Source organism: Cupressus sempervirens, chromosome 9 (genome assembly GCF_028749045.1).
Source record: "Cupressus sempervirens isolate cs-2001-9-10 chromosome 9, ASM2874904v1, whole genome shotgun sequence".
Lineage (NCBI taxonomy): Eukaryota > Viridiplantae > Streptophyta > Pinopsida > Cupressales > Cupressaceae > Cupressus > Cupressus sempervirens.
In genome coordinates this window covers 682,602,441-682,674,529 of record NC_143126.1, presented here as the reverse complement: position 1 = coordinate 682,674,529, position 72,089 = coordinate 682,602,441, and positions in this window count along the sequence as shown.

The window sequence follows — 72,089 nt, the reverse complement described above, 5'->3', positions numbered from 1 at the left end:
CTTCTACTCTTCTTCATCCTTATCTTCTCCCAATCCTTGGGTTAATGCAAGAGGTTCTTGAGCTTGTTCCTTTTCTTCCTCTTCAGCCTCTTCATCATCATCATCTTCTTCTTCACCTATGCCTTCACCAAATTTGGCCTTTAATTTCTTCACCAATTTGTCTTTCTTCTTAGTGTGGAGGTTGTCTTCAACTCCATTTCTACTTTGGATATCATGACATCATAATTTCCAAATATTTTGGCTATTTTATCAACTTCTTCAACAAGAAGTGTAGTGATTGTAGCTAAAGCTTCATCAACATTAATCTCATAGCCTAAGGGTCTTACCTATCTTACCCTAGGTATGGTAGCCTGTATAATCAATATCAACAAGAAAACATATATTATTGTAATAATGTTCAACCAATGAAATAGGTATTCTCATCCTTTGTTTTATAGACTTCTTTAAGTCTTCAAAATAGTTGGTCATGAAAATTTCAAAGTTATCTCCCATTTTCTCAATGTATTCATTGAATTACATAGCTACTGACCTGCTCTTTTCCCAACTTACCTTGTCAAAAGATGGAAATGTATTATGTACATAGAAAAATATGAAAATAAGTATTAATCCAAGTTTGAACTATGCACTCTTGGTTTTTCTAATTGCACTAAGAGTTTCCATCATTTTCTATAATTGAAGCTCGACAAGATCATAGGTATGATCCTTCTTTACAATTTTATAACCCACATCAATTGCAATGCAGGGTACATTGTTTAACCTTCTTGATTGATAAAACATATGAGAAATTACCCTTATGGAAAAGTCCAATAGAGGATCTGTTGTGGTATCAATTGTCATTCCACATTTGTTCCATTGGGCTCCTATTTTTCTCTCTATAACCTCCTTTGAATTACTTCATAGAGTCTTTGGCCAATCTAGGGTTGGGTATCTAGTTACCCTATGAACTATTCTCATTGAAATTTTGATGGGACCATCTTTCAGCCATAAGCATCCATCATGTATTCTTCTCAACACTATCTTGATCCATTTTGTTTTGAACACTATAGGAAAGTCTAAGACACGATTCAAACCTTTTCTTTCAACAATCTTAAATTCTTCTTTTAGAATGTCATTTTCACATAATTTATCATAGGCTTTGTTGGAGTTTGAAAATGTTACCCATTTCCAATTACCCTGATGAGAACAAAATGCATCTAAGGGGCAGCTAACTCCCATTATCAACACATCCATTCAGACACCAGGCCAACTATAAGGCTAGACCCTTCTTCTTCTTCAGGTTCTGCAAAACCTAGGCGGGTAGACCTGTAGATTCTTTATATGGTACCAGTTGTCAAAGCATACATTGAATCTAATATGAAGCAGATAAAACCCTTATTTCTCCTGATAATTTATGAAATAACATATATCTGCAGTAGCTAGATGCAAAATAATGAAATTCATAAGATGAGTGAGGGCATTCTGTTTATAGTTCTTCAACATGAAAGGGAAATTCATTTGATTAAAGATCTTGATTCAACAAAACCTCAAAAATGCAATAGTATAACTAGTGATCCTATAACTGATCAGTGCCTAATCCATTGGGCAATTCCATGAATTCAAAACATACATCTGTGACATCAGGACGTATCTCATATACCTGGACATCAAATCTATCCAACCACCTTGTGATTCAGACATCAGTGCTCATTCAGGTCTCATTTTCACAAAATATCCTTCTCAAATAACCAGTAACCTTGTTTAAACATATCGAGCATTTACTTGGCCCTTTGGTCCAACAACAAAATACATCAAACATACAACCTGAAAGGGATGCAAATGGGTCTCAAATCTTTGTTCCAAAACCACATAAGACTTACACATTGCTGATACAGGAGACAAGAACTAGAACAAAACTAGTGAAATTGTTGCTTATATGTATTCATTTCTTTGAAACTATACATTCAGATGCATAAAATTAAAACATGAAACAACCTAATATCTCAGAACTATCTATATTATCTCTACAATGATGTTCACATGAGAGTTCTGCTGAAGAAAAATGGTGTCACAGTCATGGAAACATGTCAAAATACTAGAGCCAATGGTCTCACAGTGTAAAAACTGGAATCCCTAATGGTATCACAACAATGAACTTTTTCTTCCCAGAAACTGGAACCCATCAAACAATGAAAGATAGAAAGTTATAGCAAAGGAAAGAATCTTGGATCTGATCTTCACGTGACAAGTGTCCATTTGAAAAGCAATCCTCTGTAACTGAAAAACTTCTTTCTTCCATCTCTCATTCTAATCTGATCTTGTTTCATCATTTTTGTTACTGACTTGCACAATATCTCTGTTGAAATGATGCAACATTGCTGAGTCACCATAATATCTAATTTACCCATTGAAATGCTTGGCAAAAATCAGGTTAAATTGAGTGAATGTGAGAGACGTGAACTCCAATCGCATTCTTACCAAGTTTTACTGATCCCCTAATTGGATTTTTATTTCTTTACGCGTTCCATTGAGAAAAACCCCAAAATTTACGTTTTTGGCTATAACTCAAGCTAGGAGGCACGTGTGTAAGAACCAACCTCAAAATCAAAAAATTTAGCTCTTCTCGATTTCGGTGGTATATTGAAGCATCTATTTTGGGAAAAATTTAACCCAGATATAGCCCTCTAATGTTCAAGCCTCTGCTCATGTCTCTATGATAGTATTTCACAAATATATGAACTTTCAAAAGTTAAAACTATATCAGAAGTTCAAACTTTATTTAGAAAAAAGACCCTGCATGTCAGTTTCTTGGCAAAATAATTTTAAAATGAAAATTTTAAAATCATTTTATTTTTCCTAGCCTCTTTAATTTTGGGTCAACTCTAGGTTTGACCAATGCCATGTGTCACTTTCTGATTGGCTATTGACTCTTGCCAGATTCCTGAGTTTTCCGGCGACCTTGCTATTTTGCTAGCCAAATTTTTCAAGATTTTTTGGCTAGCAAGGTAGCGACCGCCAGATTTTTGGACTTTTTCGGTCAAATTTGAATTTTTCGGCAAGCTTGAATTTTTTGGCAACATTTTTTGATTTTGCTTCAAAATTTAACATAGGCATCCTGCCAGCTAGCCGACCACAGACCCATGCACGTGAGCTGGCTTTCACAAAAGCCTCTTGTCTTTTAGACATTATAAGATTTGTAAGCCTTTGTATTTAAATATATAAGAAAATCATTTCCCACTCAATGTGGGATAATACTTGCTGCATTTTCCTCAACTCCCCTGTAGATGCTGATTTCTACACAATGAAGAGCTATTTAGCTCCTTTGGCATGAGTTGCTTATTCTAAATGTGGAGCTCCATCCTGCTGGTCATTTTTTGCTATGAATCTATGAACTTTTCATGGTAATAGTCATTTCTTATGCACATGGGCATTTATAATGCTGCTGCCCCCTTCAAAAACATGGATGCATCTTTGGAGAAGCCATGGGCTTGAAAAATGTGGGTTGTTTGCTTCCTTTTTTATGCACATATGGTCTTTTATTCATTGCTTGCTGCAAAAACATGAATCACATGCTGCCTTGAGCTTTGTTTCACCAACAAATCTATAAATTTTGTTAGAAACGTGGATTGTTTCTTCCTCTATGGATGCTTGCTGTTGTACCCTTTATTTTCTCCAAACATGGAGCACATCTTCTATGTTGAAAACTACCTCTCAGCTACAACTTTCAAATTGAGACCACAATGTGGGAGAGAGCAGCCTTTATGCAATCTTTTCCTTAATTCAATGTGCAAACTCACAACAAAAAGCTTCATTGTTCTTGTGGATTTTAATTGATGTGGAAATTTCTTGATTAATACTATCTTTTGAATCTATCAGCAAATCAACATCATATTGTGATCCTCTAAACCTCTTTAATGGAACACTTTCCAAATTCTCTCTTTCTTGAATCTTCACATACTCCTTGTATTTTTCTTTTAAGAAACCATTTCCACCATTTACTTTGTCATAAGATTGAATCATATGCATAATGATCATCAATTCATTATTTTAAACTCACTTTTAATCAATTCTACAAATTGTGAATTAGTGTTTGGAGGCCTGTCGGTTGTAATTAAAACTTGATCCAATCAAGTTACCAAGCCACAAAAACTGGCATGAGTGTTCAATACTGCATACTCTATCAGACTGAAAATTTTCAACCCATGATGGATTCCTAGTCAAGAGATTTTAATTGCCGAACATCCATACTTAAATTACCCTGTAGGCAAACAATGTTAAAAAACATAAACTGAGCTCGGGTTCGGCATTATAAACTGGGTTATTGATCACTTGAGGTTTTGAAAACTAGCATATAAGGTCTTTGCCATGAAGAGAATATAATTCCATGTTTTGGGCTCATGAAGAATCACAAGGCACATTTGGCGAATTTTCAAAAATAGGCACTTGGAAATTTTAATTGGCAAATGTGTCAAAAAGTGATTTTTAGCAAATGTATGGACATGTGAAAGTATGTAGAAGGATTCATCATGACTTAAAAACTGGCATACTTCAAGGATTTTCATGACACAACACAATGGTACAATTCACTTAGGCTTACCAATCACAAGATCAAAGTTATAACGTGCCGAATAGGGGTACGGATCAATCAGGATACCTTAGCTGTAACAAAATAATATAAACTGGGTTTTTAATCATGTTACCAAATTGATCAAATGGATTTGTCATGATCTCAAAATTGGAACATATGAAGTGTCTGACCCCTGGAGCACAATGCAAACAGAATTTTTTCATTTGGGTCAATTGGGTCAAAGATATGATTGGTCAAACAGGGCTTCCCAGAATTGTGAACAACTAGTCAAATGCACAAAACAGTAAATGACCAACTTTGGGGGGGTCCAAAACCTAGTCAAATGGATTCAAAATGACTTGAAAATTGAAAAATACGTTCTTTGATATGCATACTAAACATCCCCAAAGTGGTGAGCCATGACACATTCCTGGGTAAAAGATATTCAAATTCAAACTGGGCCTCTGATCACTATTTGACACTTGGGCAGAATTGCAAATTTTGACACTAGCTCAAAATGGGACTTCGCAGACTGGTTCGAAATGTTAGTTTAACTTCATAGAACACATAGATGCACTAAATGAAAGGTGTTAGAAACATTAAACACCTCTTAGGCCTCAGACTGACAAACAAGTACAATCTCATTTAAAAGCATTTAAGGGCTTGATTTTTTCAATGGTTCTCAAAATTCACCATGCAATTTTTAGTCCCAACAGGCTTGCCTTATTTCCATATGCCTATTCCTCCTATCTTGTAGTTGTAGCATTTTCTAACATCTTGGACCATTATGACTTTTGGGGGAATCATGGAAACTGTGCCTGATGGGTCTTTTTTATAAGCAACTTATAGAATTGTTTTGAAAATTGGTTGCTTTACCTTGTTACTTACTAATGGAACATCTAAAACCTCTTTCTCTTATACATTCTTTGAATTGGAAGCCATTCTATAAATCTAGGTTTTACACAAATTTCAAACTGCATGACTCGACTTATGAAGAATACCTTGAAAATTTGATGAACTAGCTTTGGATCATCACTAAAATCTATACAAACACTTTGAACTAGTTTTTGAGTCACTTTCTACTCTCCTTGTATTTTCTTGAATTTGAAATGATGAAAAATGAGTGAAAATTGATCTTATACCCTTCAGAATTGCATATTTAATGCTTAATGCTCATACAACTATAAACTTAGCATCAACAGGATTTCTATTCCACTCAACATCTAATGATATGACCATCACTTGACAACTACTATAGGCTCAATGATAACTGATTGAGCTTGGCAACTTGACACTAACTAGTATTTCACTTGGAATACACAAAGAACTTTTCATGCTTAGCCATAACATGAAAACTAATAGATTTGAACTTTGAAATTTCACAACACCTTGTATATTTATTCATGCTAATCTATTCTTTTTAGTGCTATTTTCTTTTAGAATTGATGTATGATATAATACTTTGAATATTAGTCCCACATACCTCTTGTTGCTTAGTTTGATGAAGTGTGACCATTTGACCCATTAGATTAAGTGATCCATTCTCCATTTGATGTACTACAACCATCTTTCTTCTTCCATGTCTTATTCATCTCATTCTTGATCTGTTCAACATTTGCCTTGCCTTTGCCTTTATCAAATTCACAACTTGGTGCCTTGGACCTAGTTGGACAATGTTTACTAATGTGACTAGTCTTCAAACAACTAAAACATGTAGTTTGATTCAACCACCTCTTGTAATTACCACTAAAGTGAATCCTAATGCAATTTTCAGGTACATGTCCATATTCCTGACAATAGTGACAGCTATATCTTGTGTTGTAATCCCAGTTATAAGAATTTCCATAGCTTCTTACCTTTGTTTTCTTTTTTGATGACCATGTCAACTTGGATCTACATTCAAAGGCTCTATGTCCATACTTCTAAAAATTGTAGAAATATCCTTCAAAATTTTGGTGCATGCATGGTTCTAGTTCTGCATTCACATGCTTGATGACCTTGTTTATTGCAATTATAATAGTGGACCATGTTCTTAGGCTTAGCATTTTGATTTGTATTCTTGCTCCTACACACATTAGCATTATGCCCTTTATTACCAAAATTATGACAAGTATGTTTTGAATTATTACCTTTGTTGTTCCTTTCCTCAGTAGCTTTGGATGATTCTCCTTCTTTAGTGCTTGTGTAGCCCAATCCTGATGTATCTTTGTTGGATCTAGGGGATTTTAGTAATTTCTCAAAGTACTTGATGGCTTCATTTAGCTTGTTGAAATTTTTAACAAATTCCTTTTGTCTTTTAAGGTCATTCTATAGTTGTTCATTCTACAACTTCAATGTAGTTATCTCAATGTCCTTGACATTCAACTCATGATGAGCATTCATCATTTGGCTCAAGGTATTCAATTACATGTTTTAGATCTTGGATAGCTCTGTTGACTTCTCTTCCAATCTATTTGACAACATTCTTTTGTCTTCTTCAATCATGGCCTTGTCTTCTATAGCTTTCTTCTTTTGTTCAGTCACCTCACATAGTAGTATAGCTTGTGATTCTTGCTCCAACTTGAGATTTCTGATTTCTTTAGCTTGTGCTCTATTCTTCTCCATTAGATCTACTATTGTTGCATCAAATTCACTAGAGTTACCATCTACAAATAGCTTTGTGGTGTCAATCTCTTTGTATTGTGTGTCATTTTCTACTATGGCAATCTCTTTCCTTTTTTTTGGGGAACTCTTCAAAGCATCTCTAGCTTTATTGAGTTGATGTAGTATAAGATATATTTCAATCTCTTAGTTCTCAATGGTCTTTCCCAATTTGTAGACTTCCATTTCAAGATCTTTCCTCTAAGTTGCAAAGCTTCTTCTTCTAAGAACTTAGCTCTAATACCAATTGTTAGAATTACAAATGGGAAACATGTACTTCTAAAGAGGGGGGGGTGAGGGGTGAATCAAAAGTTCAAACTTTAGCTTTTAAAAATTTCACCATTCCTTAGATGCAAGTAATATATGAACTAAAAATAACATGTAAAGCACATACATCTAAATCATGTAAGCATATAATCAAACACACTCACTTAACACTAGATATGATTACCCAGAAACCCTCCAAATGAGAAGGTAAAACTAGGGTAGGGATGACACCCACAAATCTTCACTACTATAGCAATAAAGTGTAGCCAATTAAGGTTCAATGGTTTGACCATGAAACATGATCTACCTTGTGAAAGGCCTTCTTTGTTAAAGGCTTACAAAGACTGTTAAGTCCCACCTTGTTAGAGGATTTCAACACCCTATTAGAAGTGTGCCTAGTTAAAGGAATTTAGAACATCCACTTGCAATGTCACCTTGTTAAAGGATTTACTACAACTTGTTAGGACTACTTGGCCTAGGAGATTTAACTAAAATCACCTATTAGGATGTTTTAGCATAGATCTTATGATTGGCTTTAGTTGCCTAATTAAAGATCAAATCTATACAGTGTCCTTCTTGATCCTCTTTGATATGATAGAAAAATTGTTTTATCCTTTTATTCTTTGTTCTCCTCCAATTGATTTTGCAATTCACTCTCACTGTTAAGTCACCTTGAATGCTCTGTGAATGAATTTAATCATTTACCCCTTGTTACCTCCTATAACATGATCTCTCTCTCTCTCTCTCTCTCTCTCTCTCTCTCTCTCTCTCTCTCTCTCTCAATTCCTTATAATTGTTGGGGCTTTGTCTTCTTTATAAAGACTTTGGTGACTTAGGGTTAGGTATGAATTTATGACTGAGATTCATCCTTTTTTCCACTTAATCCATCCTATTTTCTGATTGGCTACATGCAAATACATAGGGATTTTGCAAGTAGATTTGTCCTCATCTTCAAAGAATCTAAATCTAACCTTAAGTTGGCTTCAAAGTGGTATACATAGTTGTTTGTACAATCACAAACAAATATCTCCAATCTATGTTACTTGGAACTTGAAGTTACTAATGCTCAACACATACTGTAATTCTATATTTGACTCTGTTAGAGTAAATAATTAATTATTAATTATTTATTCTATTACTTAAGCTTACTTAGGTTAATGCATATTTAGTATTTAATGCATGTAGTGGTTGTTGTTGACAACTCGGGAGTTTTCTCCTTTTTTAGCATATTCCACTTTTTGAGGATATGTGCCGAGTTGTCATTTTTGTCCTCTACCTCCTTCTAGCTTGTTCTACAAGCTTCCATGAGGCCTTTTAAACGGTCTCTCTCTCATTGTAAATTATTCCATTCACATAGTAATCTCATTTTCCTATTGTGAAATATTTTCCTCTTGCATTGTTTGCTTCATGCTCTTGCTCTTTCGGTTTCTCTTCAGCAAGCTATTTGCATGTAGGTGATCTTGGCGACTGGGGAGTTGGATTTCATCAACTCCTACATGGTATCAGAGCCTCCCTGCTGCTTCTTGTTTGAAGGATTTGTGAAGCCGTGATTCGAAGTCACAAACCCTAGTTTGTTTGTGCATTTTTTCTTCAAATCAGGGCTAGAGCGAATTTTTGGAGCACTTTCAGCCCAAACGGGCATCACCATTGGATCCGGAAGGCCGTTTGCAGTCAGGATTCATATAAAGCTTTTCGTTTTTGGAGACAGGGAAATTTTGGCGATTTTTTGAGGATCCCGGGTTCGCTGCTGTACGGATCGTACGGACGCAGCGCGGATTTTTTTAAACAAAAATTTTTTTTTCGGGCGCCGCCGCCGCGCCACCCGCGCGCCGCCCGCAGCGGCCGCAGTAGGCAGTGCCGCCCGCACTCTGCCGCAGCTCCTCCTGGCTCCGCCGCTGCCCGGCCTCCTCCTGTCCGCCGCCTGGGCGCAGCTGCCTCCGCCGACGTAGACAGCGGCGCCGCCGGGTTTTCCTCCCGGGCGCCACCGCCACCGGCGGTTTCCGCTGCTCCGCCGCCCTGCGGCCTCTCCAACCACCGACCGCCACGTGGCTACGAACAAATGTGCTGACGTCATATTCCGGTGTGCTGACGTTATATTCCGGTGCGCTGACATCACCTTGCGTTGATGGTTTTTTTTTCGGCGACAGGTTTGTGACGGGCATACGGCCGTCAAATTTATGCCAGTGTTTGTAATTTTCCAGCAAGTGTATTTTTTTGAGCAGCAGTCGATTTTTTGGCTATAACTTGAGCATACGGAGGTCTTTTTCCAATCCGAAAGAAGCGTCGGAAAGCTGACTCAGAGACGGACACATTGGTGCTAGTTTTGCACAATTTTGAGTTCGTTTGAGCTTCCATTTTTGGTGTCAAAGTAGAGGATTTTTCTGCACAACAAATCCAGGTTCCTTTCCAGTTTTTTTTGCTCTCCTTAGTTGTTTTTTTGTGGTATTTGGGAGATATTTTTGTACGTTTGTGGGGGAGTGTCTTTCTTTTCTGTAATTTACTTCAGTTAAGACCCTTCTACTTCCGTCTTCTTCTTTCTCTCAATGGCGGATCCATCTATATCCCGTCTCACAGCACACAACTACCACACATGGAAGGCACAAATGACTAGACTTCTAATGTCAAGAGGTCTATGGTCTTGTCTGGATGAGCATCAGCCTAATCTCCAACGACCTTATGAGATTCTATAGCACAGGAACAAGATGGATGAAGCCATGGGGCTTATTGCACTCAACATTTCAGACAGCTTGTTGTTTCACCTGGATGGTTTGACTACTCCACGGGCTTATTGGCTGAGATTTCAGGCTTTGTTTGGACAAGTGAATGAGTTCTGAGCACTTCAGTTGGATGCAGAATTAACTTCTTTGTCACCTAGTAACTTTCCCACCATTGAGGACTTTCTAGTAAAGTTCAAATCCCTGCGTGCAGTTTTACAAGGATGTGGGAAGAACAAAACAGATAATGAGTGCATATTTTTGATACTCTCAAAGCTGAAGGGCCAGTATCAGGTCTTTTCTTCTACTTTCTACTCCACCATGGATGCCCTTGGAGATCGTCATCGGATGCCTTCATTTGAGACATTTTGTGATAGGTTGACTAGGGAACAGTCAAAGATCCAGCAGGTGGATGGCTCTAGCTCTTCCAGCCAAGCATTGGTTGCTCAAAATTCTAAGGGAAAATCAAAGAAGAAAGGCAAATCAAAGAAAGGAACATCTGATCCTCCAGCTAATCCTCCAGCAAACCCTCCCAAGGGTAAAGATTCTTCAAAGTCGGGTGAGTCTACCTCCAAGATCAAGAAGAAATCTAGTGAGAACTGCAGCTTTTGTGGCAAAGATGGACATTCGGTTTCTTGGTGTTGGAAACGATTAGAGGCTTTAGAGGCATCCATGAAGGAGCATAACATTTCAGCTCCTCACTCTTCATCTCCATCTGCAGGGAAAGGTCATGCTCTTACTGCACGAGCTACGCCTTCAGTGCCTTTATGGATTCTTGATTCCGGGGCTTCTCACCACTTAACAAACACTCCTAAGTTGCTTACTTCACTAGCTCCTTCGGCCACCACACATATTGCAGTTGGGAACTCTTCACAACTTTCAGTTTTGGGTTCTGGCACTATTGCTCTGGCCGGAGGTTCTCTACAGGATGTACTTTGTGTCCCTGATATTTCGATGAACCTTCTGTCTGTCTATCAGATTTGCCACTCTGGCTCTGGGAAGACAGTCGAGTTCTCACCACATGATGTGGTTATTCGGGACCTGCATGATCCAGAGATGATTGTGGCCACTAGGAGTGTTGACTCTGCATCATGTCTCTACAGATTTGATGGATTTGAGTCTTCTGATGACACAGGTTCATGTTTCATTACACATGTAGATTCAGTAAGCAGACTTTGGCATGAACGCTTTGGGCATGTCAATTACAGATATCTAAAACAGTTGAGCACACAGGCACTTGTTCTTGGGCTTCCCCAGATCTCCTGTCCAGATGGTGTTTGTCAGGGATGTGCACTTGGCAAGCAACATAGGGATTCTTTTCCACATGGACGAGCCACTCGTGCTTTAGCACCTTTGGAGCTGATTCATAGTGATCTCATGTCATTTCCTACTCCTTCTTTTTCAGGTGCTAGATACGTGCTTACATTCATTGATGACTTCTCCAGACGCACATGGGTGTACTTTCTCAAGTACAAGTCTGATGCCTTTGATTCATTTCGTGTGTTCAAGGCATTTGTAGAGAAGCAGTCTGGGCTTTCTATTCGGCGCATACGCACAGATAATGGGGGGGAGTATGTGAACCAAGCTTTTAGAGATTTCTGCTCTGAGCATGGTCTTCAGCATCAGCTTTCAGTACCCTACACTCCTCAGCAGAATGGTGTGGCCAAGAGAAAGAACCGAACCCTTCGGGAGATGGCCAATTATATGATCCAGTCTAGGTCCATGGATTCATGTTTTTGGGCATAGGCAGTCAATTGTGCCAACTACATTCAAAATCAGATGCCTCACAAGGCACTTCGCCATATGACTCCTGAGGAGGCTTGGTCCCGTGTCAAGCCTGATGTGTCATCATTCAGAGTTTTTGGGAGTACAGCATATGCCTTTGTACCTGCTACTCAGAGGAAAGCAATGGAACCAAAAAGCCGACCATTGATTTTTGTTGGCTACTGTGAGGATGTTAAGGCTTACAGGTTATTTGATCCTGATTCCAGAGAGGTCCTTTTTCGCTGGGATGTCCAGTTTGATGAGAGCCCACCTGCAGTTCATTCCTCACTTCCAGCGCCTCCTCCAACTCCCACTACTCCCCCTTCATCTCCACCTTGTTTCACAGATGATGAGGATGATGATCATGGTGATCCTGATATCCCTCCACCACAGGATCCTTCCCAGATGCCTAAATGGGCTCGAGCTACTGTTGATGCTGCAGGATCTCTAGCTGGTGACCCATCCACATCCCGTCGCACTCGTTCTCACACTGCAGGCTCTAGTCTTCTGAGTCATGCTGTTAGTACTGATCCTCAGACTTTTGCGGAAGCAACAGGACATTCAGAATGGGACAGTGCAATGGAGGAGGAATATTCTTCTTTAATGAAGAACCACACATGGGATCTTTGTTCTCTTCCCAAGGGGAGAAAGCTAGTGCATTGTAAGTGGATTTATCGCACTAAGTACACTGCTGATGGTTCCATTGATAAGCATAAGGCTCGTCTTGTTGCAAAGGGTTTTTCGCAAGTCGAGGGTGTTGATTATTCTGAGACATTTGCTCCTGTCGCCAAGATGAATTCTATTCACCTTGTCTTATCCCTCGCAGCTTCACAGGGATGGTCACTTTATCAGATGGATGTGAAGAGTGCCTTCCTGCACGGTGATATCACAGAGGAGATTTACATGGAGCAACCTCCAGGTTTTGTGCAGGATTCCACCTTGGTTTGCAGGCTTCGACGTTCTTTGTATGGTCTCAAACAAGCCCCTAGGGCTTCGTATGAGAAGATAGACTCATATTTACTATCTACAGGCTTCACCCGCTGCCATTCCGATCCCACGGTGTACATTCAGCGTCTTGGTGATAAGATACTAATTCTTGTTTTGTATGTTGATGATCTTATCCTTACAGGTAGTTCGTCATCCATGCTCCAGAATGTTAAGTGTGCACTAATGGACCAGTTTGAGATGACTGATCTTGGTTTGCTGCACTATTTTCTTGGTCTTCAGATTCATCAGTCTCCTACTGGCATTTTTGTGTATCAACAGAAGTATGCTCTTGACATACTTCGTCGCTTTCACATGCTAGATTGTAAGGCTGCTCCTACACCATTTCAATCGGGTGTCACTTTGTCTACCTCCTGCTCTTCACCTACAGTGGATGCTACTTTGTATCGGCAGTTGGTTGGCAGCCTTTTGTACCTGACACACACCCGCCCTGATCTATCTTTTGCGGTTGGCCTAGTCTCTCGGTTTTCTCAGGACCCTCATGAGAGTCATTGGCAAGCTGCCAAGCGTATTCTACACTACATTCAGGGCACCCTTATGTATAGCATTCACTATAGTACGGGGACACCACACATTGTTGGCTACACTGACTCAGATTGGGCCGGTGATGTTGATGATCGAAAGTCCACTTCTGGTTTTGTGTTTTCTCTTGGCACCAGTCCCATCACATGGTCGTGCAAGAAGCAACATGCTCATGCACTTTCATCTACAGAGGCTGAGTACAGGGCCGCAGTTCTTGCTAGTCAGGAGGCTTTATGGCTTTGTCAGTTGATGACTGAATTTGGATTTCCTCCTGATCGCCCTACTATTTTGTGGTGCGATAATCAGAGTGCCATTCACATTTCTCGCAACCCGGTGGAACATCAGCGTACCAAGCACATTGAGTTGCATATGCATTTCATCCGTCAGTTAATTCAGAATGGTGTTATTGCATTGGAGTACATTCCTACTACCGGTCAGGTTGCAGACCTCTTCACTAAGCCTTTTGCATCGCCCCGCTTTCTTCAGCTACGGTCAATGCTTGGGGTTACGGAAGTTGTCCTTGGGGGGATTGGTTGAGGCCTTCCTTCCTTCACTTCATGTTTTTTTTAGCATGTTGTTTTTACCTCTTTTTTGGGGGAGGGTTTTTCCCATGTGGTTTTCTCTCTTTCCTCGCTTACAGAGGTTGCATTCTTCTTGCATTGTACATGGGTACCTAACATGGCCTCGTTGCCGGGACCCATTTTGCATTTCATCTTAGTTTTGTGAGCTTAAGGCATTTCCCTAAGTTGCACTTAAGGGGGGGTGTTAGAGTAAATAATTAATTATTTATTATTTATTCTATTACTTAAGCTTACTTAGGTTAATGCATATTTAGTATTTAATGCATGTAGTGGTTGTTGTTGACAACTCGGGAGTTTTCTCCTTTTTTAGCATATTCCACTTTTTGAGGATATGTGCTGAGTTGTCATTTTTGTCCTCTACCTCCTTCCAGCTTGTTCTACAAGCTTCCATGAGGCCTTTTAAACAGTCTCTCTCTCATTGTAAATTATTCCATTCACATAGTAATCTCATTTTCCTATTGTGAAATATTTTCCTCTTGCATTGTTTGCTTCATGCTCTTGCTCTTTCGGTTTCTCTTCAGCAAGCTATTTGCATGTAGGTGATCTTGGCGACTGCGGAGTTGGATTTCATCAACTCCTACAGACTCGACACCTAAACTACTTGACATCTACTATTCCCTTAGCACTTGAATCACTCAACATGGTCTATCTACTCAACACTTGAGTAACTTTGCACATATTGCAACTTAGCATGGTCTTGTATTTACATATTATACTCACCATGTATTACTAGTTTGGCATGAACTAAGTAAATGACTTAAGTGTGTTGAAACTCAATTATCAAAACCAATATGAGATCAACAGCAATGGCCTTAGCAATTATACCCTTGGTATTATAGCTTGCACATAGGAAAAATTGGTGTAAACAAGAAAATAAACATCATCATAATATTTTTCAACTAGAGGTAATGGAATTCTTCTCTTCTTCCTCATCCTTTGTTTAAATTCATCAAAATAACTACTCATTACATTATTAAAATTTTCTCCTATTTATTGAACAAAATCACTTATCTGTTGTGTTACAAGTTGGTCTTGGCTCTGATCAACATCTCCAAAAGTAGGAAAAGTATTTTGCACATAGAAGAATAAACACATGAGAAGTGATCCCAACTTACATGAATTATTTTTGTCTTCATTAACTGCTCTAATATTCACAACTATTAACTATTTTATTTGTAACTTTCAAAGGTCATAGCTATGATATTTCTTTACAATCTTGTATCCCAAGTCTACTACTATGAAAGGAAAACTATTCAGTCAACTAAACTTGTAGAATTTGTGAGTGATGAAATAGATTACAAATTAAATGAGAGGGTCAGTAATGCCATCTATAAAAATTCCTCAAGCATTCCACTTGTCCTTTATTTATTCTTTGATGAGGTTCCTAGCTTAGCATCACATGGTCTTCACCCAATTTAGGGTAGGATACCCTATGACTTGATGGATGACCTCCTTAGTAATCTTTACCAATCCATTCTCCAACCATAATTTCATATCATGAATCTAGCTCAAAACTATCTTGATCCATTCAATTTTGAAATCATGAGGAAAATATAGGGCACAAACCAATCCTTTGTCAACAAAAATTTTGTGCTTCTCCTTCAATAATCCATTTTCACCAAACTTATTGTAAGCTTCCCTCAACTCATAATCTCCAATTTCATTAATTTTTTGTTAGCTCTTTCCTTAATATTGTCCTAATGCATCTTATCTTATGTAGAGATGGACTTTAACACATCTTATGTTAGGATATAGTGTATGATATAACATTCAAATGTACAATTCTTTATATACCTTCTTAGCTTAGTTTGAGGTAGTGTGATCCCCTAATCCATTAGATTAGGTGATCTTAACATCAATGGTTCCAATACTATCAACTTATGATCCAAGAGCATTCTTGGTTGGCTAACAATCTTGCATGGTAGTGTAGTTTGACCTTGGAGTTATAGGACTCAGTCAAAGGAAGGGGTATGGCTTGATCGATATTGAGTTTTTTCATGGTTGATGTATTAATCGAGTGACTTAGTTAATGAAGGAACTTGGTAGTATTGTTTCCTAAGTTGGCTTAGTTAATGAGGGAGTTTGGTTGTGCTTGGTGCACTGTTGATGCTTGGTGGAAGTTTCTAACACTCAATTTGGTCTTAGTCTTTGTGGTGCTTGAGTTCTCTATAGTCTAAGCTACCTTTAGAATTTAATCTTGTTATATGTATTCAATCTTTGTTGCAGAAAACTTGTGGCTTGCATGGGTATTTAATGTAAGGTTTTATTTTAATTTTTAATGTTCTAGGATGAATTATGGCTTAGTTGGGTATAAGTAGGGGTGTTTTGTAGAGTATTAAATCATAATCATCCATCTTGGAGAAGAGGATGTGGTAGAGGAGAAATTTTTGAGAAGGGCTAGTAGTTGAGGCTTGGGAAAAAAGGAGATTACATGGTGGGCTTATGAGCACAAGTTTAGATCTTGCTTAGAGGTTTCTACCAAAGTGTGGATCTAGACTAGCTAGTATTTGGATTGGAGATTGAGGGATATTTCAAAATTGCTATTTTAATTACTGTTGTATTTGGCCCTAACTCAAAAGGCATTAAAACTAGGAACGTTGCATGTAAATAATTATTTTATGAATAAAGAGTTGCATTTGGTATCAAATCTTGTATCTCATATTGTGTTTCTAGTGTATGGTTATTTATTAGGGGCTAAGATATCTCCTTTGGGGATTCTCCTTCCTTACACTACACTAGATGGTATCAAAGAGAAAGTTATTCCTGAGTGTGTATACTAAGAACTAAAGTTGAGGGAAGTTACACAAGGACATGGGTGAAGGATGGAAGAGAAGGTTGATCTAGTGGAGCTTATTGACCTTTTAGGTTTGTGGATCTATTGATTTGGTTTACAAAAATCTTGGAAGATGCCTCAAAGAAGATTGAACCCTAGGGTGAATTTTGATCTTAGTGATGTAGAAGAAAGGATCTCAGAGAAGGTTAAAAAAAAATTTATATCTAAAATGGAGGAGGTTAAAGCCAATTTTAGATCTGAGATGGCATTGATGAAAAGTGATATGATTTCTAAAATCATACATTCTATAGGTGGTGTACTTCAGTATGTATGTACTGAAGATGGTTATGAGGAAGTTGTTGAAGGTTTTGAAGTTACTAGATTGAGTGGTGAGGATAGAACTGATCAATTGGAGAGACATATGGGAAATATGATTGGTTAGTTTGCTAAACCTGGATCTTAGTTGAATTTGAAGCATAAGATGAAGGTTTATAATTTCTCAAGTACTTTGAATCCAAAAGACCAAATTGATTGGATTGGTGAATTGGAAAGAATAATTTATTGAGGATCCACTTAGTGTAAGGTTGGCACAAAAGAAATTGAAAGGACATGCTTCTCTTTGCTGGAAGGAACTGTAAAGAAAAAGAGAGGAAAGTGAAATAAAAATCATTAGATGGAGGTTGATTGTGACTAAGTTGAAGGCTATGTTCATCACTACTAATTATGAATTTGAGTTGTTAAATAGGTTGCAAAATCTAAAATAGGAAGATATGAATGTGAAATATTATATCGAGGAGTTCTACAAGTTGACTATTTAGTCTAGGCATAGAGAATTTTCAAAGGAGAAGGTAGCTCAGTACATTAATGGTTTGAGATTCAATATCCAAGATGACATTGGTATGTTTAAGATTGATTTGGTGAGGATTATTATTAGTATGCCTTGAAGGAAAAAGATAAGTTGAAGAGGAAAATTCAAGGAAACTCTAGAGGGAAGGAGATGAAGGATAGCTTAGAAAAGGGGAAACCAAGTGCAAAAGATGAACCAAAACCTATTGATCAAAAGAGAAGGATAGGTAGAGGTGAATTTAAGGGTACTTGTTACAGATGTGGTGAAGCATGGAATAGATATTTTGAATGTCCTCATTAGGGGAGTTTTTTTTTTGAATGAGGTAATGAATCATGAAATTCAACCTAAGCAGTGAGAGATTTTATTGGCTCGATGAGTATTGGTTGGTTTAAGGATGCTGGAATCTTTCAGATGAATAGTTTGTTCTAGACTCATTTTATGTTTTGCGGTAAAATCTGTAGTATGATTGTGGATTATGATAGTACTAATAACCTTATTTCTAAGGAGATTGTTTAGAAACTTGGTTTAAAGAGAGCAAGACATCATTATCCTTATAAGATTGGCTAGTTGCAAGGTGAGCACACTTTGGAAGTGAGGGTGACATGCCTTGTTTATTTCTAGATTGGGTAGTATAAGGATCAAGTTTGTGTGATATTGTGGACATGAACAATTGTCGTTTATTTCTTGTTAGACCTTGGTAGTATGTGTTGGCTTCTAAATTAAAAACTTTTGCATAACTTATTGATAAGAATGAATACACCTAGGGGCAACTAACTCCCATTCTCAATGCACCTATTCAAACACAAGGGCAAACTATAAGGCTATTTAACTCTCCTTCTTCTTTAGACTCTACAAGACCTAGGTGGGTGGAACTTAGATTCTTTATATGGTACTAATGTAAAGACATATAACTAAATCTAGATAACATATAAAAACCCTTGAATCTTCTATGTTTATGAAAACATTCATGGATATGAAATAGCTAATAACAGGGCACATGAATCTAATAAACCAAGTGAGGGTAACTCTTTTCAACTCTTAAATTGAAAGGGAAAAGATATTTAATTAATGATTGAATCATCAACATAACCCAGGTATGCAACAACAAAAACATGTAATGTCCAAGTTGATTAGTCCCTTATCCATTGGGCTTTCAATAAGTTAGAACATACACATGGACATCCAAAATATACTCATATATCCAAACATTTGATCTATCTATCTACTTTGCAAATAGAGATCTATCTTCCAATGAAGTTTGTACATATCAAATGTTCCTATGATCCTCGCAATTTTGTCAATGCAATATCAAGTAAATTACTTAGGTCCTTGACCCAACAACAAGACACACAATGACATACAAAACAAGATAAAAATAGACAATATGAACTTAGGGAATATATGATAGAAAACTACAAACCCATAGAAAAGGAGATAAAATTCAAAATGAAACTATCAAATAAGGCTCTATAAAACTTCAGGATGAAACTATCAAATAAGGCTCTATATTCATTTCTAGAAATCAATACATCATGTTAAGAAATACTTAGAAAATAAAACAAGGGATAAATATATAACTTAATTCTTCAAGAAAAATATAGCTACTACTACTTATAATAGAGAAAATATGGAGAAATAGTATCATAGAAGTCATAAAATTCTCCAACACTTGAACCCTTTTGGTCTCACAATAATGAGAAAATCTCAAAATTGGAACTCATACAATGAAGGAAGGAGAGAATATATAGACAAGAATAAATTTATAGATATGAATTTGATATTTCCATGTGTCCTACTGAAAATTTCTTCATCTTGATGTTGTTGAAACTGATCTTCCTTCATCTATTGGCAAATCAAATCTTGATTAATTGTTGTTGCAGAGTATCTGATATATCTCCTAAAAAGGTAATCAACAAAACCTCTTTCTAAAGGAAACTAATACATGATAAGATGTGTAGAAGTTTCAAATTAGATCTTGGTTTGTCATGTTTTTCCCTTGGCCATGAAAATCTCTTCAACTACTCCTTGTTAGCAAAACCTTATCCCAACAACTACCTTTAAAACATATTCAATACTTGATTTATGGTTGATAATGAATCAAATCTTATGAAAATCTTATCATATTTGATCTTATTCCCCCTAAAATAACAAAACTCCATTTATCACTAAGGATGCCCCAAAATTATAATACCTCCTATAGCTCTTTCCAATGAAGACTTGTGTAAAAACTAACCTCAGAAATGAAGAGTAAATCTTTTCTCAATCCAGGTAGTATATCATTGTATATTTTAGGTAAAAATAATGCCTTTGAGATCGATTTGAAAATCTAGGCCTCGGGCCATGAACAAAGTTTTAAAATTGAAAAATTAAAAATACTATATAGTATAAACTATATAAAATATCAACTTTATTTAAATCTTTTAACTTATTGAAATGCATACAAGACTAAAAAATTGATTTGAATATTTAATTTGATCCTTTATCCATTTTCCCAATCCTCAAGCACCATGTGTTGGATTTTTATTAGTCAAAGTGCCACTTGAGTGGGACCCACCTCACCCTATACATCATTTGAAATTTGAATCCTTCGATCTTAACTTAGTTCTCAAACCTCAGTCTTATGATCTCCTAACATGAACACAACATCATATGCCTCAATATTTTGTCCTTCAATCTTACGAGATTCCATGTTTGGCATAGCATCTTATGGGTCCATCCTTAGCTTTACAACCATACACCAAATTCCAATTTCATAGCATCATGAATTTAACAAATTTTTCCTTATGATCTTATGCAATTATTGTAGCATCATATCCTTCATTTCTTTGCCTCGCAATCACATGGTTTGGCATAATATCATAACCCCAAAATTTTTCTCTTCTAACCTTACATGATCCTTGTAACATCACAACTCTCCCAAGTCTACCTTTCCAACCTCATGAAGCCTCCAAAAATCTACCACATGGTGCCACTTTAAACAGTGCAAGGATGGTCAAAATTTAGTTGACCTAATTGCCAACTAGCCATGGTGGGCCCCTCCACACAAGCTCTTCCTTCAAAATACTTGTGTCTTTTCAGACACCAATGACTTGAGAGGTTGGGTTTATAAACACAAAAATAACACTTATTATTGGCAATGTGGGATACATGGCAATATTTTTCCCTACTTCAATGTAGATAGCTCTACTTCTTAGTGTGTTCATTCTTCTCTTGCTATGAATAATGCTATTCCTTTCTATGGAGCTCTGCTCCTATTCACATGTGCCATGGACACCTTTTATGTTGTCATGGATTTACTTGTCAGTAAAGGTTTCTTCATATGGAAATTGCTCCCTTCTACCTAACACCATGGAGTTCCCTTTCCTCATTGTGAGTATTTTTCTAGCTAGGTTGTTTCATGAACACAAAACACCTTGAAATGGTAGGCTAAAAAAAAGATGCTCACCATAAAATATTGACATGGCATTCACAAAAGGATATGCAATCACAAAATTACCAGTAAAATTTTAGGTCAATGACCGTGGCTTTTCTGATGTCTCTAGATGTGGTTGCAATTCATACAAAATGAAAAAAAATATGTACAACTCAACTCTTGATGGGATTCCTATCATTCTTTTTTTATTTATTATGTTTGGAAATATATTGAAAACTTGCATTGATTCAGAGCATCCCTATGATAGTACATGCCTCCTTTGTTTCTTGAAGTTTATCACGTGTTACTCCCTATCCTTTGTGCCCAAAAAAAATATGATACCTTGATTCAATAGTACCTATGCATAATTCATGCCCATTCACATGACTCAACTCACTTGTTCATGCATTGAAAGGAGTGACAAAAGAGCACTATGTTACTTCAAGGAAGATGTCAATCGAGAAATTCACTGATCCATCCTTATTGAGTTTTTTAAAATGTGTATTGACCCCCCATTGCTCTATTTTGCCCATGATAATATCACTTTACTTAGGTCTGGTAGTTCATTTCTTAATTGAAACTTTACACTTCCTACTCTGCCCCTGCTTCCTTCCTTCAAACTCATGGAATCTCAACACCTCTAACTTTCTACACATATTGACTAAAAAGTTTCCATGCTTCGATCATCTACCAAAGATACCCTATGGTGGTTATGATTGTAATATGATTTTCTCATTAAAAAAATGATGTATCAGGATATTGGAAAATTCTTCCACGAGTTTGTCAATACTTTCATGTTTTCGATCCTTTCATCTTGCATACACCTACCATGGCATTTGGTTAGGAAATCTACATATAACATCTATATTTCTATACTTAGCATGCATATCAAATCTTAGTCAAGCATAAGAGTCCCCAAGAAAGGTATCTATATTTTATCATCTACGAGTTGACATTGATTTGACTGGTTCTTTTTTCCAAAATGCAAGTTCTTATAACATCCTTCACTTTTGATTTAAGTCAAAGTAGGATCCATTCATATTTACTTAATTTTTCATTAAAACATTGTATAGTCAAAGAAAATGGCCCCTTAAACTTATCATTCACAACTTGTCCAATCCTACACATTTATTGAACTCAAATGATGGTAATGCATATGGTGAAACATTATAACAATTAAAATCATTACTACTTCCCCATCAAAATCTTTGATTTGCACATATTTTCATTAGTTTGATGGAATCAGTCGGGCCCCAAAGTGGGTATGGCTAAATTTTTTTGGTTTTGTTAGTGAACAGATTGTCCTCCAAGAAAATACATACAAATATAAACCTGAATGCTCAAATGAGAAGACTAATCAGCACTAACAGTTGGACAAGTTATCATTGGGTTGGTAACTTTCCTCTGAATTTTATCGGGTACAACTCCCCATATATGATTTACAATGAATTAAAATATGGATGCTGTTAACCTGAAAGCACAAAAGGATTATAAACATCTACCTGTATGTACAATGCAGATGTGAAAACCTATACTACTGCATAAAAAGAGAATAAAGAAAAATAGATGACACAAAGTTGATTTATTGTACGTTGCATTGTGCAATGAGAACAAAACTGTGTCTTTCATCTCCTTAAGAGAATTAAAAATTAGAGCCTCTAAAGATATTTTGAAAAGGTAATGTAATGGGGAAACAACAATATCGAAATGTAATTCAGAGAAAACTAAAAATGATGCTAAGTTCATTACCAATGGAAGGAAAATATACCATAATCAAAGTTCTGATATAATTAACCTTCAGTCTCCCTTCCCTAACTATAAAAGATTATGAAATTTCTTCTAGTCATTACAAACAAACCACTATTTCAAAAAAAGACAGAAACTTCTTTCACAAGATTACATCAACTATCAAAAATCCTGCCCCTATCTCAGCTACAAAGTTCTAAAAAGGAGAAAAAGAAAAAGAAAGGCCATGCTCTGCCTCTTGTAGCCTCTCAAGGAAAATGAAAATGATTTGCTAAATCTCCTTCCCTTTTGGAATGCAAAGTCTCCGATTTGGAAGAAGGAAGCCAAAAATTGGAACCCCTTGCTTGTTCTACCATTGGCTTATTTAACTTGCTCTTTCTTGTGGCTTTTCTGTTTTCATAACTGATTCTTGGAAGTCTCTCTTGTTTAATCCTCCTTTTCCCTCTTAATATATCCCTATAGTTATAATGTTTGACTCTTTATTAAACATTAGGTGACAAGTGTAATGACATATATCATTAAGGTTGTGATATAATACATAACCTTTTCCTATTCCGAATAGAGGCCTGGTGCATGTGAAAATATATTTTGGCACAATACATAATATATTCATATTCTGAAATATGAATATATAATATATCCATTTCTTATTAATCCTTAGGGAAGCTTTGCAGTGAAATTCTTTTAATAAGAGAAACCTGTCATTTGAATGATCTACCTTTAAACAAAATATTCAAGATGCTGGGCAGACTTGCAATAATTCTGATAGTGAACATTGGTCTGATTTTGGGGGGCATAACTAATTATTTCACCGTTGGATCTTGCTGAATTTTGGATATGTTATTAGACTCCTAATTCTTGACATTCTCACCAAGGTGATTTGGAAAATAATGTCTAAGTCAAAAGTTACAGGTCACTGTTTGAGGGTCTATATGACTGTTAAAAAAATTGGCTTGCTGAATTGAAATTCCCAACCACTGATCATTGGACACCATTTTGAACATGCCTCCTTATTAATGGCATTATTTTGCTGCAATAACTCTTGTTACTCGTGAACAAGATGGTACCATAAATTCTCTGGGGTGATGATGGGTTCTAATAGAGGCTTCATAATAGTCCAAACAATTTTCGTGCTGAATCTTGAGTCAATGAAAATTGCAGCAGCAACTGATTCGATCATATCTCACAAAACCTTTGGAACTTTTGTTTCTTCACTAAACTAGCCATAGGGATGACTTCTTGGTTCTGATGAGCTAGCAATTAGGTGGAAAAATTTCGTTGCTTTCTTTTGAAGAGGATTTAATGTATAAGGAAGCTATTGATGTAGTTTGCATTTTCTGGCTACTTAGACATAACAATCGTTGTTAACAACCACTCACTCCCAGCTTTTGCAGTGCATTGAAAAATGCTAGTGAAGCTTTCCAAGAACTTCACTACCCTTTTTTATAATCTTTTCTACCAACCTACTTATTTGAAACTCAATTCTTGTCTTTTCACCACGGCCTCTTCCAATTTAACTGGTGCTCAAATGGTCATGAAAGCACAAAGGCTTATTTTAGGCTCATCACCACATTGTATAATCCAAAGTAAGCAGTTGGACCAAATGATAAATGTCACATAATGTACCCATTGGAATCCCTATAGTGCTCGCAGACTTGTGAGAGCAATAGACCAACATAACCTGACCACCTCGGTTGATCCTTCATGTATTAGTAGATACAAATTTTAGTTCCTTGACAAATTGTGTAAGCTAACTACCTTGGAAAAGAGCACTGAAAAGGCCAAAAGCAACTGCAAAGTTCCTAGCTTATACCCATGGGCTTCCACTTTTTATATACCCAAGTTCATCCCATCTTCATCCACATAACTCCTTCTCGGCTTCTATATTTTGTTATCCTTTCATTTTAATTTGCAATATCTTAATGTGTTTATCTCACGAGCACCATCTTGTCTGTTGAACTATAGAAATATTAGTGAAGCATATGGAATGTTGCCATGGATCTTGAGGTTGCATTTAATATGATCTTTTTATGTTAGCATCCAGAAAGTCAATATATGCCTCTTAAGCACCAAGTCTTGTGCATCTTGCATTAAGAGGATTTTTTTTTCTCTTTTTGGGATTGGATCAACCTGAATTGAAAATGAGAAGAAAGTACCCTCTTTGGGTTTAAATTGATCTTTGAGCCTGAATGTTGAACTTTAGAATTAAGAAATTTTGAAGATTTTCCATAGCGGTATTTTGTTCTTTGATCAAGGTGCATCTCCAAATTACAACCTTTGAACTTCTGCACTGACTCTGAATCATGAACTGAGGCTAAACTTTGAACTTTCTTGAATTAACACTTCTGCCTTTTGAACCCATTTGAACTACTTTGAACCACTTTAAACTACTTCAAACTTAGTTCAAAGTGGTTCAAAAACTCTGAACTTGAAGTTTCAAAACTGTGACCATATTAGGCACTAACAGGTTTTCAAATAGCTAATTCCTAGAATTGATCTACTAAGATCTTCTCAAACTAACTAAATTCAAATTTGAGCATTGAATCATCATTTAAAACTCATTTACCCTATTTTCACAAACTAATATTCGCTGACAGGAAGGCCTATATACTAGCTTTAAAAAAATGACAAAAACACCTAACTAAGCCCTGGGATCTAACATATTGATACTCTATTCTACATCCTTACATCCTATTAGATTTCATTCCATGATGAAACCTGGGTCAAAAGATATTGACGTTCAAAGTTTCCTAGTCAAAAACTGCTTGCAAATAAACATGTTATAAAGTAGAAAGGGCTTTTGGTTTTGGCTTTGAAAATAGAGAAAAAGGATACTTCAAGGCTTGAAAATTGGGGGATTAGTTCAATTTCATGAGGGAAATATAATTCTATGATTTGGGTTCATGAAGAATAACAAGGAACATTTGGCAAGCTTGCGAAGTTAGGTGCTCAGAATTGTAGGACTCAAACATCAATAGAACTATGGTTTTTGAAAATGGAATGGACCTAGGAAGGTGTGCAGATGGATTGGTCAAGACTTGAAAACTAGCACAATTCAAGAATTTTTGGAGTAGAATGCAATAGTACAATCCATTTGATCTCATCATTCATTGATTTAGAGTTACAATATCCCAAACAAGAGTACTAATCAATCTGCATTTTATGACACTAGTAAAAGTTATAAATTGCATTTGGAATCAGTTTGAAAATTGAACAAATAGATTCATCATAAGCTCAAATCTAGAACATAGAAAGTGTATGACCTCTAGAATATACTAAAAAAGGAATTTTCTTAGTATGGTGACTTGGGTCAAATTTATAATTGGTCAAACAGGGCCTCCTAGAATTCAGAGCAATTTGCATCAGCATGACAAAGATAAGTATTCAATTTTTGAGGGATTCAAAACCTAGTTAAAAAATATTGAAATGACTCAAAATTTAAAACATAGGTTCATTAATATGTGTAGACACTCAAAAATTGACAAAGACCTAAACTATGCAATTTCAATCAATCAATGCAAATTAAAGAGGAAATCAAAGGAACACAATAGAATTTCAAATCAAGGATCACATCAAGTCATTAATCATCTATCAAATCAACAAGACCTAAATCAATTTTTTTTTTAAAAAGGAGAAAAAAATTTAAAATCATAAAATGAAATTCAAATAAAGGGAGAAAGGAAAAGACAAACTTTTAAAAATAAATAGAATATTTATTAAATCAATAAAGTCATTTATCCTCACAAAAGTGAAAATCCCCCTTTTACATTTAAAAGAATTGGTAAAATCCTCATTTATCCTCAAAACTAAGTCTATTGGACTCTTCCTCCTAGTCCCTTATGAGATATTTTCAATTTCACCTTCATCCATTAGTCAAAGGTAAAATCCTAATTCTTACCCCAACTCCTTCCAAAATCCTATAAATAGGAGAGAAATTCAAGAGTTTAAGGACCCAATTTTTAGGCATTTGCACTATAGGCACATTCTAAGATATCATCTTAGCATTATCATTATATCAAGGTCATTTCATTTTGAATAGTATTTTAGCTTTCTTTTCATGTTATTTAGTATCATTTTAGCACACGTTTAGCTCATTGTATACTCATTTAATAGCATCTAGAGTTGTTACACCATATAATCTATATTTTAGTCATAAGATCCTACATACATTCTTGTAGATCTGCATTTTAAGCATACTCTAATTCTAAAACTATCACTAAGATTCTAGTGTGAGAGCTTTCTTAGTAGTTGTAGTTAGGAAAACATGGGATGCTCATAGAGTTTACATTTTGAAAATGATTTCTTGGATTTAGTTTAGTTCATTGTCATTTTATCTACACTTTGCATCAAAGTCTCATGAATATGCAAATTAATCATGTACAAATTGGTGCCCATCATGGGGCTTGAACTTGAAGCCTCTCTATTATTCAATCTTCTATTTTATTGTAGATCTATATCTTTCATTGGTTTCCTGTAAAAATATGATTGGTTGTTGGTTCTACAACATATGAAAGCTCCATAATAGTGATAGCAAACTATCAAAGACTTTCCCAAATGCACCAAGGCTAGATGTGCAACTTTCTAATGCTATAGTGCTTCTGAGAAATCTTTTAACACATTTAAAATATTCTATAGTGCATTTAAAGCTTCTTGTAGCACATTTAAATATTCTTGTAGTGCATCTAATACTTTCTATAGCATATTTTTTACTTTCTATAGCACATTTACTAGTTTAAATAGCACATATGACACATTCTGTTTAACACAAATGTTTATTCCTATAGCACATCTAATAAAAGTTATAAATTGCTAAATCTGACTTTTAGATTTGATTATCAATTGTTTATAGGTCTTTTCCAAGCTAATGAGAACTCCTAGACTATTGACAGTGTACAACAAGAATGAAGACCCTTAGAAATGTGCCTACCCTTTCCTAGTACCAAATCAGGTAAGTGGACCTCAACCCTTTACAATTCAAAATGCAAAATTTCTAAGCTCAAAACCTAGTTTAATAGAAATATTTGATCTTGATGAATTAAATGGGAGTAGGCCTATACTCTCAAAAGAGTTGATTAGAATGCTCAACCTTCTATTAAGATTAGTTACGATCAAACAAGGAAAGAACCCACACATAGCTTAATTAGGAGCTCTGTGTTTTCTATAGTATAAAGGCTTATAAGTGAACAACTATATTTGTTGTGTTTGGGAGGTTAGGACAGTAGGGATATGCTCTCACTCTCCTAGAGTGATCAAATTCATAGACTTGTTTGTGATTTCCATTTTCCTACTTTCTACTATGTAGGATTACTCAGCCATAGAAGGGCTTCCTCTTGAGTTGCTGTAGTAGGGCCAGTGAGAGGGAATGCCTTCCAATCTTGCATTCCTAATTGAATGCAAGCCACCTATGTTCTAAATATAGCCTTCCTCTAGTAGTGTCATAAGGGATTGTGCCAAACCTCCTTAGCATTGGTGGGAAGCTCTTGGTCACAAGAGAGGTAAATTTGAACATTGTTGGGTAAAAACTAAAACCCACTAGCCACCAACTTCATACAACCTTATTAGGAATCCATTTTTTTCCATTTTCTAGGCATGTGTGGTTTTATATTTTATTGGATTTTCTATTATTGTTCTTGGATGTGTTTTGAGACTTAATAAAAAACTCCAATTTGGATCATAGTCCTTCCAAAAAGACATAACTATAAACTAATAAGAGAGACCAAGTCTGAAACAAGAATGTTGCTGAAAGACCCTAAAATAACACATTTGGCCTATTTTGTAATGCATTTGAACTCTTTTATAGCACATCTAACTATAAAACATCACATATGACTGATAAAACAACACATTTGAGCAATCTTGTAGCACATTTGAGAAGAAACCTAAAATAGAAGCTATCAGCATACATGACACTTGCAAACAAACAATGGATTTAGATACCCTTTTCATCATTAATATTTTCCAAGATTGAGAGATCCCAAAACTTATTATAATTATTTTTGAAACAAGAAAAGGTATAAATTCCCTTCAAAGATTCTCAATCAAACAGTAATTATTGCTTCACTCCGCATATCAAGCTAAAAATGTCTGAACACACGCATCCATTCCCTACCTAACTATGTGAAAGTGAACTTACCCTATCAAAATTTCCAAATGCCTTGCCAACTTAGCTTGTTCCCCCAAAAAAATCACGATCAACAAAAACCCTCATATTGCAAAAATTCATAAGAGTTAGAGGAATCCTATCCACATCTCATGCCACTATGTAAAACCAATGTGATCATGAAACCAAAATGATCACCTATATGGGTGAGTGCCAGAATAGCCAAAAAAGCCATCAAACATATGAAATCTCTAGATCCTATTGAAGCTATCACACTAATAGATTGTTCACCAAATACAGGTACTCACGAGTCACCCTTGTTCAACCAAATCTTAGAACCTTTTTCCAAAATGGTACATCCAACATATGGGATGAAAAGAGCATCAAAACTAAAAATTGAAGACTTTCAACAAAATCTTGATCTTGTCGATATCATGGATAAGATACTTGAAAAACAAAAAGAATGTTACATAATAGCATTAGCACAACAATATGTAAAACTGTCATCTGACTTTGATGTGAAAAATTTGAAATGAGACAAAGAAGAGTCATCCTTAGATATTATCACACAAAAATTACAAGACCTACAATTGGAAATGAAAAGGATGAAGTGAGAAAAAATACAACCTACAAAATTCAACCTTGAAAAGGTGTGTCTTCTTCCATTTGATAAAAGTATTACCTTCACACCTTTCCCTCAAAATGTGGAAATACCAAAGTATGATAATTATTTTGGTACATCAGATCCATAAGATTATTGAGATAATGGGTGTTGCACACATTGCATAATATTGTTATATTGTATTATTTTATTTTATTAAACATTGTTGCACCTAGATGGATGTGCAACATGTAAAGATTTCCATGAGATGTACTTGATGAGTTGTATTGTAACATTGTGATAATATTTCATGTAATTATTTAATATTGGGAAAAATAATTAAAATTTCAATATTAAATGTGGGGTCAATGGGTTATGTAGCAAATGGTTTTAGCACATGGTTTATGTAATACCACTTCGTAGTTTTGTGGGACTTGCTACTATATAAGCAACCACAAGGGTAGTTGTTGGTGTGAGAAGATAGAAAAAAAAAAGAGAAAGAGTCAAGCGGGACAAGGCTTGATAGGTTAGCCAAGGGAGCATTTCTGAAGGTTGGAAGAATAGCATGGGATGTGTGGATTCATGCTTGTTCACATGGATTTCTTGGTAGTGGCTATGGCTTTGAAAGCTTCCATGGTTGTATTGCAATGGTATTTTTTGTTGAATAATACATGGTGATGGATGCTTTTGGAGGTTAGGTTTTTCCCTCAATGAGGGTTTCCTAAGGTATATCTTGTGTCACAATTTTTATGGGTATGTTGTTTATTCTCTTGCATGTGAATTTTAGTTTAATATTTATTTTAGATGTATTATGGTTTATGTGGAAATGGTTATATTCTTTGTTACAAGTTTCTTTACAAGTGGTATTAGAGCTATGATTTTAATGTTGTAATCTTAGATTGAATCCATGGGAATGCATGAGAGGATAAAAGAAAGAGTAAGATATATGAAATTTTTATTGTAGATATAGGGGTTTTGGGTTTGCTATTATGATGGGATGTTGGTAGACTTTGGGCATGTGAAATTTTTGGACAATTTTTTTTTTAGATATTTTATTAAAATGAGAGTTTTAGGGGGTAGCTTGTAGAAATGACATCCTAGGTAAAAATAGAGCTCACCATTGGATCTGGGTCAACATTTTCATAAATTTTGATATATAATATGCCTTAGTTTGGCCATATTTAGAGAAAATGAAAGAATTTTTAGTTTTAGTCCATGATGGCCATCAAATTTAATTCCATTGGAATTTTCATCACCAAATTAAAAAAAAAATGTAGTAAATGTGGTAAAAATACTATCTTAGTAAAATTTCCATAACTTTCTCTCAAGATATTAGATTTCAGACTTCTTATAGGTGTTGGAAAAGCCAATTCAGAGCACTACAACTTGGTACTAGTTTTGTGATTTTGACATTTTGTCAAATTTTAAGAGCTTAAAAGTTAGATGTTTTTTATTTTGAGAACATATTAGGGAATAACTTGGGCATACAGAGTCATATTTTGGACTTCAAGTATTTAATGGAAAGCTCTACACATTGGTTCAAATTTGGTGCAAGTTTGGCATAGTTTATTTAGAAATATATTGATCTAAATAGTTTATGCTATATATAGACTATGGTAACATTGTGAGTTTATGACATTGTATATTTTGGAGATTTGGATTTGATGTCATTGTATACTCAGTTTATATTTTATATTGGTCTCATGATGATATGGTTATTAGTGTTTGGTTTGGATATGTATGATGACTTGTTGGGTCTATAGTAGTCTATACTTATAGGTTACATTTATAGCTTTTTATGGGTTTCCTTTGCCCATTGATCTTTCATTGTTGGTGAATATTTTGATTGGTGGCTTGGATTTGGATTTTCTATGCCCTAAGTCACATAATTTTTTTATTTTTATTTATGTAGTAGGGATGAGATATTGTTACTAGGTACAGTCATGGTGGAAGATTGTGGTTGACTATTTTATAGTGACAAGTTGGACACATTGAGAGTTAGATGCCCAATTCATGGATGTGATCATGGTGCCATATATTTTGGCATGATGTGATTAGATATATAGGTACATCCTTGTTGTTCATTGGTTTAGATTCATGACTTGGTTATGGTGGTACATCTTCTTGGTTGAGGATCATGGTTATTTGGTTTTTTTTTTAGGAGCTCATGATGTGCACTTTGAGTTCTTTGATGGTTTGATTTCTTGTTTGATTCTCATATTTAGAGAATGGTTTTTTCATCATGATTTCATGGATATCTTAGATACATGGTTTAGTGGGAGCTTTGACAATAATGGGGTGATAGTGTAGGGTTAGTTCTTGGTTTGGAGATCTTGGTTTCCCTTAGTACTGACACTTTGGTTGTGTGTGTGTAAACTTGGAGGATCTTCATGTAGGAGCTGGATTTTATGATGCCATAGGTGACTTGGTACCACAATTGATTGAGTGTTTGTAGATGTTGGAGGTTTATCTTAGATCCTATTGCTGCAGAAGCATCTTTGATATTTGCATGCTACACTTAGTTATCTTCATGGTGTGTGAAGATGGTTAGATCTCGAGGACTCATAGGATTCATGGTTATCTTCATGGTGTGTGGAGATGGCTCTTCATGGTATGTGGAGATGGTTTTCTTCATGGTTTGTGGAGATTGTTGCACCTTAAGGAATCACAGGGTTTTTGGTAAAGGTGTGGTGTATGCTTTCATTTGACATGTTATCCTTGGTGTTAAGATGGTTTTATTATTATGTCATGATATAATCTTAATATGTGTTTAGAGTTTTGACATGTTATAGTATGTTTGTATGGAGCATGTTATCTCTTTAGTTGGGATGGTTAGATCATGTTGTCATGTTTATGTTCCTGAGGCCATGGTTGGAACTTTGACAATGATCTTGGTTTAGTTTCTTGGTATTAAGTACATTGATCATAAGCTAGATACTTCATGATATTGCTATGTTGCATTTGGAGTTGGCATGGATATATTGGTTATAGGTGCTCATGGATACTTAGAGATAGTGGTGGTGTTGATATCTCTTGAATTAGAGAAGTATTTGTTTGGACGGTTGATGAATTTAGTAGGAAGTCTGAGGGGAAGTAACCTAATATGGACTTGAGAGGAGATTTTTCTTAGATGAGTCTTAGTTGGAGACTTGGATATCTTGATGAGCATTTTCATTCCCCTCTTGTGGTCTATTTAGTGGTTTTCTACTTGATAGGTATAGCCCATTATTTATCTTAGGCACATTATGTTTATGCTCATCTTTCATGGATATGGATCTTGAGCTATAGTACATGAGTTAGTTATGGAGGGTTCATTTGAGAGATAGTTTAGCATTGGTTATCTCCATTTTCATATGTTGTTATGTTGGTTGAGTTTGGGAGATGGTTTTATATTGGGAATATTCCTTGGATTAGGAATGGTTTATGAGTTTGATCTTCTTGTAAGAGGCTTATATCCATGATTAGTTATATGGTATGGTTTGGGTGTTGTTGTGACTTCTTGGTTGGGGTTTTATGGAGGAGATCATACTTGTAAAATTTACATCTAGAGGTGCATGTAGAAGGACATGATATAGGTTATGATTTGCATGGTTTCTCTTTGGTCTTGGTTATTTTTTGGATGTTTAGTTTTGATTACATTGGATTTGAGATTGGTTGGAGATTGTGAGCACTAGTTTATGCTCATGTATGTCATGTGAGATATGACATGGTTATTCCTTTATCTCTTTTCTTTGTTGGTTGTGGAGAACTTGAGAGACTATTGGAGACTTATTTTGAGAGTATTTCTTGTAGCTTATTAGTTTATGTATTGGGGATGTCCTTGAGACTACATGGATTCACTTCCTTGAGTTGTTGTGAATGGATTGGTTATAGATTTGACATTATCTTTTACAATGGGAGCTTTTTGGTATAAATGTGGTAGGTATTGCTCTTGAGTCTTGTGGTTAAATATTATTGATTGGATATGTTGATGATGTGAGATTCACTTGGTATACCTTTGGAGGTATGGATAGTTGGATCAGTTTGACACTTGCTATGGGTGTTATTTCAGCTATGGATATTTTAACAACTACGGATACATGTGGTTAACTTTGGATTAGGATTTTTTATGCTTGGAATTTTAGTTGGTATAGGATTTTATGATCTTCTAATGTGTTAGGCTGGGTGGCTTTCTCTTTTGATGGCTTCTATGTATGTCCAATGATAGTGGCATAATAGGAGGTGAGATCATTCATGTTTGAGATGTTGGATACTTTGATTTTGTTGTGGGTATCGGGATGGAGCACATGGTGTACTTTGATCCATGATGGTAGATGTGATGGGAGGGATTTTTCCCTGTTTAATTTATGTGGCTACAAATTGGCCTGATGCAATGTATACAACAAGTGGGAGATTGTTGAGATAATGGGTATTGCACACATTGCATAATATTGTTATATAATATTATTTTATTTTATTGTGTAATTGTTAGTACCAATATGGACCTAGTTTTAAAACTTCAAATGTAGAGTCTTGAACCACTTCAAAATGAAGTTCAAAGTAGTTTTATGGTTCAAAATGATTTATTTTATAGTTTCAACACAAGCATAATTCAGAATGTCCCTAAAGGTTCAGAGTGCAATGACCCAAATGCTCAATGTTCAAGTCCAGAATTTAAGACATAGGTTCAATGAATTTGATGGTTCATAGGTTCAAGGATCTCAAATAGAAGTAGATTCAATGTAAAGGTTCAACAGTTCAGAGTTCAGGTTTGAAACATGACATGGTTCAAAGTGGTTCAATGGGTTCAATGGTTCGACAATTTTATATACCTCCACTTAGTCTTCCATAAATTTTGACTCAGACATAATTTTATTGATTGCTCCAAATAATTTGTGTGGAATTAGGATCTTTCCAACATATCCAAAAATGAAGGAAATCCAATTGTGGAATAATTAGTTATGGCCCTCGCACTGAGACCCATTTGACTGTCAAAACAAATCTGCCTAGCAGAAAATTTTTATTATTATTTTGGATTGATTTATTCATTTTCTACTTGTCTAAATATGCTACGATGACATTTGACTTAGTGAAAAATATTTAAAAGCTAAATGTCATAAAAATCAAAGAAAATTTATCAAGGAAGGTAAAGAGAAACAGTTTCAAGATTCAATTAGGGAAACTGAAAAGCCATGGGAACTGAAAAGATAAAAAGGCCAGTAGTAGCAGTGCAAGGGGTTCCACTTTCTAGCTAGGTCTATAGAATTTGGGCTGTAGAATAGAGGAGTTGGATCAATAGTTTTATTTGTTGGGAGATAAAGAGTAGAGTTTTATTTAATTTTCCAAACTGTGAGTTAGAAAACATGGGATATTTTGATTTTGAATGTATGCAGGGAGAGGAAATTCAAGTTTCCTTTTGAATTAGTGATTTAGATGCATAATGTAATGAAAAATTTGTTGTTTCAGAATTTTTAGAGGAGGGAGACTCATGAGATAATTGCATACCAGAACTTTGAGTATGGGCAATTCTCTTTCCACTGAATGTTATCTTTGTATGACTTTTGGTTTTTTCTAAATGCATTTATGTCATGGCTTTCTGAATATATTTGATTTCAAAGTGTCTTTAAAGCTTTGATTCTTTGCTTTCTTAGGCTTCATTCTCCTTGTAACACTGCATGAAAATAGACTTTGTGTCATTTCTTACTTATTTTCTTGTAGTCATCTAGCTTTCCACATCTACTTTGTATTTACAAGTAGATGCTTGTAATCCTTTCATGCTTTCTAGTTAAAAGTAACCATAATTAATTCATTGTAGATCTTATACGGGGAGCTATACCCAATAAAATTTAGAGGAAGGTTATCAATCCAACAATAACCTATCCAACTGTTGGTGCTGATTAGTTCTCCCACTTGGGCAGTCAGGATTATAATTGCATGCATATTCTTGGAGGACAATCAATTCACCAACAGTAATGTTACACCTAGGTGGATGTGCAACATGTAAATATTCCCATGGGATGTACTTGATGAGTTATATTGTAACATTATGATAATATTTCATGTAATTATTTAATATTGGGGAAAATAATTAAAATTCCAATATTAATTGTGGGGTGAATGTGTTAGGTAACACATGGTTTATGTAATACCACTTGGTATTTTTGTGGGACTTTCTACTATATAAACATACACAAGGGTAGTTATCAGTGTGAGAAGATAGAAAGAAAAAAGGGAAAGAGTCGAGTAGGACAAGGCTTGATAGGTTAGCCAAGGAAGCATTTGTGAAGGTTGGAAGCATGGCATGGAATGTGTGGATTCATGCTTGTTCACATGGATTGCTTGGTAGTGTCTATGGCTTTGAAGGCTTTCATGGTTGTATTGCAATGGTATTTTTTGCTGAATAATATATGGTGATGGATGCTTTTGGAGGCTGGGTTTTTCCCTCAATGAGGGCTTCCTAGGGTATATCTTGTGTCACAATTTTTGTGGGTATGCTCTTTATTCTCTTGCATGTGGATTTTAGTTCAATATTTATTCCAGATCTATTATGGGTTATGAGGAAATAGTTATATTATTTGTTGCAAGTTTCCTTATGAAGATCACCTTAGATAATTCTATACCCTAAGTATGGAGTTTGTCCATGACACGACTTCCCTAATGCATCTATTTCCTAGGAGCCTCAAAGGGCAAGCCATGGAGTGGTTCTCCAAGATACCATATAACATTAAGACCTTTGATCAGCTGGCTTCTATTTTTATTGCTTAGTAGTCTTATAATATCAAAAGGGAAGTTACAATGATCAATTTGTGTAACACAAAACAACTTCCCAACGAATCATTGAAGGTCTTCCTATAGTAGTGGAGACATACATTTGATAAGTATCATAAAGACATACTAGACAAAGAGAAGACTGGCATCTTCATCAATAGTCTCTCAAAACCCATGAATTATTGGCACCAAATCCAAGGGCCTAAGGACTTTAAGATGAATAGAGAACACCACTAAGGTAGAAGAGACCTTGATTAGCAATGACATTATTAAATTATCAAAAGAGGGTAAAGGATTTTCAAACAATTACACACAAACTCATAATTCCTCTGATTGGATGATGGATAAACAAAAGTCATGGTGGAGAAACAACAAAAAAATACTATCAATGATGGGGTGGTTGAAGCTAACCATGTTAAACCACAAACCCAACCCCATCAAAATCAATTGTATCCTATCATCAACAACACCAATGAGAATACACCTCAACAAGATAAGGCCCATCCATTTTACTAACATAACACAACAACTCTTTCAACATCTAATCAACAAGTCACTTATAATCAAGCTCCTTCTCCACGAAGATATCAATCTTCTAATATACCAAAGGAGTATACACCTAGTGGGGTGTCTTATGAGAGTGCTTTACAAAACCTCTTGGCTAATGAACTCATTGTACTCCCCAAGGGAAAACCCTATGAACCTTAAGTCAAGCCAAAGTGGTGGAATGACAAAAATATTTGTGCCTACCACTACAATAGGGGGCACTTGACAAACAATTGTTTCACCCTTAAGGGAGCCATACAAAATTTAGTCAATGACAAAACTATCAAAGTGAATAACCTTAGCAAAAATGAAGACCATACAACCTTTAATAACCCTTTTATGAGTCATGAAAAGGGTGAATCCTCTAGAGCTAATCAGAACACACCTCCTTATGATAGGGTTAATTACACACATCACTATGATAACACCATCAACATGATCTCTGAATTTGATGATGCTATAAATATCATCATAACTAAAGATAAAAAGCACAAAACTATAATCAAATTTTGTTACCCAAGGCCAAGCCTCTAAAGTCATTTTACCAGGACCCAAGACAAATTTTGACCATGTAGCTATGAGTTTCTCCTTGACCAAATACAACTTGGTCAACCATTTACTTAAGACTCGCACCCATATCTCTATTTTAGAATTGTTGCAAATTTCCTTGGAGCATAAGGAAATCCTCACCAAATCCCTAGTGCCAACTAGACATGAGTAGGTTTTAGAACATGGTTAGCAATCTTGTTGCCCCTCATTGTGATCCTTTACCCAAGATGACATGTCTATCATCCAACCATAAAATTCCCCTCTACATATTGAAGTCTTTGTCCATAGAAATAGAGTTAAGAGAGCATTGGTTGATGGTGGGGTAGGTCTCAACATTTGCACACTAAATTTAGTAAAAGCCCTATGATATATGGAGGATGTTGTTAATACAAGAAAAAAAATCACCATTAAAGCTTATGATGACGAGGAGAGATCCTCCAAAGGTATGGTTATTTTGCCGATCAGGGTAGGCTCGATTGTGAAAGAAATATTTTTTTGTAAGGCCCACCCTCATATCCTATTATAAATATTAAGGAATGAATATGATTAGGAGATAAATTAAGTCATGATTGACATTTTTGCTATTAATAAGGATTTATGAGATTCTTTTGGAGACTGATCTAAATTTTAGATTATCATAATGTCGATACTCTATCTAATAACAATAGGTCAATACCACAAGAAAATAAGATTCAAAATGTTCAAGTTAAGAATCTGGCCATGAGATACTAGGGATTATCTACCAGGCAACTAGGAAAGATAAAATAACATTCATTCTGTAGACACCTAAAAACTTTTAGAAAATAAAGTATTTTTATTTTCTGAAAAATTCCTGATAACATCATCATTTATTAATTAATTAATTATTTAATTAATTTATTTATTTTTATGCCATTAAATCCCTTTATCTTAATTAAAAATATTTAATTAAGGAATCCCTCCCAAAAATGTTTAAATCTTATTTAAACATTATTTCCTTATTTATTAATTATTTAATTAATACATTGACCAAAAAACCCAAAATAAATAAAAAAATTATTTTTTGCCCAAAACTTGGCCAATTTCCTTAAGACTAGTAACCTCTTCCAAAATCTTCTAATCCTTCTTTAATTTTGATTAAAGGCTAATCCCATCATTTCCTACCCCTAATCCCAACTCAAAATATTTAATTAAGATTAAATATTAATCCTCATGTTTATTAAAAAAGTTTTAATAAATATCTCTTCAACCCAAACCCTTGAAATAAATAAAACTTTATTTATTTCCTAAAAATCTAATTTATCCTCATCCTAAGAAGTTCTAGACTCTTCTAGAAAGTCTTCATCCTCATCTTAGGAAATTCTAGACTATTCTAAAAAGTCTTTATCCTCATCCAAAGTCTAGACTCTTCTAGAAGATGTCTTTAAACCTAATCCTAATCCCCTCCTAACCTTGTCACATTCCCTAAACATGGGTTAAAACTTACTAACCCAAGCCCAAGTTAACAAATATCTCCTCCTTCACCCACCCTCATTAAATGCCATCCACTTGCCTATCCCTAAGCTAATCCTAAACAATCCTAATCCATCCTCTAATCATTTGTACAAGCCTAAGCAAGCTTAAAACCTTCCTAATCAAGTCCAAGTCAAAATTTCTTTCATCTCCCTCAAAATATCTCAACCATAAAACTTTATGAAGTCCACTAGGCCATAAATGACTCTTCCAAGCCCTTTTATATCTCTTCCAAGCCATTATGAGTGTCTTTATGAAGATTTTATCCCTTGAGCCTCCTTTTTTGACTCATCCTTCCCCTTTCCTCCATCCTCTCACCCTGTGACATGTGCCACTCCCTGATTGGCTATAAGGAAGCACAATCCATGTGCTCTCTTCTCATGCAATCTAAGCCCTCCATGAGCTTTTTCCCATCTTTGCATCTTAGCCCTCAATCCCTCAAGCCTCTTGCCTATAAATTGGATCCTTCCCCTTTGCAAAATAATGCAATCCATGAAGTAAAGTCATAATACCATTTTAAGAAGCCATTTTACATCAAAACCATACACTCACACCCAAATTCCAACTCCATTTGAAGCCCTTTTTGAAGCATAAGTTTGAGCATACATCCTATCTATTTAGACAAAGCCACTCAACAAGAGAGCTTCTCATTGAGAGAGTCCATTAATGGCTCATATTCTCAATTGAGAGTTCATCTTAGTCTATCTTGAAGTTTATGAATTTTGTTTAGTTTGTAGAAGCTTTATTTAAATTTGGTTTTTATTAGCATACTAACATTGCTCATATACATTTTGGCACGCCTGGTGGGACCTCACATGGGTCATCTTCATTAGCTTTTTTAGTCAAATTTTGTATGTCATTTGCTAATTTTGGCTAATTTTTCTTGTTTTTGTGATTGTTAGGATTGTATAAATTGATTTTGTAGGTCCACATGAGCATGAAGAAGACAAAGGAACTCATAGTCTATCTCATAGTGTTTGCAGATTTTTCAAGCTTATAGGTGGACAAAGCACTTGGAATTCTTCTTCCTCTTATTGTCTATATTCTTCTTATTCCATCTACTTCTTCTTCTTCTTCTTGTGGGAGATCTTGGCCATTTTTTTCTTTAAGGAAGAAAAATCATACACACTTCTTTTAGTGCTTAAAATGAACCCCGAAATCATACTTAAATCCATTAAAAAATTAAAAATTTGCAAAAAAGAAAAAATCTTTTAACAAGTGAAACTAAACCAATCCAATCATTTGCATCCTTGCAACATCAAGGTTTTAGATGCATTCATGCAAAGTTAGGAACACTTCATTTTTGGGAATTTAAAAAGAACTTCATGTTTCCATTTCAAAAGGTTCAAAATCAACACTAAGTGCACACTAAAATCTAAATCAAACTCAAAGCATCAATCAAGGATAAAATGAACCTCATTTGCAAATATTTTAAAGTTCTTTTAAAAATCTCATGAAAACTAAGAGTCCTAAATGGTTGCCAAAAATTGTCCTGAAAGCTTTGTTATTTGTTCCAAACAAATGTCTTGTTGCAAAATCTTGAATGTTGCTTAGGTTTTTCATGCATCAAAACAACCTAGGAATATCATTTTTGGGCTTAAAATATGCAAACTAGAACACAAAATCTTGAATAAAAACCAAAGTCCAAAGAGTCATTTTCACTTTTGAGTCCAAAAAAATCTTGAATGATCTAAGGTTAAAACAAAGCACTTCAAAGTTCTTAAAACAACACACAAAATCTCAATCTTGAATGCTCAAAGGAAAAAACTTGAATGTTTAATCACTTGTCTTTGAATGCATGTTGCTAAAATCACTAGTGAGTGCCATGGATTAAAATCAAGTTTGTTTTTTTTATGAATGCATGATTAAAATAACAAATCCAATCTTGAATGCCATAGATCAAATAATCATCTTTTGGGGCATAAAAAGAATCCACATTTTTGAAATCTTCTAAGTTATAAAAACTAATAAAGATGCTTTGAGTAAGTTTGTAGTTGGACTCACCCTCTTTAATCACCCATCAATTTAACCATTGGTTGCAATCTTAGCGCCATCTATGGGGATGGGTCTACGTAAGAGGGTGTTAAGTGCTCCACAAAGATCAAACTCCACTCACTTGGGTCTTTAGTGGTTTTTCTAAGTTAGAAAATTCCTTGAATGCGCATTAATCTCCCTCACACTTCATTTGGGCACTAAAAATTGGACAAATCTTGACGTGGAGGGCCTTGGGGCGTGCGAGTTTGCTTTTGTTGACCCTAACTCTTCTTCTTGTTTGCATTCTTCGATTGATTTAATTTTGTTGGTGCTTCAAGTTGGAATTGAACATTGTCTCTTAAACATGAGTGCTTGCAAAGCCTAGATTAGCACACATTAGAGTCAGTTGGTAAAAGAACAAGCATATTTTTTTTTTAGCCCAAGGTCATCCAAGTCTTCTCTCCCCTTGTCATCTTTCGAGGCCATCTTGGGTGCATAAGATTAGGATCCAAAACCTTGTTTCTTTTTAGGAGGCCTGCTTGGGGATTTCATCACCCCTTGGATGACCTCAACTCCAGTGTTCTGGCAGAGTATAAGAACCGAGAGGTGAATCGAAAGACACCTCTCTTGGAATCAAGATTTTGTCACTCGGGCTAAGCCTCAAGGAACTTTATACCCTTGAGAAGTGAAAGAGGAGAAGTGGGTTACTGCTCCTCTCGGCTGTGTGACATCTTTTTGGTTTCATCTATGAATTTGGGCCTCACTTACCTTGCGTATATCGAGGACTCCCTAGCTATAAAAAATTTCATCCTTGTAGAAAGCTTCCTAGGATGTTGGTGTGTTTGACGTGCTTGCTCCAAAATTTTTTCTACTTGTTTGTTCATAGCTTTTGAATGAATGTTTGCCAACTTTGGTCAAAATCCCAAAAAAGCAGAAATCTCCTAGCCCAAGGCATACTTAGCGTAGTCATTGCCTCATCAAAAAATCATCCAAGCTCCCCTGCTGCAACCGAATCTATCTAGTTCCTTGCTTTAGAACAATCCCAAATCCAAAGTCTCTCCAAATCATCCCCCCTATCTAGCTAGAAACCCAATCCAAAATCACACCCAAGCCTTTAGAGAGTTGTTGTCATTCTGCTAGAATTTTCTATCTAATCAATCCGATCAATCCACCAATCTCACCAAGTTTATCCCTTTGACAAAGGTTTTTCTAGGGTAATCTAGCTTTGTCACTTGTTATTCCTCATCACCTTGAGCTTAAGGTTGGGATCAACAAGTGGTCAATCTCGTGTCATGCCCATAGGATCATTAGTCTATCCTTAAGTTGACACAATCTCCACCAATCCAGTGCATAGGAAAGCAAAACTCACTTTTTGACAGGATGCCCTTGAAGTCTTCCATCCACAGGAAAGCCAAAAATCTCCAGCCAATCCTCCTTAGGTCTATCATAAAACTTTGACTCTCCATAGGAAATCCTTCATCAACTAATCCAAAATCTGTGCTTAATCCAAATCCAACCATGAGCTTCCATGTTCATCCGTATGCAAGACCCCATCCCCATCCAAATCATCATCAAAACATGAAATCCCAAACCTATCATGATGTGTTCGGTCATATTGTCCTTGCTCCCGCCACCTCCTATTCCAATGATGATGAAAATCTTGTTGACTATGATGGGTTTATTGAAAGCCTTAGAAACATTCCCCCAAGCATCCCACAAAATCCATGCATTCTTCCAAACTATCTAGTCATGCCATCTGATATCCCATCTTCTCCTCCATCACCCAATCAACCAAGCTTCCAATCTTTCACCCCCATCACACTATCTATTCCTGTCAATCCACCTCCACCTCCAACACACAAGTCTCCAAGGAATCTCCTAGAGGAAATACAAGAAAAGTCACCTCCAAAAGTCGATAAGCCATGTCATCTAATCCAACCATGTGAAGTAGTCAGTAATGAAGCTTCCCCATCTATAATATCACCTCCATCTCCCATAGCTATCATCCCCATACCACCCATCGAATCACTCCAAATCCCATCCACATCTCCTCCTCCAAGTATTATCCAAATCCCATATAATGAACCTCATGCATCCACTCCCATCCATTCTTGTCAAGATCTTGTCCAAAAGCATGTTGAAATATCCTCCGATAGAACAAAAGATCTCGCCATCCCACTTATTCCCCTACATGATCCACTTTTACCATCCCCTCCATATCTAAATCCTACCATCTTACTTACTCCATCTCAAGATCCCTTTCCCTCAGCCCACCCAACTCAAGATCCTATCCTCCCATCTCCTCTGCTTCATGATCATACATCTCCCATAATCCATGATGATAGACCCATCAAAAAAGAACTAATTATCATATCCAAAGCTCCAACTCCTTCAGCTAGTAATGGACTCACATCTTGTGTTCCAAATAATGAACATCATATTGAAAAAAGAAATGAAAATGTATTTCTAGATGTTGGTATCCCTGCTATTCCTGCATGGTCCCAAGTCCTTCCATCTCCACCCCAAAGTTCCCATCCATCTTATTCTGCATCTATTTTGGGCCCTCATCCTACTCCTTATCTCCAACCCTGCATTTTGGGTCCATATATCCCTTATCTAAATCCCACACCCTTTCCATCCATTTTGGGTCCTTACATACCTAATATGAATCCTTTATCCCCTCCATCTATTTTGGGACCTACACCTTCCCCGTTTCCATCTATTTTGGGCCCATATCCTTCCTTCCCTCCATCCATTTTGGGCAATTATATCCATCCATATCCTATGTTCCAATCTATCCTTCCATCCCCTCAAATCCACCAGCTAGATCATCAAAGGCACTCACCCTTGAATCCCTTCCAACCTTTAAACCCTATCACTCCATCAATTATCCCTCCATCTCCTCCATGCTCTTGTTCCCATCCCATGGCTAATAGAAGCATATTGGATGCCAAAATACAAAAGCATAAATCCAAAAATCCACAAAAATCCAAGTTTCAACATGTCCCTTCTAAAATACATGTTCAAAACAAGAAACATTTAATCCCAATCAAAGAAAAAGTCAAGAGGCCACAAAAGCCCAAGCTAAAAAAGTCAAAAATCATGTGGATACCCAAGATGCTCATAAAAGAAATGCATCTCAAAGAAAAATCTCAATTGGCATCCATTCATGCTACTCAAAAAGCCTCATCCATCCATCCTTCATCCAAATCCCCATATAAGCATCCTTCATCCCCCCAATCCACTTTTAGTCCATATGCTTCTTATCCTAAATTTCCCATCCTCCATCTTCCAACTCTACTTTTAGTCCTTATCTTTCTCTTCCTCCATTTTCTCCTCAATCTCACTCAAAACCATCTTTCCCACTACTTTATCACCTCTCAAGGTGTGTGCCAATGATGATCTTTCCATTTTCCTCATCTATTTACCCATAAGCCTTATGTATTTGCATCCATTATCTGTCAAACTCCCACCCACCATTCCACTTGTTCAATCCAATCCTTTTTCATCCATCCTACCAACATCTATGAGCCAAAAATAGCTGAAGAAAGCCAAAATCATTCCAGCTAAGTCCAAAGTCAAAAAGTTAAAAAAAGAAAAAAGAAAAATAAAGCGTCCACTAGTGAAAACTTGGCAATTCAAGCACCTTGGACAAGTACCATGATGAAAACTTGGCAAACAAGCATCATGCGTAATCCAGCCATCCCCAGCTTAGCCTATCATCCTCATGCTTTTGGTCACATCTTGCCATCCAGCTCCATCTTCAAATTTATCCACCTATCTTTCATGCTCCAGCTTTTATCTATCACCATCCACTGATCTTCTATAGCTTCAGCCAATCATCCCAGCTCTCATCCATCTCCCTAGCACCTTCCGCTTTTTCATCCTAGCTTGAATCCTATCACATCTATCATAAGACCTCCTTCCACATGTCATCTTCTAACTGGGGGCACTGTATTCCTTGGAGATCTTGTCTTGTCCATCCTCCCTTGTCATTAGTATCCCGCTCTAGGTTATCCTCATGAAAATCCAATGTCATCCTCTCATTAGCTAGTCACTCTAGCGCCATCTATCCGTTCAGCTACCACCAACCTTAGCATTGTCCCCATCATCATCATTGTATGCATCTTTTCAAATCCATATATTTCATTATCACCTCATCCTTAGCTTCTACCTCTTGCACCAAATTGAGCCATCCCACTATCCTCTCATCCTGAGCTTTTTATCCATCTATATCATACCTATCATTGGTCCGTTAGCTTGTACCATATCTTGATTAGCTCACTTATAAATATCTTGGTCCGTCAGCTTGTACATCATCTTTAGCTTAGTACCATTGTATGTATCTAGTGTTCGTGTCAGTTCATCCTTGATTAGCATCTTGCACCCATCGCACATCTTGGTTAGCTATTCCAATGCATCCTTTAGCTAGATTTCCTATCACCAAAGTGTTATCTTTCTTAGTTCAGCTTGCCAGACACATCACTCATCTACATCCACCAGCTTAGGTGCTCTCCGATAGGTCCTTGCAGGATATAGCTTTCCTCATGTCTGATCTTGGTCCGTTAGTACCTCGTCCTACCCATCTCATTGGCAAATAGTTTTCTTTTGGATTTTCGCTTTCTTTTGATTTGGACTCTTCCCTGTTGGGTCTTGAAATATCTTTTCCAAGCAATCTCCTTGTTCCCTCCTCAAGGTTGCCACGATCTTCTATATCATGGTATACTTCAAATGGGGCAATCAGAGTGTAAGGTCTTGATCATGTCTTTTGTTTGTTTTTCTTTTCTGCTTGTGGGTTACCCAGTGTCGGTTCCACGTTGCTTCCTTTAGGAATCATGTGTGATACTGGGGCTATCCTTGTGTGTTTGTTTTGAGTCAGTTCATCAGTCTTCTAGAAAGTTGGTGAAAAGGCCTTGATGTTCTTGGTAACCTTGGCAATTAACCAACGGTCCTATAGAAAATCTAGTGCTCAAGTACATGGTGGTACTTCTCTTTGAAGTATCCCCCCGCTCAAAAAGCTTCAATGGTTTTCCTTCATCTCCATTATCCCCCATCCATATCCAACATCTGTCTCTCCTACCCTAGCTTATGCATCAGTATCTCTTTGAATCACTCCTCACCTTTAGCTTTAGGGATCCACAATCCTGGTCTTAGGGATCCACCAATCCAAATCAATCCACCAAGCCTCATCTTTCGAGATCTGCAATCCTAGTCCTAGGGATCTCCGAAACCCATCTTCCACCAATCTGACTCTTTGAAATCCTATTACATCAGCTTTATAATCCCCTCATCCATCTCCCTATCCTGGATTCCTTTTTATAGCGCTCTGCTCCTTCATCCTCCACCTTCCCTAAAGTCTTAAGCTTTCTTCCTCTTGTGCATCTGATTCTCCTTTATCATTCTCCCATAGTGAGAGTTTGAGCTAATTCAGCCCCTTCTCTTTCCCAATCTGAGTCTTCTTGCTCATCTTAGATTCTTTTACTTTTCAAGAAGTTGTCGAGCCTCGCTTTCTCTCCCCGCCGCCTTATTGAGGGGGCATCTTGTAGTCCATTCTCTCCTCTTCTGCTCTAGCCTTGGGCATCTTATTTTCTTATCTTTGATGCCATGCCACTTGCGGCATCACATCAAAGAGGGGCAAAATGTAGACACCTAAAAACTTTTAAAAAATAAAGTATTTTTATTTTCTGAAAAATTCCTGATGACATCATTATTTATTAATTAATTAATTAATTTATTTTTATGCCATTAAATCTCTTTATCTTAATTAAAAATATTTAACTAAGGAATCACTCCCAAAAATGTTTAAATCTTATTTAAACATTATTTCCTTATTTATTAATTATTTAATTAATAAATTGACCAAAAAACCCAAAATAAATAAAAAAATTATTTTTTGCCTAAAACTTGGCCAATTTCCTTAAGACCACTAACCTCTTTCAAAATCTTCTAATCCTTCTTTAATTTTGATTAAAGGCTAATCCCATCATTTCCTACCCCTAATCCCAACTCAAAATATTTAATTAAGATTAAATATTAATCCTCATGTTTATTAAAATTCTTTTAATAAATATCTCCTCAACCCAAACCCTTGAAATAAATAAAACTTTATTTATTTCCTAAAAATCTAATTTATCCTCATCCTAAGAAGTTCTAGACTCTTCTAGAAAGTCTTCATCCTCATCCTAGGAAATTCTAGACTATTCTAAAAAGTCTTTATCCTCATCCAAAGTCTAGACTCTTCTAGAAGATGTCTTTAAACCTAATCCTAATCCCCTCCTAACCTTGTCACATTCCCTAAACATGGGTTAAAACTTACTAACCCAAGCCAAAGTTAACAAATATCTCCTCCTTCACCCACCCTCATTAAATGCCATTCACTTGCCTATCCCTAAGCTAATCCTAAACCATCCTAATCCATCCTCTAATCATTTGTACAAGCTTAAGCAAGCTTAAAACCTTCCTAATCAAGTCCAAGTCAAAATTGCTCTCATCTCCCTCAAAATATCTCAACCATAAAACTTTATGAAGTCCACTAGGCCATAAATGACTCTTCTAAGCCCTTTTATTGCTCTTACAAGCCATTATGAGGGTCTCTATGAAGATTTTATCCCTTGAGCCTCCTTTGTTGACTCATCCTTCCCCTTTCCTCCATCCTCTCACCCTGTGACATGTGTCACTCCCTGATTGGCTGTAAGGAAGCACAATCCATGTGCTCTCTTCTCATGCAATCTGAGCCCTCCATGAGCTTTTTCCCATCCTTGCATCTTAGCCCTCAATCCCTCAAGCCTCTTGCCTATAAATTGGATCCTTCCCCTTTGCAAAATAACACAATCCATGAAGTAAAGTCATAATACCATTTTAAGAAGACATTTTACATCAAAACCATACACTCACACCCAAATTCCAACTCCATTTGAAGCCCTTTTTGAAGCATAAGTTTGAGCATACATCCTATCTATTTAGACAAAGCCACTCAACAAGAGAGCTTCTCATCGAGAGAGTCCATTAATGGCTCATATTCTCAATTGAGAGTTCATCTTAGTCTATCTTGAAGTTTATGAATTTTGTTTAGTTTTTAGAAGCTTTATTTAAATTTGGTTTCTATTAGCATACTAACATTGCTCATATACACATTCTACTAAGAACAACTTTGAGCATAGGTTATGATGACTATAAGACATACGAATATGGTTGGCAATTGGTTCTAACTTATTATGACATAAGTATTGCAACATTCTATCACTCTGAGGGTTAACCCTGGGAAATGACATAAATCGTTCATAAGGTGATAAAGGGATATTGCTAGGAACGTCACTATACCTAACTTGAGTAAAAGGTACTAGTTACCTAGTTTTCACATGAGCAATTTTCACTTAGGACATATATGTTAAGATTCATTTTATATGTTTTCATAATTTACTAAAGAGAATTTAGAGTTTCATTGCAAGAGTTGGGGGAATGATAAAGAGTTCTATTAAGAAAGATCATTGTTGACACACATATTTGATATTTCAATGTTTTAAATATTTTATGAGAATTATTAGATGGAAGTTGATTGTACATGTTATGCAAATTATGTGATATTAGATTATTTTGTATTATCTGCATTTGTTGTATATTATTTTATTGAGCTAGTGATGTTTAAGTTGAGTGTACAGGAAGAGGAACCATGGAAACCTTAACGCGAAAACAAGGTATAGACACATGTTAAATGACTCTGCCAAGGTGAATCTTTGTAAGATTCGTGAACCTCATTGTGATGTGCTTATTTCATAAATGTGAGATGTGTATGTGTGGTATGTTTTTCATGTGTAGGTTTTGAACGTATCATGTGTGACATTTTAGTGTATTTTGTGTGTGTCACTTGACACTTGCGCTTGTTATGAGAAATGACATGTTATTCATCAATGGATCATGTGACCACCTTATTTCATGATAAATACCTCAATTAAGGAATTTGATTATTGTCTTAGTTAAGAAAGGACAAGGTTGTCACTTTTGATATAAAAAAATGGAAATTTGAATTACCTAGCTTTAGGAGGGTCATAAAGTAACTTTAGGGTAAATTGTGATTAAAATTAACCCTACCCATGTTAGTACTATAGGTTAGGGGATTATTAATGACCTCTATGGTGTCTAGTGGACCTAGGAGACCCCATGAAAATGACATTCTTCATTGAATCCGAAAGTAAGAGGGTTATAAATAGAGGCAAGGCTAAAATTGAACCTCACTTGGCAACTCTCTATTTTTAGAGACTAATAGGGTTGAAGAAAGAGGAGGGAGCTCTACTACAAGTATTCATTTCCTTGCTTGGAGGAAGGTTGGTAACATGATCCATGAAGTCTCTTCATGTTTGCATATAACTCTTGTTGTATGTTGCATGTGGGTAGTGTTGTGGGAGTCTTTCTTGAATTTGTTGTTTCATGTTATATGTCTTGTGAATTTGGGTGTGAGGCATCACTCACCCTTGGGAGGGAAGAGATGCCTGGGGTGAAGTGGTTAGTTGGGCTCACACATGGAGTTGAGGAGTTCTCCCTTGTGTGGAGATGGTTGAATATGTTTTTATGGCATGCAAATTATCTTGCTCACTTGCATCTTGGGAGGTATAAGGTGGTATGAAGAAGGGAAGATGTTGATTGCCCCAAAAGGGCATTTTGATATTGAAAAGATGTGAAAATTGTGAATAAAGGCTAAGCAATCCTCCTCATGATGAGAGCCCACCTTCACCCATTTCTTGATTCATTTGTTGAATCTTTGTGCATAACCTTGGATGGGAAGTGTTGTGATGTCTTTTGTTAAATTTGGTTTTATTGTGGTGTATTTTCATGGCATGGGAATGTGAAGAATGCAACCATTTATGTTTTGTTTCCTCGAGCTCGGTGGGTGGCCTCCTTGAGGCCTAGGTTGGGAGGTGAGCCTCCATGGTTTCCAATTTGTCTTTCTTTTGAAGGTTTTCACCTGAAGAGTTTGGAAATTTGATGATCAAGAAGTTCATTATTTGCATGGAGAAAGATACCTTGACATGGAGGGATGAACTCTCTCCAATGATGAGCATTCTTGTGTAGCAATATGTTGTTAGTGGTCTCTTGTAAAGAGATTTTGAGGTATCTTGTTGTATACTTCTCCATTGTATATTGTGAGTAAGGTCTTATTTGAAGTTGTGTTGATGTTGGTTATCATTGCTCAAATTGGTATGTGTTGAAAAAGGAATTTGAATCATAATATATCTGGAATGATGCATTGCACTCTATCACCTTGATATCTCCATCTTTTCCAATTGTTTGTAGGGAGAACGTTGTATGAGATGCTTAAGTTATAATCTTTCTAGACATTAACATGATGTAATATATTATCCATTATTGTGATGATCTCTATGCTATTAGATTGATTAGAGACCTTGTGATCAATTCTAATTCTTACATAGTGTAGAACAAATTCATTGATAGATAGAAACATTGTATAAGCTTTTCTCTATACCATGGAAATGATTCATTTTGTTTTTGGATACTAGTTGTTTAAAAGATGCATACAAAAGTTTATATTTCCTTGTGATGATCATGAAAACATTTTTGTCATTAATAGGAGCATTATGAAAACTCAATGAACATAATTCTTTAGTTTTACTTTATAGATCATATAATAGTTTGCATGTACTTGATAAAATACCACCCTTCCACTTTAGAACCCTCCAAGGGAAGTATGAGAACAATTTAGCCAACAAGATCAACTACTTACCTAAGACTTGGAAATGCAAATTAGCTTGCTGGAAAATGTATGGGAAGAAGAAAAAAACCACCCCACTCTTATTACAGTGCATTAAAATATTCAGTTTGATTAAAATAATAATATTACCATTTTGTGTTCTAATATAACTAAAGATAATAAAAGATAGAACCATATGTTAGACACTCATTATTGTGAGAATGAGACATGTACCTTGGTCAGACAATCAAGGCAAAACAAATATATATATATATATATATATATTACTCACTAACACCATCAAGGAAACTTAAAAAAATAATATAGTCTTCTAGAATAATGGAGAGGCAACCATATTGGAGCAAAAGTCTATGCAATAAATAAGCATCAAATCTTGATCAGATTTCTAGCACCCACAATCATTCTAGTTTATTAATAAAGTTAGATGGAGGTCTTGTCAACTAACCATCTATCCCTTATAGCAGCAAATCTCAGCTTACGTGGGAAACAAAGATGAGATGGGCAACCTTTTAAAGGCAGAGTACAAAGTTTTTAATAATCAATTTAAACGTATGGGCTTTTCCATGCCCTATCGCCACCTAAGTTATGTCATGAAACAAAGTCCAAAGTCAAATAAGCCTTTTTACTTCCAACTACCATGCCTTGGAGAAGACACCCACATAATATGAAAGCAAATATGATTATTTGAACTTGGGCATGCACTAATTTTTCTAGGTGGAGTTTAGTGGGGTCTTGGAAATCCAAAATTAATGAATATGGTGGGGTCACTTGTAGTGACACAAGAAATGTTATTTATGCTACATTGTTTTTTTAATATTTGATGTCCATGCCTAGGAAGGGAGTGGGGTATAGGCATGTATAGGAGTTGATTTAAAAATGTAAGAGATTATGGTCTCTTCTTATTCAATAGGATGTAATAAAATTAGGATAGAGTAGTAAAGTGAATAAATGATTAGGTCAATTTAGGTAGTTTATGTTTTTAGAAATGAGAGGATTGTAATATTTATTTTTAGATCCTAGAAGTGCTTTAAATAGTATTTACTTTAGATTAGAGGAATATTTAAATAGTGCATTTTGGGTAAATTGACAATTTAAACTTAGACAACAAATTTTGAGGAATGGAGTTATATAGATATTCTAATTTTGATTGAGATATTCTAGGAAAGAAGGAAATATGAATAGTTGATGAAGGTAGCAATGATAGTCCAACAAAAATCCATTGACATATTATGATTAGTCAGGTGAGTCGCGATACAATAATATTTGATTCTTCCATGAGATAGTATTGATAACTAGTGAATAGAGAATGCATAGTAATATAATAGTAATATTAGTAAAATAAACTAGGGATTAAATGGTAAAACTAAAATAGCATTTCATTGTTATTATTTTGGCATCTTCAATAATGAAAATGGGAAACCACCTAGGTATTCGAGATGTCCATGTAGGTAACGAAGGAGGTAAAAACCCACAACCATATCTATCTGCATAGGTTAAAATTGGTTAAGATGACCATCACAAGAGGATCTTGAGATCTTGTGCTGAGTAAACCACTTGAACTGCTAACATTCCTCATTCCATCTTGATCAAAACAAACTTTATTAACTGTGCTCTTATTATCACTCTCTCTCAAAAAAAATTATTGGTTATGTTATCACCTTGTGAAACTTATGGCATGACATTTTTCAAGTCATAGACTTGCAATTAACTTATAATAATCTATTAAGGAGACCATGGACTCATGACATGCAAGCTATTCCCTCCAATTACCATCAATGTCTCAAATTTCCATACATGGGTCAAGAGGTGACCATACTCGAGGATCAAAACTTTGCCCAATGTTGTAACTCCCTTGTTCCTCGTAACAGGGAAGAAATTGGCACCCTGATATATGACATCCACTAGTCCACATCAATAAACACTTCATGTTCTACCAGCTAAAATAGCAACCACTTATCTACATTGACTAAGGGTAAAGAGAAAGTTGGTTAAAGTTCATCCCTTCTTTCACCATCATTATCAAAAGACCCCAAACGGTCATATTATGAAGAAATGGATAAGTTAATGAAGGAGTTTGATAAGAAGTGTAAACTACAATGCAAAGGGATAAGTGAGTAATCAGTCTCCTTATTTGATTCCCCACTTTCTCCAAGATCTAATGGAAAACCATCATCCACCACTAGACCTTAGCATGTACACTTTGTCAAAGCAAGTGGAGTAACTCCAAGCTTAGTAGAAGAACTCAGTAAAAAAAATATTGACATCTCCCCTTATTGACATGGAAAAGGTTTTGATTTAATGAAAAAGATGGGATATGCTAGGAGATGGTCCCTTAAGGAAAGGGAAAGGCATCATCGAACCCCTAGCAGCATAGTTTAGGTCCAATAGATCCAAAATAAGGGTGGGATATAATGAACAAGACAAGGCATAGATCCCTCCTAAGTCTTAGCCCAAACACAATGATTCCTCCTCTCCCACCTTGTTGTGGGTACCTAAAGAAAGGGATGGTAGAAACTAGAAAGTAGCTGACATTATAAATGTAAATTTATCCCTCCCAAGTTCACATCACATAAGAGAACCACTCATGGATGCCTCTAATAATGAAGATGATGATGATTTCACTAAGTGGGAATTCAAATTACTATCCAAAGAGTCCATTCATGAAAAAGAATGTGATGTTGTTCACATTCCCACATCTAATGGTTTCACTGCACAAGGGTTAACCTCTTGTCTAGATTTTACTTCACCTAGAGCCAATCCACATCAGAACAACTTAGAGGCTGATCTAGAATAGACATGTCACATCACATCATATGAGGATAATGGATCTATTGAAGGGTTTTAGTTTCAAACCCTATTTCTTGACTTCATTTTAATAGAAGTTGAAGATGATTATTATGAGCCACTCGCAAACTCCACTTTTTTGGATACTTTAGAGGAAGCACATGTGATAGGCTTAATTGATACAACATATGAGCCATCTAATGAGATCATGTCTTTAAACCCCATAGAACCCTATTCATTTTATGAATCACTCTCCCTAGTCCATCCCAAACTCATTAGCTGGGATATAACCAAGCCTCACCATATTCCTCTTTTTGACACTGACCACAATGTCTTCATCTACCTTAACATGGTTGAACCATCTCATCCACAAAGAATAAAAGAAATAAACATAGATAGGTCTGATATCAATCATCTTAGTCATACTAGAATAGGCTAAGTATTTCATAGCCTTAATGATCACAACTAGGTTGTAGCTGACCTTGAGAAAAAATATAGAAAAAAATAGAAATGATGCATCCAAAGGTGAAAACCCAACCGTGGCATCCACAAATGAGATGATTGATACCTTACTTGAGCACTCAGAGGAAAGATAGTCTATCCTAATTAAACCAACATAAAAGGTCAAAATTAGAATAGAGCAAGAACCAAGGGTCATCTATTTGGCATAGTCCTTAAACATAGAAGAAAGAGACAATTTTATCCATTTCTTCAGAGAGAGGTAGATAAAATTTGCATAGTCCTACATAGACATGCCAAAGTTACATCCAACTTTAATCCTCCATCACCTCAACATTTCTCCAGAGGCCAAGCTAATTAAGCAAAAGCTCAAGAAAATGCAACCCCACATAGCTCTTCTAGTCAAATCAAAATTAGAGAAATCGATAAACATGAACTTCATTTGGCCCTTATCATATGTCTCATGGATATCAAACATTATGCCAATATCAAATAAAGATGGTAGCATATGCATATACATTAATTTTCAAGATGTAAACAAAGAATATTCTAAAGATGATTTCCCTCTTCCCAACATTAACACCATTGTAGATCTAATGATGGGCCATTCCAAGTTTTCACTCATGGATGGATTTTGAGGGTATAACCAGATTAGGATAGCACCAGAAGACCAAGAGAAAAAAACCTTTACTTTTGTGTGGGGCACATTTTGTTGGAATGTAATGCCTTTTGGGCTAAAGAATGTAGGGGCCACTTATCAACAGACCATGACCACTATCTTTCATGACATGATGCACATCTTTATGGAAGATTATGTAGATGATATCCTTTCCAAATCTCATACTCAAGAAGAACATCTCCCCATCTTGGAAAATATATTTACCCATCCAGAAGCATTAAAAGTTAGGCTAAATCCAAAGAAATGTGCTTTTGGCATCAAATCTAGAAAACTTCTAGGATACATTGTCTTGGTCAAAGGAATAGAAGTTAATCCTAAGAAGGTACAAGCCATAATCAACATGCAACATTTGAAGAACTTGAATCAGCTATGTTCTCTTCAAGGAAGAATTCAATTAGTCATTGTTTCATTTCTCAGCTACCTAAAGTGTGTGCGCTTTTCACCCACTTACTACACAAGGACATAATTTTTAAATGGGATGATCAGTGTCAAAAGGCTTTGGATTTACTCAAAAACTACTTAATGAATCCACCCATGTTGGCGCCTTCAGTGTCACACAAACCATTTTTGTTGTATACTTCCTTAATAGATAAATCAATTGGAGCCCTCTTAGCACAAGAAAATGACCAAGGAAAAGAAAGGGCCATTTATTACATCAATCACACCTTGGTTATCTATAAGCTTAATTACACCTTTATTGAAAAGGCTTGTTTAGCCATGTTTTTGGCCTCCTAAAAGCTGTGCCATTATCTGTTGACACATAAGGTTAAGCTAATCTGAAAGATTGATCCCCTTAAATACCTTCTCAACAAAACAACATTGACGGGAAGATTGGCCAAGTGGGTGATGATTGTAAGTGAATTTGACATTGAATATGTCGATAGGAAAGTAATAAAAGGATAGGTCATTATCGATCAATTGGCAGATGCATCCATAGAGAGCTTGAATCTAATCTTAGCTAATTTTTTAGATATGTGCATCCTTCAAATAGAGCCAGTGACTTTGGAGTTCTATTTTGATGGTTCTTACACACACCATGGTTTAGGCACTAGTATTTTTTTTCATTACGCCTTTGGGTGTTACCATCCATATATCCTACAAACTACTTTTCCACTACACCAAAAATGTGGTAGAATATGAAGTCTTGGTCTTAGGCCTCAAACTAGCCTTAGAATGGAAACAAAGAGCACTATTCTATGGATATTCTTAGCTGATCATCAATCAAGTCACCAACACATATCAAACCAAGGATGAAAAGTTATTCCTTACAAACATATGGTTGACACACTTAAGGTATATTTTGTTCATATCACTTTTGAAAAAATTCTTAGAAATATGAATAGAGCAGTAGATACCATGGCCACCTTGGCCTCCTTGCTTTAGTTCCAAGAACATCGCGAGTAGTATGAGTTCCTAGTAGAAGAGGTGGTTCAGTCTGCATTTACTCAACCTAATTCCCTTATTATTTTCCATTTAGATGCTCCCAATTACCTCTAGTATAACCCCATCATTACCTACCTCCATGATAACACTATCCCCTCCAACTTCTCATGCAACCAAAGATGTAATTTCATTTGACAAACCTTACTCTACACTTTGGTGGTTGACATGTTGTATAGGAAGGGTATTGATGGTACTTTATTTAAATGTCTTGAAAAGGATGAGTTGAGAGTCACTCTGCAAAAAGTCCATGTAGGAATCTATGGGTCACACTCTAGTGGGTTTACACTAGCTAAGAAGATCCTTAGGATGGGTTATTTTTGGCCAACCATGGAAAAGGATTCTATCGACTATGTTAATACTTGCAAAAAATCTCAAATCCATGGTAACCTTGTTCATTTGCTAGCCCAAGAGCTCAACCCTTTGGCCATGCCATGGTCTTTCTATCAGTGGGGTTTTGATATAATTGGAGACATCCACCCACCTTCCTCTAGTGGACATAAATGGATTATCACTATAATATAATACTTCACAAAGTGGGTTGAAGTGGAACCACTTGCCGACATTATGAGAAAAATAATCTCTTCTTTCATTCTAAACCACATCATCATTTAGTTTGGAATACCTCATGAGATCCTCACTAACAATGCCTTGCACTTTAAGAATCAAATAATTGATGAATTAAGTGAGAAACTTCACATTTTACACCACTCCTCATCAATATATTATCCCCAAGGAAATGGTTATGCAGAGGCCACCAACAAGACCATTATCAACATTCTTAAAAGAGCTATCAATGATATCGATAGAGATTGGCATTTATAGCTGAAGCTTACCCTTTGGGCCTATAGGATGAGTGTTCAAAGACCTATTGCCACACCATCCTTCTCCTTGGTTTATGGTTCTGAAGCCACTCTTCCTTTAGAGGTTGAGATCACATCTTTGAGAGTTACTCTTTTTGACATCCTTTTAGATGAGGACTATAGAGTGGCCCATCTAGAGTAGCTAGAATTATTGGAAGAACATTGGTGTATGGTGCATGAATACCTCAAAGTGTATTAGAATATGTTGTCAAGACATTACAAATAAAAGGTAAAACCCCTTGTCTTTCAAATTGGTGACCTAGTCCTTCGAGAGAACCCCAAAAATTAAGCTGCTAGGGAAAAGAAAGGGAAATGGGAGGCCAATTGGATTGGTCCCTACATTATCACCAAATCTTTTGGGACTGGTACTTACAAACTTTTAGATTGTGATGGAGAAGACTTAGCAGAGCCTATCAACAACATCCATCTCAAAAGGTTTTATGTCTAGAGCTTTGAGAAACACCTCATGACTAGAAATACCAAAAAAAATAAAAAACACATAAAAAAACAAATTGATATAAAAGAAATGAGAAATGTCACCTTTGGTTTCAAAAGGAGCAAGAGATAGCACCTTTGGACTTCCTTAAATAACACAAGTCATTCAATGTAGAAAGATAATCAAGGTAGCACTCAAGCAACTTTCTTAGAGACAAATTTTGCTTGTTTGTAGCTTACCTAGCATAGTTGAGTTAATTTTACACATACCCAATCGAGATATACTTGTGGGTTATAGTTTAGTGGTTTCTTGGCATCAGACATAGTTCACAATAATAGAGATAGTTAGTATAACAAAGGAAAAGGGGAGAACAAAAAATTAGGAGAAACATGGAGCTAAATTATGTATTGAGATACCATCGACATGAATTGTAGGAAAATTAGTGTACATCTCAGTCGTTTTCCATGGCTGATACTTCCTAATATCCATGTTTAGCTTTTATTCAATCCTTTGGATGTTCTAGAGGTCCTTTTTTGCCTTCATCATCTCCAATAGAGCTTCCTAAGCCCACTCTTAACCCTTTTGACCCACTTTGGTTTCCTAGACTCTTTAGGTGCCTCCACATAGTCTTGGTTATCTCCACAGTCTAATAAATCTCACTCACATCCTCGTCTCACTCCCACCAGTTGAAATATTATCAAAAATTATCAAAAACATTGATGATTTATCAAAAATTATAAAAACCTTTAAAAAATTTGTCAAAAATTATCAAAAACATTGAAAAATTGTCAAAAATTATCAAAAACATTCAAAAATTGTCAAAAATTATCCAAAACATTCAAAAATTATCCAAAATTTCCAAACACTTTCAAAAGGGGGGTAATAATTGCCAAAAATAGCCAAAAAATCTAAAACAAATTAACAAGACCCCAAAATTCCAATCAAACATGGTTCACTTCAACTCAAATAAGCTATCTAACTAGGCATAAATTTATCATGTATTTTTCAAACTGATGATCCATTGATTTCATATTAAACTGGTGTTTGTCTATAATTACTGCTCCTTCAGGATAGGTTTGCATACCTCGACCAGTTTTATTATGAAATCAATGGTGAGGTCTACTATATTGAAAAATATTTAAATATTTTATGGCATATTTTATGGCTCTATTAACTATGGAAAAACAATACAGAGCCTCAAAGGGGTCAAGAAGCAGTATAGTTATGTCCTAAAACATCTTCCTAGGCTTTGGAAAATCTAGCACAATGCGAATAATGAAAGAGGCTCTAGTAGAGTCCCTCTTCTTTCCTCTAGCCAAGAAGAACAATTCTTGATGGATTATTAGTCTTATTTATGTTGTAGTGGCCATGATTGATCTAGACCCTTTCAACAAATATATCAATGTTATCCCGAAAGGCCTAGATATCTATCAGATTCTTTCATCATTCCCTAATAGGGGCCACAGATTAAGTAAGCATAAGTTTGAGAGATCATAGTTGTCTACTTTCCTTTTTGGGCCCCTCAAGCACCTTTTTAGGCCCCTAAAATGCCTTTTTAGGCCAAAATGCCTTTTTCAAGGCCTTGTTTCACCCTTTTAGGCTGCTCAAGTGGCTTTTTAGGTCCTTAAAGCACCTTTTTAGGCCCAAATGCCTTTTTAGACCCGTCAAGTAACTTTTCAAGCCCCCAAAGTTCCTTTTTAGGCCCAAATGCTTTTTTCAAGTCCCTATCTTGTCCTTTTCAGGCCCCCAAAGTGACCTCTTAGGCCCTCAGGAGCCTTTTCTGACCCTAGATGCCTTTTTCAAAGCCCAAATGTCCTTCTTGGCCTCTTTTTGCCATCAAAACCTCCCGTAGGCCCCAATGCCTTTTCATAGGCCTCGTGAGCATCTATCTTAGCACAGACCTAGAGAAAAATTCCAACTTTGGTCTTAAGTTTGTTTGTAAAGGCTATCAATATATATATAGACTTGTGCCTTACAATTCATGGTTTAGCACTTCCTACTTTTTCCACCTTAAACACTATGGCTCTCCAAATGTTACACAAGTTTGTACTCATCTTTTTTTTAGAGCTTGTACTAACATTGAGTTCCCTACATGTAAGGGAAGGTCATTCTTCCTTTACAAATCTTATTGTTCTCACTTTTATGGAGGTTGACGCCTTTCTAAATATTTTCAAAAGAAAGTCACAAAAGCATTTAAATATTTCCAAAAAACAAAAAAAAGCATTTAAATATTCACAAAAATTCTAAAAACATCCACATATTCCTCAAAATGCTAAAAAAATTCAAATACATTGCAAAAATATCAACAACAAACACGACAATGTCTATTCGACACATTAACATCACCACTAGTTGTCCTTTTACTTGCTATAGAAACAAACACAAATTTTATTCTATTATGATGAAAATGGCAACATTAGATCCAAATAGCATCTAGAAGGTCATTTATTTTAGCCTCCCTAGAGGAGGTGGCAAGATAGGGTGTCCAATCAATGGTGTTTCTTTAGACCAAAATCTAGAAGAAGAAATCTCTAGCATCAATCCTCTACATACCCAGATTGCATCCATGGAAATTGGAAACCTACCACCATGTAATTGTGCATTTAATAGTTGTGTAAATTCCCTATCCATAAACTACATCTCTCACTAGTTCTCATTTAGGAATGTTTGATGATAATGTCCCATATAATAAGTGGCTTCCCGGTGTACCTTCACTATTTGTTGCATATCCACGAACACATTCTCCACTAGCTTGTTTATCCCTGGTAGAGTGATTTCTTATTGGGTCACATCCTGCTCCCACTAGATTTGATTAGTCAACATTTTCCAATGCTCTACATCCACTTTTACCTTACACAACTACTGCTACAACTGTCTCACCTTTGACTCACTCAATGCTAACTACTCTAGTAGCTTCAATGATAGGGAGTTTGACTTCATAGTTTCCTCCCTAAATAACTCAAATTATGACTATAGTAATACTAGCTCATTTTGCATGCTCTCCAAACCTGATTTTTCCATCTTTAGATACTCCTACAACCTCTAAGCTCACAACTACTCTGCCTACATCCCTATGCCATTCCCCCCTGCTTGCAATTGCTCTATCTATAGTTTTATTTCTAATGATTGTACCTATGCCCTCTCTATATTCGCCACCAATTAGAGTAGTCTTGCCTCCATTTGTGCTCCATCGACTTGCGCCTTCTCCATCAACCCCAAAAAAATGCAACTTCTTGTTCTACATTTTTTATTTGAACTCTCTCTATAGCCAACATTCTCCATAATTCTTCTACATCATTTGATAATTGACCTCCACCTCTAACTGTGGCTCCTCTACATTCACACCATTTGCTTCTCCTTCCATGGACCCTTGTCCTAGAATCCTAAGACTAATCAATTGACATGCTCTAGTCATCACCTCACCCATACTAACATTTTCCACCTCCCTCACAACTTTTCCCATAGACTCTTTAGGATATTTTATCTCCTTCACCTCCTCTACCACTTATGACATGCTCTTTGTCATCCTAGATAGACTATTCTCTATCTATTTCATCAACTCATCATTCAATGCCACCTAAAATTCTTGTTGCATTGTAGTCCCCAACAACATCATTATGATTGACAAGGGTGTTTCTTCTACCCTAACCCTCACATCCACAAGCTGTGTTGGCTCCCGTCTCGTATGAATTGATTCACCCTACTCCTAAACTAACGCTTGAAGTTCAAACTAATATACTAGTTCCTAGAGGTTTGTTGATTGCACTTTTCTCTTCACCCTTGCCTAATCCAGCTTCCTTGGCTAGCATCACCCTCCTACTATGATTGATCTAGTGAGACCAACATGTTTTCACTTGCATACTTCCTTAGACTTCTCAATAAACCCAACGACCAAGTTATGCTCTTGACCTTTCTTCATTCCAACTCCATGCTATCCACCTATTTATGGTTGTCACTAGCTTGGACTCATTCTTTACTAGCCTTTCCACACATCCACTCTCTAGATCCTACTACACTAGTACTAGGTACACTTAACACTTGGCTTTGCCACTCAGACACCCTAATTCATGCTTATGCATATTGCTAGATAGAATCCACTTCTAAGTCAACGTTGACACATTTCATGCTTTTTCATCAAACTTGTACAATAGTTGCTTCCAAGAAGAATTGAATAAAGTTGGCACTATTGCACATGATTTTCAGCACTCTTGGTCTACAAATAATTTTTTTTTCTACCATTATGTAGCTCTAGTACCTTGATGATATACTTGACTAGAGGTACCAAGATGAAGTCATGATATTTTATTTGTCTTCGGATTTTCATTGTTCAACTCCAGTGATCCTCTAATTTTATGCATTATTGATGTCTACTTGATTGTACTTTTCTCTTCACCCTTGCCTAATACACATTCCTTGGCTAGCATCACCCTCCTACTATGATTGATCTAGTGAGCCCAACATGCTTTCACTTGCATACTTCCTTAGACTTCTCAATAAACCCAACAACCAAGTTATGCTCTTGACCTTTCTTCATTCCAACTCCATGCTATCCACCTATTTATGGTTGTCACTAGCTTGGACTCATTCTTTACTAGCCTTACCACACATCCACTCTCTAGATCCTACTACACCAGTACCAGGTATACTTGACACTTGGCTTTGCCACTCAGACTTCCTAATTCATGCTGATGCATATCACTAGGTAAAATCCACTTCTAAGTCAATGTTGATACATTTCACGCTTTGTCATCAGACTTGTACAATAGTTTCTTCCAAGAAGAATTGAATAAAGTTGGCACAATTGCACATGATTTTCAGTGCTCTTGGTCTACAAATAATGGGTTTTTCTACCATTATGTACTTCTAGTACCTCAATGATATATTTGACTAGAGGTACCAAGATGAAGTCATGATATTTTATTTGTTTTGGGATTTTCATTGTTCAACTCCAGTGATCCTCTAATTTTATGCATTATTGATGTCTACTTGTAAGTGCCTACTCTTGTTTGGAAGGCCATGTGTACCTTGACAAATTTTGTATGATATCTTAGTTGAGGTACTTTTTTATGACATGTGACTTTTTTTATTTACTATGGCTATAACTCTTTTTTTTTAGTAGTTGTCATATTTTTCATGTACATTGTCCATGTTTGGTGGTACTTCATGGCATGACACAATATTCATATCACCATAGCTGAGCTAGTGGTAGTTGTACTTGGTCACTTTTTATTAAATGCTCTATGAAGATAGTTAATTTGCATCTCTTTACAATAAAAGTGATAGTTAGATGCATTCATTTAGTTTGTATTTTCATCTTGGGCTCCTTGAAAACACATGGTTGTCACATAAAATTAGGTTTACACACACACCAGTCTCATCAAAAGTGATCAACAAAGAGGCTAAAATAATTCAAGTAAGGCTATCTGACAATAGGTCACCAACCAACATACTTGTGCATGACACTTCATTCTCGCATATCATTTATTCCACATATTGCATTATTTGTCTTTCAAATCTCAAACAATTATGGTCACTAATTCATTACACCATTCATCACATTTTATGTATCTATTCTTCCTTGGGTCTCAAGTTTCATTTTGTGGCTTTTGAATCTCAAAGGTTGAGTCCTATCCCATGTCCTTTCATCTCTAGCACACTCATTTCCTTCCATTTTTCACTTTCATTTGCTTCACTTTCCTATGTTTATCTCATTATTTTCATCTCATTCTCACATCTCCTCTACACATTTCATTTCATTTCCTTTCATGTTAGTTCATTTCGTTTCATTATAGTTTATCACATTTTTGTGCATTTACAAATTTTTTTTCATTTCATTTCACATATTCCATTGTCTCACATTTCATTTCATCCCATTACATTTTATCACGTTTCCATTTAATTTCATTTAATTTCCATTTCATTACCATTTCATTACCATTTCATTACCATTTTATTACCATTTCATTTCATTTTATCATATCACATTCCATTACATTCCCATTTCATTTATTACATCCTATTTTATCATATCTTTCTCCATTACATTTCATCACATTTTTCATTTCATTTTATTACCATTTCTTTCTATTTTATCATATTTTAGATTTTTGTTTCAATTCATTTCATTTTATCATACCACATTTTCATTACATTGTAATTTCATTCCATCTTATCATACTCCTTTCCATTACAATTTATCACATTTACATCACATCTTGTTTCATTTCATTTCATTCCCTTTTATCATAATTCATGTTGGATACAATTGTTCAATTGTGTGTTGTCTTTGATGTTACACAAATGTCATATTAGTTATCAGTTAGAGCCTACTAAGCTTATTTGGTTAGCAAGGTGGAAGGTAGAGTCTACCAAGCTCAGAAGGTTAGAAAAGAAGGTTTAGAGTGTCTACCAAGTGTTCTTAGGCTTTACCTTGTGCAAATAGTTGTTATCGAGCTCTCAAGGTTAAGAAAGGAAATTTAGTGTCTACCGAGTTTACTCTATCATCAAAGGGAAATATGGTAGAGAAAGTTGTTATTGAGCTTTCATGGTTAGCAAAGGAAATATAGTTGTTACCAAGCTCTCATGGTTAGTGAAGGAAACGTAGTTCTTACCAAGTTCACTTGGCAGCCAAAGGATTTCACAAAATTTCTAGTGTTAACCAAGTTGAGATGGTTAACTTAGAAAATTATTTCTAGAGTAGTATTTACTAAGAAAGGTCAGCCAATGAAGGATTTCATTATTTTGGGAAATAAAGTTTATTTGTTTAATGTAATATTTGTAGCCGACTGATGTATAGTTTATTGGTAAATGTAACTTGTGAATGAGTCGACTTGATAATCTAAAAGGTATATATAAGAGGTCAAGTTGTGAGTTCTAAGTGTGTGTGTGATGGATTTGAAGTGATATGAATGTGGAGGAGGACTAATTATTGTGAGAGAAAATTTTGAAGGATGATTAGAGATCATTAAGGAGCAGCAAAGCTATATTTGATCAAGGAGGATCTAATGGTGTAGAATAGAGATCTATAAAAAAAAAAATTAGTTGCATCTAATTTAGGTCAATTCATTGTTACTTTCTAACCATTGTAGCAGTGATTCCAAAATCTCTTAATAGAGTTGGTTTAGCAGCCATTTTGTAAATCCTCTAAGAAGGTGACAGTTCAGTTGAATTATTCTAAAGACCTCTAGCAAGGCCACTCTTAACAAGGTGATTAAATCTTCTAATAGGGTCACATCTAAATGTGTGTTTTGTAGCCTTTAATAGGGTTGGCTCCTAATAGGGCTCACTTTAGAAAAGTGAAAATTGGTAGCTAATTACTTGGTGGTTTTTCCCATATTGGGTTTTCACATTAAATCTGGTGTCTCTTGTGTTCATATCTTTTACTTTTGCATGCATGTTAATATTTATGAATGCTTAAAGAAAAAAAAAAAATTAATCTATTGAGTTATAACATTTCTATGAGTGTTTATTGAATATCAGTAGTAACTAGTTATTTAAGACATCTAAGGGATCTGGATTTGTTTTTGTGGTAACTGATTCACCCCCCCCCCTCTCATTTACTTCATCTATAATTCCAAAAATTGGTATCAGAGATTTTGGTGCTTGCAAGAAATATTTCAAGGATCTAAGCTAAAGATCAGGATGTCTTACAAGAACGAAATTCCAAGACTTTATAGGGATAACTTCTTAGCATGGCATGGATTGATGAGACTTCATCTTGTTTCTATTGGTGATACAGAACTGAAGTACCTTGATGAAAAATATGTAGAACCTTTTGGCACATTATCTATCAATGATACTACTGAAAAGAAGACTCACAACAACATGATGATAGATATTGTATCTACCCCAATTTATGAAGAATTTGATGATATCAAGGATTGCAAAATTACCTTTGAAATGTAGAACATGCTAAAGAGATCTATGGAGGTGATGATAATGTGAGAAGAGCCAAAGCATAAATTTTGAGAGGTCAATTTGATCAAATAAGGATGAGAGATGATGAAAACATTACAAAATATGTTGAAAGAGTTAAAGCATGTGTTAGTGCAATCAAAGCATTTGGAGGAGATATCAAGGAGGAAACAGTTATAAGTAAAGTTCTTAGGACACTACTTCTCATTTATGCAATCAGAGTTTCTACAATTCAAGAAAGAAGATGTGAAGCAAACCATAAGATAAACTTAGAGGCCATAGTTGGAAGATTGACTACATTTAAGCTAGATAACCATGATAATTATGCTCTAGCTACCAAGAATGTTGAATCAACATTTGAACCCAAGCTTTTACTCAAGGAGAAAGGCAAGAAGATAAAGGATTCTGAGTCAGATAGTGATGAAGAATCAGAACAGAGTTTAGATAGTGATCTTGAGGTGGTTGAAGCTCTGCTAGCAAGGAAATATTCAAGAGGCAAAGGGAAATACAAAGGTAAAGTTTGTCTAATCTATTTTTCTTTTGAAGAAATTAGACATATTGCTGCTAGGTGCCCAAATAAGCAAAACAAGAATGAGAAGAAAGGTCATAAGTGCAATGGCAAGAAAGACTTCAAATCATTCAAGGACAAAGGTAAGAAACTGTGTTTCATGGCTAAAGATTTTAATGATTCTGATGATGAAGAAGAAGATAAAATTGTTTACATTTCTGTAAATGATGAGTTTGATAATGACGAGGAAATGGCACTTATTTCTCATGTAAGAAATAATGATACATGGATTATAGATAGTGGTTGTTCTCATAACGTGACTAGTGATAAAACTAAGTTTGGACATTTTGAAGACTATGATAGTGGCAATGTGAGATTTGGTAATAATGAACCTTGTTGCATAAAAGGAAAAGGAAGAATCTCACTAACCAAAGAACTTGTATGTGATAATGCATATTGGGTACAAGGAATAAATCACAATCTATTAATTGTGGCACAACTACTCAATAATGGATTTAAAGTAGAATTCATGCATGAAAAAGCAAGACTACTGGATGGAAAAGGAAAGTTGATTGATCAGGCACTCAAACAAAAGGTAACTTGTTTTATCTTGAACTTGGTGAATCTTCATGCTTTATTTCTCAAGTTGAAGAAATTTGGTAATGACATAGGAGGTTATGTCATGTGAACTTTGATAACTTGGTGAAAATAAGTAAATTCAAGAAAGTAAGAGGCATTCCTAACATAAAGAAACTTGAGGTTGGTCTATGCAAGAATTGTCAAATTGGCAAGATGGAAAAGACTAGCTTTAAAAGTAAAAACTATTAGTCTAAAGAAGTTTTAGAAATTATGCATATTGATTTGTGTGGACCTATTGGAATTGAAAGTTATACTAGTGAAAATTTCTTTATTTTTTTTGTTGATGATTACTCAAGAATGACGATTATCATGTACCTAAGAGAGAAATCAGAAGTATTTGAAAAGCTCAAATGGTATTTGGCTAGAATAGAGAAGGAAATAGGAAAAAGAATAAAATGCTTGAGGTCTAATAGAGGTGGTGAATTCATTTCACATGAGTTCAATAACTTTTTCTTTGAAAGAGGAATAAAGAGACAAGTTTTAGCACCTGACACTCCTAAACAAAATGGAATAGCTGAAAGAAAGAATAGATTTATCATGGACTATGGAAGAACCTTAATGATTGAAAAGAGCATTGCTATCAAATATTGGAAGGAAGCTATCAGCATTTTAGTTCATACCTTAAACTAAGTATAGTTAAAGAAGGACTGATTCAAAACTCCCTATGAGTTATGGTATGGCTACAAACCCAATGTAAGTTACCTAAAAGTATTTGGAAGCAAACATTACAATTTGAAAGAATCTAGAAAAGGTAAATTTGATGTGAAGGGTGATGAAAAAATATTTTTGGGATATTCTTGCAAGAGTTAAGCATATAAATGTTTGAATTTGTCTACTCACAAAGTCATAGAAAGTGCACATGTGAAAGTTGATGAGTTTGTAGAAAGAAATGAAGAAGAAAGCAAAAGGGAACTAGAAGACTACAAGAGATTTGTCTACATTGAACTTGATACAGTGCTAGACATGCCTATCAATCAGGAATCTTCAACTCCTGAGTCTTCAATAATCGAGTTGTAGGAAGTTCAAACCAAGCTACAAGAACCCGAGTCACATTTTGATGCTACTGATCCAATGCCTACCAAGTCTAAAGGACCCAAGCTACAGAGAAGATAGTCAGAATCTGAAGCTAAAGTGGAAGAGGATGAAAATGCAAAGCATTCAAAAGGCAAAGAACCTATATTGGCTAAGTATGTGAGGAGGCATCATGCACCAGATTAGATCATTGGAGATAAGTTTGAAGGAATAATAGCAAGAAGTAAGTTGAAAGGCACTTGTTTACTTGTTGATTTTGAACCTATAAATATCAAAGATGCATTAGAAAATTAAATTTGGATTGAAGCTATGAATGAAGAGATAGAAAAGATAGAGAAAAACAAAACATGGATTCTTGTACCTAGTCCTAAAAAAAAAAATGTGATTGGAACTAACTGGGTATTCAAAAACAAGTTAAATGAAGGTGGCAAAGTGTCAAGGAACAAAGCTAGATTGGTATGGAAAGGATACTCTCAAGAAGAAGGTGTAGAGTATGGAGAGACTTTTTCTCATGTTGCAAGATTGGAAGGTGTCAGAACCTTACTTGTGTATGCTGCATACAAAGGATTCAAAGTTTATCAAATGGATGTTAACTTAGCATTTCTTAATGGTATACTAGATGAAGAGGTTTACATTAAATATCTTGAAGGTTTTGTTGATCCAGACAAGAAGGACATGGTCTGCAAATTACATAAAGCATTGTATGGTCTAAAACAAGCTCCTAGAGCATGGTATGAAAGACTACATAATATCTTATTCATATTGGTTTTCAAAAAACTAATGATAATAGTAGCTTGTATATCAAGGAAGGACCAGATAATAAGATTTTTTTGGTAGAAATATTTGTAGATGATACTTTGTTCACAAGAAATTATGATCTTCGCAAAGAATTTTTAGAATAAATGAACAAAGAATTTGAAATGTCAATGTTTGGTGAGATCAAATTCTTTGTTGGTCTTCAAATTCAGCAAAACAAGAGTGACATTTACATCATTCAATCTAAATACATCAAGGAGATACTAAAAAAGTTTGGTATGGAAGACTGTAAACCAGTTGGGACTCCTATGTGTACTAGATTGAAACTTACAAAGGATGATGAATGAAAGGAAGTGGATCAGACATTGTATAGATCTATGATTGAAAAGTTGTAGTATGTAGTGCATACAAGACTAGAAATTACCCTTACAGTTGGTATTGTAGCAAGATTTTTAGCTAAACCAAAAGAAAATCACATGATGGCAATCAAAAGGATCATAAGATACTTGAAAGGAACTGAAGATTATGGATCATGGTATAAACTTGGAGAAAAATCTGGATTTAAAAGTGTTTATTGATGTAGATTGGGCAGGGAATGTTGATGATGGAAAGAGTACAAGAGGAGGAGCTTTCTTTCTTGGAAAGAGGTTGGTCTCTTGGACAAGTAAAAATAAAAATTGTACATCCCAATCTACAGCAGAGGCATAATATGTTGCAGCAGCAGTAAACTATTCAAACATTGTTTGGTTCAAATAGTTATTCAAAAGTATGAAGGAAGAAATCAAAGAACCTATTGTTATGTTTTGTGATAATACAAGTGCAATCAACATATCCAAGAATCTAGTGATGCATTCAAAAACCAAGCATATTGCTATAAAGTATCACTTTGTTAGAGAATTAGTATAGGATAAGGAGATCAGATTCAAATATGTCCATATAAAGGAACAAATTGCTAACATATTCACAAAGCCTTTACCTAAGGATGCATTCATGTATCTAAGAGGTAAGTTAGGGGTTATTCCCCTATTTAAAGCTCACTAAAATATAGTTTTAGTGATGTATCAACATGAACAAAATTGAAGATCTATTAGTTGATGTAGCAAAGTAATAAAGACATTTCATATGAATAGTACTTAAGGTACATTGAATTTTATTTTAGTTGTGTTTTTTTTGGCATGTGTTGTCAAAGAGGGGGAGTTTTACTATCATATCTTTCTAAAATTTGTAAGAAAAAGAGAGTTTATGCAACAGGGAGAGATTACTATATTTGAGGAGTTTTGTGGAATGAAATGTAAGAGGGTGAAGCATTTTGTCAGAAAAGACTTGTTTTCAAATTTCATTTTTCTATGACATGTTGTGTTGCCATCAATGCCAAGGAGGGAGATTTTTGGATACAATTGTTCAATTGTGTGTTGTCTTTGATGTTACACAAATGTCATATCAACTATCAGTTAGAGTCTATCGAGCTCAGAAGGTTAGCAAAGAAGGTTTATAGTGTCTATAGAGTGTTCTTAGGCTTTACCTTGTGTAGATAGTTGTTATCGAGCTCTCAAGGTTAAGCAAGGAAATTCAGTGTCTACCGAGCTTACTTAGTCATCATAGGGAAATATGGCAAAGATAGTTGTTATTGAGCTCTCATGGTTAGAAAAGGAAATACAGTTGTTACTGAGCTCTCATGGTCAGCAAAAGAAACATAGTTCTTACTAAGTTCACTTAGCAGCTAAAGTATTTTGTAGAATTTGTAGTGTTAATTGAGTTGAGATGGTTAACTTAGAAAATTGTTTCTGGTGCAGTATTTATTAAGCAGGGTTGGCCAATGAAGGATTTCATTATTTTGGGAAATAAAGTTTATTTGTTTAATTTAATATTTGTAGCTAACTGATGTATGGTTTATTGGTAAATGTAACTTATGAATGAGATGATTTGATAATCTGAATGGTATATATAAGAGGTCAAGTTTAAAATTCTAAGTGTGTGTGATGGATTTGAAGTGATATGAATGTGGAGGAGGAATGATTATTGTGAGAGCAAATTTTGAAGGATGATCAGAGATTATTGAGGAGTAGCAAAGCTATATTTGATTAAGGAGGATCTAATGGTGCATAATAGAGATTTGTAAACAAAAAATTCAGTTGCATCTAATTCAGGTCAATTCATTGTTACTTTCTAATGATTTTAGCAGCGATTCCAAAATCTCTTAATAGAGTTGATTTAGCAGCCATTTTGTAAATCCTCTAACAAGGTGACAGTTTAGTTGAATTATTCTAAAGACATCTAGCAAGGCCACTCTTAACAGGGTGATTAAATCCTCTAATAGGATCACACCTAATAGTGTGTTTTGTAACCTTTAACAAGGTTGGCTCCTAATAGGGCTCACTTTAGAAGAGTGAAAATTGGTAGCTAGTTACTTGGTGGTTTTTCCCATATTGGGTTTCCACATTAAATCTAGTGTCTCTTGTATTCATATCTTTCACTTTCACATCCATGTTAATATTTATTAATGCTTAAATAATAATAATAAATTAATCTACCGATTTACATCATTTCTATGACTGTTTACCCAGTATCAACAGTAACTAGTTATTTAAGACATCTAAGGGATTTGGATTTGTTTTTGTGGTGACTAATTCACCACCCCTCTCAGTTAATTCATGTATAATTCCAAAAAATTCATTCCATTATATTTTATCACATTTTCATTATCATTTCATCTCATTCCATTTTATCCTTATATTACTATTTATTTCGTTACATTCCATTTTCACACATCACACTTTCATTACATTTTCTAACATTTTTTTTCATTTACACATTTCATTTCATTACATCACATTGCATTTCATCACATTTTATTTCATTTCATGTCATCACATCACATTGCATCAAATTTTGTTTCATTACATTTCATATTATTACATCATATTGCATTACATCACATTTCCTTTCACCACATTTCCTTTCATTTCATTTACACCTATTTCATTACATTCATACTATTCCCTTACATTATTTTACTCATACATGCCATCCAATTACTTCATTCACTATCCACATATCTTGCTATTTTATATACTATATTAATCATCTACAGATCAATCCATACCATCACATGCATAACATGAGTCCATGATATAACTAGTGCACTAGATAGACCATCAAAAAGCTTGAATATCTCATAAATCAAAAGATCAAACATTATATCAAAAGGATTGCATCAACATTAATATAAGAGGGACTACATCAAGATAAACATCCAAATGATAGGATCACATGAACATAACAAGATCACAAAGTATATCCACATGAACATCAAAAGGTCACCAAGAACATCAGCATGACTATCCAATAATCCTCATCAATAAAAAAACAAATGATAAGTACTAAAATGCTAAATGATATACAATCATTCCTATGTCTCATCACCTATATCATCCATATTTGACTAATCTGAAGGATCTTGCTCACTATGGGCACTCCTATCCTCTCATGGAACCTTCTTTGTCATAGCTCTTAGTGGTGTGCTTGGTATGGTTGTAGGCATTTGAATGGTTGGCACTCTATCTACAATTGGTGGTGGTGGCCTTGGTGTCATCATACATATAAAAGCTTGCACCGTACTCACCAAATCAACCATTTGAGCCTCCATGGAACTCATCTAAGTCTCCATGTCTATGGATCCTCCTAGTCTCTCTATTGGTGGTTGTACATATGGTGGAACCTTTTTCTACCCTTGTGGCTATAAATCTTATGGATCTCTGATAGAGATTTGTATCCACAACCTCTATTTCTAAATAAACTACACATCATCAAGTAACCTGACCCTAATATGCTCTATCCTGCCTTGTCCACTAGCACTATCCCATTGACTAGATTCTACACCATTGCTCATATGTCCTCTCACCCTCACTCCACCATGGCCATGGATCCCTACAACCCTCCCTACACCCATGCTTACTAGCCCCTACCCTAAACCTTGTACAATAATCATCTATGGTAGTACTATAACTACTCAACCTCAACCTACATATCTCCC